The 72,089-nt window shown below is 39.6% G+C and overlaps 1 protein-coding gene and 1 long non-coding RNA gene across 2 annotated transcripts in view; one reads left to right on the top strand and one right to left on the bottom strand.

Annotated features, from left to right (window-relative positions):
- Positions 1-3,544, top strand: part of LOC148127847 (uncharacterized) — a 7,312-nt gene extending 3,768 nt beyond the window's left edge. The window contains exon 3 of the long non-coding RNA XR_015741154.1: positions 1,704-3,544. This is a non-coding gene — a long non-coding RNA (uncharacterized LOC148127847). The remainder of the gene's footprint in view (positions 1-1,703) is intronic.
- Positions 3,545-21,518: 17,974 nt separating this feature from the next.
- Positions 21,519-70,785, bottom strand: FOXO1 (forkhead box O1). Its single transcript, XM_026710438.2, has 3 exons — positions 69,910-70,785; positions 25,937-27,289; positions 21,519-24,502 (listed from the first exon to the last, which is right to left on the bottom strand). The coding sequence occupies exons 1-2, from the start codon at positions 70,498-70,500 to the stop codon at positions 25,946-25,948; spliced, it is 1,935 nt and encodes a 644-aa protein (XP_026566223.1). The 5' UTR covers positions 70,501-70,785; the 3' UTR covers positions 21,519-24,502; positions 25,937-25,945.
- Positions 70,786-72,089: the final 1,304 nt, after the last annotated feature.

Raw genomic sequence — 72,089 nt, 5'->3', positions numbered from 1 at the left:
ATATTCTTTTACCCTGGGCAGCTTTTTTAAAAAGCATTTTGTGGGACATATAAGAAAACGATCAGGTCAACCTATCTAGAGGCCAAACTATGCCGGCAGGACAGCGATCAAGGCCGTGTTTTTTCAACCTTGGCAACTTTAAGATGTGTGACTGGGGAATTGTGAGAGTTTGAAGTCCACGTGTCTTAAAGTTGTCAAAGTGGGAAAATAATGGATTTAGGCATTGGATCAATAGTGGGAAGGTGCAAGTTTAAATCCAGTTTTCACTGTGTATGTTCTCTATCACTCAGTCTAAACTATCTCACAAAGTGATGAGGAAAAGTTAGAGAAGTGAGTTCTAGGTACAGTGTCTTGAATTTCTTGAGAAAAAGTCAAGTCAAGGACAAATCCTCGTGATTAAAAGGTATCACAAAAGGTAATTTGTGGTATCCAATCCCACCTATCAAAGCAGGCACAAGTTCTCTGCAAAAGCCTTTTAAGATCAAGCATCTTGTTCCCTTTATTTATTGACCATACCCTAGCCAAAACACATTATACATTTCTCAAGTTTCTGGGACACTCTAGCATTCCAGTATGTAAAAATGCTTATAGCTGAAAAGCACAGATCAATTATTTTCCATTTTCTTATAGATATCCCCAACCAAATCATCAAGGAAGTTTATCTATATTTTAATTAATTTTTAGAAAGTAATCAAAACAATCTCAGCAAATTCTTATCCAAGTCTGTCCTTAATGTATTTCTGAACAGATTTTAGCACTAAATATTCATCTAGAAAATTATAGAAGAGTCTTGTTTTGGAATCAGACAAACTAGCCACCTTTTACATCCTCTTTTTTCAAATAGGCTACTCTTCATATATATGGACTTCAACTCCCATAATGCTTGGCAATGACTGCTTTGACTGGAGTATTCTGGCAGTGGAACTTCCCCTCACTATTATCTCCAGGTATGTGGAACTACAGATCTAATTATTTTCATGTGCTGGCAAGGGATGATGGAGATGATAGTTCAACACATCTAGAAGGTTCCAGGAAGACATAAGGCTGATTCAAATCTCCTATTTCTTAATACATGTGTCATTAAAAGACTGAGAATACAGGCATTCCAGAAAGGCAAAATAGTTGCACAAATTCTGACTGGCTATCAATCCTTGGCACATTCCATTAGTCTAGATCAAAATCTTTTAGCATACATACATCAACACCTGGATGTTTGACTACACTTAGCAAAAAGAGTAAGAGGTGCAATTCTCAGGTGGCTTTGGTGATCCAGCCTGTTCTATACCTATTACCACACACCACCATGAAAGAAGAGGAAATGACTATGACAGAGGATTTCCTGCTAGTCTCCCAGCTAACTTTGCTCAGTTTTAAATACCGCCATGTTCCAATACAAAAGTCAGCTGCGCAAGAAATTGGTGAAAAAAATTGTAAACAAACCAGATGGTAAATAAATTTCCAGCATATATATCTGTTCTTCATTTTTGATGTTATCAGATTTTCCCCTGTAAGTCTTACCAAAAAATGTCTTCAAGGACTCAAGACTTAAGCCACTGTATATATTCAAGCCTTCTATGGTTTTGATATTTTACTTCTGTACAAATGCACAGTAGCTTAAGGGGCTATTGATATAAAGCAGAGCATAAGCTACTTTTATGCCTGGGAGTGTCCATTCCATTCCTTTCTTTCCTTCTGAAATTCAGAAGCTGGAGGATTCTGAATAACAGGACATCAATACTGGAAGAAGCTGGCTAATGGACTCCACGGGATACAGTACAAAAGGAACTGTTTCACCTCAATAAGACAGGCCCGCCCCACATGTGCTAGCAGAGGAGGCATGCTGCAGATCCCATCAAGGAATTCCAGCTGGTGGGGTCCAGGAGAAGAGCCTTGTCTGCTGTGGCTCCAACCGTTTGGAACATCTTGCTCCTAGGGAGGTGGCAAAGGAAGGTGGTTGATGGACCGATAGTAGACCCCACCCTCTCCTTCCCCCATCCATCTTGCTCCCTCCCTCCCCATCTTTGAATCATAATGTGTATTTTATTGTTATACACAAACACATACATACACACGTACACACGCAGTGTTTTTACTGCTTTTAACTTTGCCTCATGGCAAGAAGAGCAGCAAAACCAATTGAATAAATAAATAAGGACAAGAGTCTGAAAGAACATCTTATCAGGCCAAATCTGGCAAAAGCATGGGATTCCATCAGGGAAAATATAAGCTCAGCAATTTCACCGTTAGCCTCTCCTTCAAATGCTTTCCATGTTGATTACAGGAATAGTAAGAAAAATGTAACCGATATGCAGAAATTGTTCATCTTTGCTCCATGAACAGATTACAGACACAGGGACTTAGGGACAACCAGAATATTCCACGGTTATTGTACTTATGATTTGCCCAAATCATAGACTTTAATCTTCTTAAGAATGAGTAAGAGATGGTAAGGGAAAAAAAGAACATTTGAAATACTCCTACAAAACCAATATCCTCTATTAGAGGAGCATATATAAAGTAGTAATTAAGGACATAGCACAAATGAAAAACATCGTGATAAAAATAATGTAAAACTTTGCCAATATTGAAAATAAAATACAACATTGACAATATCTGATTAGGAACTTAACTTGGAGAATACACAGCCGTGGCAAAATTAACAGTATATATTCACACAGAGGTTTAAGCAAAAATGGCTTCCGTATGTACAATGTGTCATGCAGAAAGGCAAATACAATCATTTTTAGTATGGTGTCTAAGGTGGTTTGAAAGTTTATAAATACTGTAACTCAGTTGGAATATAAAAAAGGGAAAAGTTATCTCTTTTACCAAGCAGCTTTTTATTTTTGTTTTGTTTTCATAAAAATAAATAACAATACAATAGAGACCTCAGTATTAAGCACAAGACAGACATTCTTATTATACTACTAAATAATTCAGTGAGCTTAACTTTGTTTTATTCCTGTTATAACTGCTTCCTGTTATAATGTAATATTTATATGATTTTTATTTTTACCACTTAGTCATTCTATGTGTGATATGGACAATCTCCAAACTTAATATACATATAAATATATATAAAATAGTCTATCAATGCTCCACTTAGCTACAACTTTACAATTCAAGCAATTTTTGTTGATTGGCATCTTGGAATTATAGTTAACATTGACATTTCAAGTGTAATTTTTATATTAACCATTTTAGTTCATATTGTAGAAATATGGAGGTGACTGATGAATTGAAGGCAGACCTCACCTTTCCCCTTGCTCTCTGTGTTTCACCCATCCATCTTTTTGTTATCATATCGATGTATTCTCATTATTGTATTTTTCATTGTTTATTTCATTGTACTATTTTGTTTCTGTTTTTGTTTACACTCTTTTCATTTCTTCCTTTTTATTATTGTAAACCACCTTGAGTAACTTTATAGTGAAATAGATAACAAATAAATGTAGCAAACAAATATCATGGTACCCAGCTATTTGTATTCTTTAGTTTAATGTATTACTTGCATTTTATCAAATAATAAACCAATTATAAACAAGAAGCCGGAGTTCTATTAATTTTTATTTATTCAGTTTCTATAGCTACCCAACCAACCAAGTATCTCTGGGCGGCTTATAATTCTTGGTCTCCAGTCATTATCTTCAACATAATAAGCGGCCATATACCAGTCCCCAGGTGATTAATCTATCCATTCAGTCCAGCGTGCCTCTTTGACCCCTAAAAAATTGTCTTCCACATTAAAAATAAACAACAAAGCACTTAAAGTTGGTACATAGCCCAAACACGACCATAACAACCATGGATAATGGAATACACTTCATATTAGTCTGTCTGAATGAAAATCTCCAAAATTGGAAGTAGTTGTTTCATTGTATTTTATGCTGGTTAGATCCTAGTCAGAAAATATTCAGAATGAGTCTAGAGAAGGGCAGCCAAAAATCAAGACTCCTACAAGATGATTTTGAAAGAATGGGCATGTTTAAACCTTGACAAGAAAAAAAAATTAGGAGGACATAGGAAAAATGGCTGAAGGGCTGTTACTGTTCTGGACCTTACAACCATTAGCTGATTACAAAGTAGGCAGATAACTCCACAAAGCATCCATACAAAGTCTTTTTATTTGGTTCATCAGGCATCCTCAAGATAACTCACAGTTACGTTGTGATTCATCTCAACGTCCAACTCTTTGCATAGCTGACTTTCTGGTGTAAAGGGATAGTAATCTTTCATCCCAAAAATGAAGGGGCAAGGGGGTGAGGCAGCAGCATGTGGCTGGGTTCCAGGCAAGAGTGAAGGAACCTCCCCCAACCCACCAAGGGTCAATTCAGTGAACAGTCAGGATTACAGATGTGGCCACATGACATGGACTACATTTCCCAGGATACCTTAACTACATTTACCATGATACATTCCCTTAAGGGGATAGCTCTCAATTACTAACTAATTATATCAATTCCCCATTAACTATAAACTGTCTGGACAGGACAGTTACACAGTAGGTCATAATCCCTCAAGACACGGCATAGACTGATAATCAAGTTACAGAAAAACAGATTCTGAATATATATTAGCAAATCATGTCTAATAGAGCAATTTGACAATGCAACCAGTTACCCAGGGCGTGGGGGATTCAAGCAGAGGCCGAAAAGCAAAGTGTCTGGGGTGGATCATATGACCTAAAGGACACCTTGCAATTTTTAAGCTTCTCTGATCAGCCCAACACAGTAAGAGACAGCCAGTCACCCTCCCAGGAGAATGCCACCATAACCCCAAATGAAGGAACATTGACATTGCACGGTCCCGATTTATTTCACAGAAAAGAAAAGTTTTCCCTTCTACCTACGACAGTCTAGATTTGAATGCAGGGATGGAAGGAGAGAAAGGAGAAGCAACAGGGCCTGCAAATGTTTTCAAAGAATTGTTCCTGTCTGGTCTCCTTCAGATTCTTGTTCCCTTCCAGGTTTTCCCAGGCGACCGTGCCTTATAGCTATTTGGCTTCTCTGAATTACCAGATCAGAGGAGTTCCAGTCCAGCAATATTGTTCACTCGCAGTGTGGGATTGCAGGAAAAGTCGCAGAACCTGTTTTGCAACATTTCCTGACCACCTCTCTGTTGACCTCAATGAGAGGGAAAGGGATTTTGCAGGCAGGAAATCCACGTTGGGTGTGCACAGGGCTCTTTTTCTATGCACAAGACTTCATCATTGCACAGTGGTGAATAATCAGACCTTCTTTAGTTTAAAAATCGGCATTGCTGTGCAGTTGTAGAGGTACGCATGTATTTGCGCAACACAAGGAAAAACTAGCCGTTTGACGTAGCATAAAAAGTTTGGGAGGAAACTAAATCCGTAAGTTCATATTGGCAACCAAGATTTCTACACAGCTACTCATGGCAATCTGAAATAACAGGATGATTTTCTTCCACAGTCATTGTGCTCGTGCCATGTGCTCACACACTCAAGTAATAAAATGCAATTTTGTGTGTGTTCCTCTTGTAATTAGAAGTCCAGACCCAGGATTCCAGTATACATTCCATGAATGCTAGAGTGATTTCATTAACATGCCCACCGAACATTTCCTGCATATGGGGGGAGGGGGCAGTGGGGATGATCTGTTGTAACAATTTATCAGGAACAAAAGGAATCTCTAGAAATATCCCGCTCTACTGTAGGAAGTTAGCACCCACCCCTCTCCTAGAAAAATGAAATATCCTAGGAAATATTAAAAAGGCAGAATATTTCCCCTAAAAGGGAAGTAGAAACTCAGAGAGGCAGAAACTCCCCCCACCCCTTGTGAATGGGTGGGCCATTCAGGCCTGGGCCAGAGTATTCTACATAACAAAGCCCTCTACCCATATCACCACATGGCCTGGGAAGATTGCATCAGCCAGCACTCAGGTAAAGCCATTTGGTCCAGACAAAGCCTACAAAGCTAAGATCCCTGCCCCCACCCCCCCGAGTCTGACAGCCAATGGGATACATTTAACAGATTAACAGATAGTCAGAGTTGGAAGGGACCTTGTAGATCATCTAGTCCAACCCTCCGCCCCAGCGGGAGACCCTACATCGTTTCTAACAAATGGCAGTACAATCTCTTCTTGAAAGTTTCAAGTGATGGTGCTCTCACAACTTCCGAGGGCAACTTCTGTTCCATTGGTTGATTGTTCTCACTGTCAGAATGTTTCTCCTTATTTCCAGGTTAAATCTCTCCTTGTTCAGTTTCCATCCATTGTTCCTTGCCTGGCCTTCAGGTGCCTTGGAAAATAGCTTGACTCCTTCCTCTCTGTGGCAGCCCCTCAAATATTGAAAGACCGCTATCCTGTCTCCCCTGGTCCTTCTCTTCACTAGACTAACCATGTCCAGTTCCCGTAACCATTCTTCATATGTTTTATCCTCCAGTCCCCTAATCATCCCGGTTGCTCTTCTCTGCACTTTAGAATAGAGTCTCAACATCTTTTTTATAATGTGATGACCAAATCTGAATGCAGTACTCTAGGTGTGGTCTTACAAAGGCTTTTAAGTGGTATGAGTACTTCCCTTGATCTTGACTGTATCCCTCTGTTAATACAATTTCGGATTGTATTATATTAACAGAGGGATACAATTTCTTACACAGGAGCAGGAAACACTAAGGTGGAGCCCAACAGCGGGTATAAAATTAAGGGTCTCTCAGTATCTTGCTCTTTTCTTTTCCTTCACCCACCATCTTCAAGCATGTGATCGTCCTTTTCACTTCACTCCAAGCCATGTAGTCCTGTCCACCATTAAACCATCTTCTCAAACAGCCTCCATGTTTCCAGTGTCTTTCTTCCCCACCCAGAAGGATATTTTTTCCAACACTAGTCTGACTGTTGCTGCCTATTTAAGACACAAAACTCCAGGATTGGAAAATATCCAAGCGTCAAGATTGTTAGGGTGTTGGGGGGGAACGGGACATTCATCTCCAAAATCCTTCTAAAGGCAACCACGAAGGGACTGTGGGATGCTTTGGGCTCCTCTGGGGTTCAGCCCCCACCCCCTTGCTGGAGAACCTGTGATTGGCTGACCACCAGAAAAGATCCAGCCCTGCTCAACCTCTCGGGCCTAGCAGCTCCAATGAGATGGGGAAGGAGCCAGGAACAGGAGCTGGGGAGTTCTGTTCAAAAAGGACGGAAAGGAGGGAGAGAAGAATGGGAGAATGGAAACACAAAGTTGGAAAGTATCCAGGCTCCCTGGAGATGATGAGCTGCAGGGATAAGCTCTGTGAGATGGGTGCCATACAAGTTGTTTAGATCAATGTTAGATAGATCAATGAATAGATAGATAGACAGTCAGACAGCTATAGATTGAATAGAGATAAATAAGATAGATGAAAAATACATAGATGCAGATAGAGATAATCAGATAGATAGATAGATAGATAGATAGATAGATAGATAGATAGATAGATAGATAGGATAGAAAGATAGACAGACAGACAGCTATAGATTGAATAGAGATAAATAAGATAATGAAAAATACATAGATGCAGATAGAGATAATCAGATGGATAGATAGATAGATAGATAGATAGATAGATAGATAGAGATAGATTAGATAGATGAGAGAGAGAGAGAGAGAGAGAGAGAGAGAGATTGAATAGAGATAAATAAGATAGATGAAAGTTACGTAGATGCAGATAGAGATAATTAGAGAGAGAGAGATGATAGCTAGCTAGCTAGATTAGATAGATGATAGATAGAGAGATAGAGAGATAGATATAGATTGAATAGAGATAAATAAGATAGATGAAAAATACATAGATGTAGATAGAGATAATCAGATAGATAGATAGATAGATAGATAGATAGATAGATAGATAGATAGATAGATAGGATAGAAAGATAGACAGACAGACAGCTATAGATTGAATAGAGATAAATAAGATAATGAAAAATACATAGATGCAGATAGAGATAATCAGATAGATAGATAGATAGATAGATAGATAGATAGATAGATAGATAGATAGATAGATAGGATAGAAAGATAGACAGACAGACAGCTATAGATTGAATAGAGATAAATAAGATAATGAAAAATACATAGATGCAGATAGAGATAATCAGATAGATAGATAGATAGATAGATAGATAGATAGATAGATAGATAGATAGATAGATAGATAGATAGATAGATAGGATAGAAAGATAGACAGACAGACAGCTATAGATTGAATAGAGATAAATAAGATAATGAAAAATACATAGATGCAGATAGAGATAATCAGATAGATAGATAGATAGATAGATAGATAGATAGATAGATAGATAGATAGATAGATAGATAGATAGATAGGATAGAAAGATAGACAGACAGACAGCTATAGATTGAATAGAGATAAATAAGATAATGAAAAATACATAGATGCAGATAGAGATAATCAGATAGATAGATAGATAGATAGATAGATAGATAGATAGATAGAGATAGATTAGATAGATGAGAGAGAGAGAGAGAGAGAGAGAGAGATTGAATAGAGATAAATAAGATAGATGAAAGTTACGTAGATGCAGATAGAGATAATTAGAGAGAGAGAGATGATAGCTAGCTAGCTAGATTAGATAGATGATAGATAGAGAGATAGAGAGATAGATATAGATTGAATAGAGATAAATAAGATAGATGAAAAATACATAGATGTAGATAGAGATAATCAGATAGGTAGATAGATAGATAGATAGATAGATAGATAGATAGATAGATAGATAGATAGATAGATAGATAGATAGATAGATGGATGGATGGATGGATAGATAGATAGATAGATAGATAGATAGATAGATAGATAGATATAGATAGATATAGATAGTGTTATGACACATGGGGTAGAAAAATGTTATAGAAATTAATGAGTCCAAGGAAAGCTTGGAGGTCCGTTTTGTTCTTTGGTCTGGGGGCGTTTTTGATGGCTTTCAATTTTTTATCTGTGGGGTGAATTCCTTGTTTGTCAAGGAGGTAGCCAAGAAATTCAACCCTTTCAGTGCATAATTGGCACTTTTCCTTTTTCACCTTGAGGCCAGCATCTTTGAATTTCTGTAGGACTGCCCTCAGTCGTTTTTCCAATTGTTTTTTGGTAGGGGCTGCTACCAGGAGGTCGTTGAAATAGGGCACGACTCCTTTAATTCCCTGCAACAATCTCTCCATTAGACTTTGAAAAATGCCCGGTGCGACGCTGACCCCAAACTGGAGCCGGTTACATTTGAACGCCCCTCTATGCGTCACTATTGTTTGGGCTTCGGCGGTTTCAGCATCAACTGGCAGTTGTTGATAAGCTTGAGCCAGGTCGAGCTTTGCAAAGATCTTGCCACCCCCTAGTGAGTGCAGGAGATGTTGGACTACTGGCACCGGGTAGGCGCTCTGCTGCAATGTGTGGTTGAGGGTGGCCTTGTAGTCACCACAAATTCTCAGGGAGCCATCGGGTTTGATGGGGGTGACAATTGAGGTCTCCCAACGGGCATGATCGATGGGTTCTAACACGCCTTGCGCTATTAGTTTGTCTAATTGTTCATCTATTTTAGGCTTGAGTGCAAAAGGCACTCGGCGCGGCTTGAGATGGATGGGAGCAATGTCAGGGCTGAGATTAAAGGAGATAGGGAACCTCTTGTACTTGCCTAGATGTTCACTGAAGACTTCTTGGAAGTCCTGGATGAGCGTTGTTTCCCAGTTTCCGTATTCTGTGTGGTTGATGCCTGCCATCCCGATCCCCAACGGTGCGAACCACTGCAACCCGAGTAGGCTGGGTCTGTCTTTATCAACGATTGTGAGTGGTAGGATGGTGGTGTGGTTTCTGAACAAGACTTGAAAATGTCCAGTGCCAACGACCGGAATGCGATTACCTTGATAGTCTCTTAATATTAACTTCTGGTCACTAAGCTCTTGGCAGCGGATGTTGGGAATTAGTCTTCTGATGGTCCTCCAGAAGACCATAGAGAGGGAGGAACCAGAGTCTACCTCCATGGTGCAAGGCTGATTCTCGATGTTGACCTCTACATGTATCTTTCGCGCATCTATTGCTGAAGCGTGGCCGATGGTGACTGTTTGGTGCGTTTCTTCTCTTCTGGGTGCCTCAATGAACTTCCTGGGTCGGCTGTCCCGGTTCCATCGGCTGTCATTATGGTGGTCCTGGTTTATGGTGGGGGTGCCATCTCTTCTTCTTGGGCTGTTTCCCCATCGTCGGGGGCTGGAATTTCATTTGTTATGGCATACTTTGGCAATATGCCCTCGCAAAAAGCGTCCAGGAACTTGCATTCAGAACGCGGGTGATTTCCTCCGCAGCCGGCACATTGGTAACTCGACTTACAACCGTGCTGGTCTCGTCACTCGCATTCCGACTGAAGTCTGTGAATTTCTTCCTCTTCGCTGTCAGAGGGGGGATTCGATGTCGCCGTGGTGGGTGGATGCTGCGTGTTTGTCTGCTGCGGTTGTCATCTTGCTGGTGGGTTGGCGGTCATTTTCGTTTGAACGCCGCATTCACGCCGCTGACTTATGGGTGGCCTCGGCTGCGGTGGCTTCGGCTATGGTGGCGGCGAGGGAGATGTCTCCTTTAGCCATCAGTCTGCTTTGGAGAGTTGGGTCTTTCAGGCCGAGGATGACTCGGTGACGCATGGCCTCCTCTAGATTGGCGAATCCGCACAAGCCTCCTAGGTCCCTCAGGTCAGCTATGAACTCCCCAACGCTCTTGCCCTCGCACTGATCCCTCTGGTAAAAGTCATGCCGACGGATGAGAATCGGCACCGCCGGGGCATAGTGGTTCCGGAGGATGAGAGCTAGGGTATCCCAATACATGGTCTTGACATCTGTTGGCTTCGCGAGCGCCTTGGCCATTTTAAAAACGGCGGGTCCGCAGTGTGTTAGAAAAACCGCTCACTTCTTGCTGTCGGTGGCATCCTTCAGGTTGTTTGATTCCAAGAACATTTGGAAACGATCAATGTAGGACTCCCAGTCCTCGCTGGCCGGATTGAATGGTGCTAGTGGCACGGCGCTGCTGGCCATCTTGCAGGTCGTCTATGCTCTCTCTGCCACGTGCTAGTCAGCTCTGTTGTCTCAGTATCCCATCCTCGTCGCCAGTGTTATGTCTGGGCGGTGGGTCCCAAGGAGAGACGAGACTCGAAATAATGACAACAGCTCTTTATTAGGAAACCAAATACTGAGACAAGACTCCCAGCCGAGGCAGCTCCTTTTATAGAGCTGGCTGCGGCTAGGCATCCTATGACATGCATTTGAGCTTGCCGCGCTTGGTTTTACCCAATCGTGGCAGCCGAATAAGAACCAATCAGAACGCTTAGTTTTGTCCAATCACGCCCCGGCTTTTCCGGACCAATAGGAATGCAGGCCTACAAGCCTGCTAGTATGGAATAGATAGATAGATAGATAGATAGATAGATAGATAGATAGATAGATAGATAGATAGATTGAATAGAGATAAATAAGATAGATGAAAGTTACATAGATGCAGATAGATAATTAGAGAGAGAGAGAGAAAGAGAGAGAGAGAGAGAGAGAGATGATAGCTAGCTAGATTAGATAGATGACAGAGAGAGAGAGAGAGAGAGAGAGATGATAGATAGATAGATAGATAGATAGATAGATAGATAGATAGATATGATACATGGAGAGATAGATGATAGATAGATAGATAGATAGATAGATAGATAGATAGATAGATAGATAGATAGATAGATAGATAGATAGATAGATAGATAGATAGATAGATAGATAGATGATAGACATGATTATATAGACAGGCAGACAGGCAGACAGACAGTCAGTCAGATAGATGGTATAGATAGGAACCTTGGGGGAGAAGTAAGGACGCACATACACATCTACACTAGGAGCAAGCATTTTCTTCTCGTTGGCTGCTCACCCTCATGCCTTTCAGGGTTGTGGTGGGGATAAGAAATAAGGATTCCTGCCTTGAACAGGCTATTCAAGACTAGAAAACCCTTCCAAGTCCCTTGCAGCTCTGTGATTCTATGATTCATGTCCAGGGACTTAGCAGCTGCTTCCAGAGACTCGCCATAACTTCTTAAAGCTATTTAATATTATCAAAAGTAATGGCTTCTTTAAAGGCCTTTCCTCGTGGTTCAAAGGGTTATCTACCCACCTTTCCATTGGTGGAAAACTGTCATGGTGTAAAATTTGCTGTCCCAGCTGCCAACCTTCACTCTGCCTCTGTTTTAGCCTGCCATCCGATGGGCGGGTATCCTGGTTTCCTAAGGGCAGGGTGTGTGTTAAGCAAAGGCGTTGATTAAATCCTTTGGTTTTACACTGTTGCCCTCTCCTTCCTGGTCTTCACCAGCTGGGAGGAAACTATGAACTGGGCATGTAGTATCGACCCAGGGGGAGACCTGCGGCTTTAGCCATCCGCCAACGCCCTCTTAAATCCTTAAGCCTGGCAGGCAACTCATCCCAGAATGGGGCTCCACTTGGATATCTCTGACAAACCACGACTGGTTGGGTTTCCTTTCTTTCTTCGAGAGAGAGGGATTAGCACTCAGTTTGCTGCCAAAGCAACTCAACCCAGCATCTGATCCAGAGAAACTCTCCATCCTCCCTCCCTCCCCACCCACTCCCCAGTGTAATAATCACCTGCTTTACAATCTTATTGTAAATGTGGCTTTAGCTCTTCCCTCTCCTTGGATCTGCAGGAAAGCTGATTTTTACAATCTGGGAAGACAGTGGGTACTGCAGGAGAATGTGGCGGGTTTCAAATCTACCGCTTCTCAGATCTGCAAGCTCCAGGAAGTGGAAAGGGTAGGAAGACCCAGCTGGAAAGAGACAGATTCTTCATATTTTAAAATTGGAATGACCCTAAGGGTGAGGGTCCAAGAACTGAAGCATAACTGGCAGGAGACAGGCTGGTCCCAGCCCCCACAATCATCTGCATGTCTGCAGTAATAAGCAGAGGTGGGTATTCAGCAGGTTCTGACCAGTTCTAGAGAACCGGTAGCGGAAATTTTGAGTAGTTCAGTGAATCAGGAAATACCACCTCTGAGTGGCCCTGCCCCCATCTCTTCTCTGCCTCCCGAGTCCCAGCTGATCAGCTGGGTCTTCTTTTGTTGCCCTGCACAGGAGAACGGAGCTGGAAAGCAGGTTAGTGGGTTGGGGAGGGAATGGGGATTTTGCAGTATATCCTTCCCCTGCCGTGCCCACCAAGCCATGCTCACCAAGCCACACCACGCCTACCAAGCCATGCCCACAGAACCGGTCAGTGGTGGGATTCATTTTTTTTTTTTTTACTACCGATCCTGTGGGCGTGGCTTGGTGGGCGTGACAGGGAAGGATACTGTAAAATCTCCTAGAAGAGGCCTATCTACAATGTCACCAAGAGCTGACATTGACTTGATGGCACATAATTCAGGGCATGAGGAGAGAAATCAGAAAACTAATCATTTGTACTTTGGTCCCGATGCCGAGAAGAGAGTGCTTAACCTGCCTGGGTGGACAGGGGGAGTGTGGAAAGACCTAAAACTTAGACCCACAGAAATGATTTCAGCTGCTCACTCAGGATGATGTTAGCGTTCTTTCCCCCAATCTTAATCACATGGTGATTACCTGCTGCAATCGGCATGCTTAATTGCAAGGTGAAAATTCCCCGTCTAAGAGCATGGCTTTAATTAGCATTAAGGGATTTAACTTGAGAGCAAAATGCCCAAGTACATCTTCATTCTGATCAGCGTTTTGTCGGTGGTTTTTGGTTTTCAGGGGTTTCTTTTCCCCAAGTTAAGCATTTGTCAGACGAGGCTTACAAATCTGACATCATAAATAATTGTGCAGTCTTATTACTGACTGTAAACCCTTCTGGAAACAGGGGAAAATTGGATCTGTCCTCCTTGGCAGAGTCTCTAATTAGTCAAGCTGCTAATTAATGAGACATGGAAAAGCCATTAAAGAATTACTGAGGGGTTATTTTTGGCCTGTATCATTCTTTGATTTTTATTTAATTGGTTTTATAGTCTGTTCTTGTTACATCATTTTTATGAAATGTAATTTTTCTTAGCCCCTGAGTTTTCCACCTGTCTCTTGTTTGGAAGAATGCTAAAACATTTATTATGACAATGGTTAAAGCAATTTTAATATGACAGTTAATGGCAGATTAAATGGGTGTACTTCACAAAAGGCACATTTCTGAAATAAGAAGACTAAATAAACAAACACATAAAGGGTTCAATCTGAGGGAAACCTAGTTAAATTAATGTTGGTTCTCTGCTGAGGCCTTATTCTGTAGTCACTGTTGTGGGTTGCTGCTTTTCCCCACCGTTTACCCTATTTCTGATTTTGCCTTTCAATTCTTCTTTCTCTTTGAACTCAGAGGCAGCGGTGGTATTCAGCAGGTCCTGACCAGTTCTGGAGAACTGGTAGTGGAAATTTTGAGTACCAGTAAATTCCACCTCTGACTGGAGATATTACAGTAACCTTGCCCTGACATGCGCACCAAGCCACGCCCACAGGACCAGTAGTAAAACAAATTGAATCCCACCACTGCTCAGTAGCATCTGGAGAAAAGAACAAACGGCTCAAGATGGAGTCCTTCAACCAAGTGATCAAAGCCCGGCCCTCTTTTTATATGGGTTAGACAAAATGCGCCTAAAAGGGGGGCGTAACAGGACTTGAAACATGCAGTTAATGGCCACCATCTTAACTGTTTTATTCTGCAAATACCCCTATTCTTCCTTTTTCCAACATTCCTTCTCCTTTCCGGTAGCTCTAGTTATTTATCATTTTAATAGGCATAGGGTGGAATGGATAATTTTTCCCATCCTTTTGATGAAGGCAGTTGAGAGAAAAGTTTTCATGAATAAATAAATCCTAACTGTAGTAGTCCTCATAATTTTGGGAATGATGAGAAGTAGGAGGTATTCCAAGCAAGGCAAGGCAAGCCTGTATAAAGCAACGCCAAAGGCAGTATGAAGCCAGATCAGCGGAATCAATTTCCATAATCTGTAGGCCTAGATTTTAAAATAAGTTGCTGCTGTCTATTTATACATATCAATCCTTAACTCCTTGCAAATCTTTTCATTTTGATTCTGCCCCCGGGGCATTGCTTGTGATTGGTAGTAGTAGCAAGCTCATGTTCCGCTCTGTCTTAAAAGTATTCATAAGATGTAAATCATACTGAATGATGGTTTTCTTTTCACTCAACATTCATGTATTTATGCATATAATTTATGTCATGTTTGTCCTTTTATGCAGCACTCATCCCAAAACACAAATTAAAAAGGCAGTACAATAAAAGGCAAAACTACCATGAGTGCCATTCAATGGAAAATAAATTCAGAAAATTCTTCGATATTTTTTGTTTTTGAAAGCTTGTCACCATATCCCCAAATACTGTAGAGATGAGATAGTCAGGATCAGATACATCTCCTTGGGGAACATATTCCATGATTAGATAGTCTATTTAGGACGGGGGGGTCAACCTCAAGGCCGGTGGACCGAATCTGGCCCACCAGGTGTTTAGATCTGGCCCATGGGCCCAGCCTGGAAACAGAAAAGGACTGGCCCACAATGCCTCTGCTAGCAAAAATGGAGCTTGGGGGTGGGGGGGCATGTGCGTGCCCCACCACCACCATTTTTGGCCTGGATGGCCTCCTGCAGCCTCCTGCCAGTGAAAATCGAGCTCCAGGAGCCCACAAGTGGCCCCCAGGCTCTGTTTTCACTGGCAGAGGGCTGCAGGAGGCCGTCCAGGTTGAAAACGGGGCCCAGGGAGGCCACACACAGCCCCCTGGGCTCCGTTTTCATTTGTAGAGGGCTATCAAAAACAAAACAAAAGGAGAAATGTTTCCCCTTTTGCACTGAGCATGCAAGAAGGGACAGGAAAGGAGAAAGAGGAAAGACAAAGAAAAAGAAGGGAAGATGGGAAGAGAGCAAGAAAGGAAAAATAAGGAAAGGGGAAGGGAGAAGAAAGAACGAAGAGGGAAGGAAAAAGAAGAGAAGGAAGGCAGGAAGGAAGCAAAGAAGGAAGGAGGGAGATTATAATGAGAGTGAGGGAGGGTCTCAGGGAAGTCTTGCCTTAGCACTTGGCCACCACAGGTGCCCCCAACACAAGTCCGGTATCACGCCCACCACAGCCATGCCCCATGCCCCCCTGGCCTCCGAGGTCAAACACAACCCAGATGTGGGCCTCAATGAAATTGAGTTTGACACCCTGGATTTAAGAGAAGGTCCTCTGCTATATAGTCATGGGCTGAACTTCAGGTAGCAGGGACATCTTCCAAAGAGCTTCCCCTCCTACTAAAGAAAATCAGGTAGACTTGAGTGGTAGATCTGCTCTCTGAGACAGTCAGCCCTCATAGGACTCAACCCCATAACTATGAAAACATGAGCCTAACCACAGCTGGGGGTCAAGGAGTAACCCCAAACTATGAATCTGTTCTTCTTGTGAGGAACAGGGAGTGTAATGCCCTGAAACACTTTCTCAGGTAAGTTATACAGAATAGTGCATGCTGGGTGGGATTCTACCAGTTTGCACCTATTTGCAAGAACCGGTTGTTAACATTTTAAGCAGTTTGGAGAACTAGTTGTTAGAAGAAATTACTGGCCTAATCCTGTAAGGAAGGTAGGAAGGAAACATTCTGGGGTTGCTTACAGAAACTGCCTCTCCGTTAACCCTTATTACATTCTTGGCAGGACTAGACTTCCTGCCTCAGGAACTTCTCTGGAGTTTTTTCCCCCTCTTTTGCTGGTACTTTGCTTGTGTGGAGTGACCATTCGAAGTTACAATGGCATTAAAAAAAGTGACATAATATCGTTTTTGACACTTACGACTGTTGCAGCTTCCCCATAGTCATGAGAGGCCAGGCAAGGAGATGCGTGCCTCAATGTGAGTGATACTGAGTTGGCCAATCCCAGCCAGTAACTTGACCACCAAGCCATGTCCACCCAATAGCATGACCACCAAGCCATATCCACCAACTAAGCTACGCCCACAAAACCGGTTGTTAAAAAATTTGAATCCTACCCCTGAGTGCATGTGGTTGTATATGCTGTAAAGCTGACTGGAGGAGGCAGGGGTTAAAATTGATGTTGTATGTCCACTTGAAATAGGCAACTGTGTCCAGGGCCCAACGCTTTCGTCAAATCTTTCTCCCATTAACCTTTCTTAGAGCAGAGTGTCTATTTTCAAGTGTCAGCCATGCTAGCCATTCTCACCTCCCCCCCAAAATCAGGAATCTGGTGCATCTTTTCCAACTAACCTATTTTATTAAAAGGCATAAGTTTTTGTGAGTTGCCATGTGCTTCTTCAGAGCTGCAACATATACAAGCTTACGCCATTGAATGAAATTGTTTGGGCAGAAAAGGTGGTATTAGGCTCCTCCTTGCTTTTTGCCATCAGGGACCTACACAGCTCTCTTTCTCCAATAGCTTCCCAGAAGGCTTCTAAGCTCAGTAACCACTTGGAGAACCAAAATGAAGACATGGTAGTAGACCCTTCACTGTGCCTCTCTGGAGAGCTCCCTCAAGTCTGGCACATCCCTTTGGTCAGCAGAAGAGTAGAACCATATGCGTGGCACGCTTGCCAACTGGAAGTCCTTTTTTCCCCTCCTGCCTTCTGCCTCCTTTCCATCTGCCTTTCTTCTAGTTCCTTAAGCTCCACTCCAAAAAGTATAATATTTTAAACAGTAATTAAGAACAGCCTTACTTTCTGGGTCAGTGTTTCTCAACCGTGGCAATTTTAAGATGAGTAGACTTCAACTCCCAGCATTCCCCAGCCAGCTGTGTAATGCTGGGAGTCCTAAAAGCAAGGATGTTCTAGGTGCTTCAACAGGCCACGTTGTTTTAAACAGGTAGCTACCATTTTTGCTCCAAACTCAACAGCTTCCTGCTAGATAGAACTCCCTCATGGGCTGCTCCTCACCTCCAAAGACATCCCACAAACTAACTTTAGGGCAATGCATCAGGGAGGAATGTGACTTTCAGCAAAAATTTACTGCAAGGATATATGTCTGGATGTGTATTATCGTCGTACAAACCATGACTGGTCAGTTGAACTAAATAATATGTACAAAATCCAAAATCAGGAAATTGGGAACATATTTATATTCGTTCTTTCTGCTAAATATTTCGTTTTGTGCTATGGCCGTTTGCTTGAGATCTTTTTCAAATCGAAGAGACCAGTAGTAAATATTAAAAAATCCACCCAAAACCTTTTGTATGGCTTGGCTGATGCCCACCGTTGCCACTTCTTTTGGGAGGAACGCAGCCGGGCACTTACTTTTTTGATTCCCTACTAGGGGATCCTTCCAGTCAGCTTTCCAATATTTCTTAGATTTTTCAACTCAATCAACATGGAACTGGAAGGTAGGTCTTCTACTCCAATCCCCTACTCAAGCAGGAGACCCTACACCGTTATAAGACAGGTAGCTGTCCGGTCTTTTCTTAAAAGCCTCCAGTGATGAAGCACCTACAATTTCTGAAGGCAAAGCTGTTCCATTGGTTAATCCTTCTGTTAGGAAGTTTCTCCTTATCCAGCTTGCTCCTCTCCTTGATTAATTTCCATCCATCGTTTCTTGTCCTGCCCTCAGGTGCTTTGGTAAATAAGTTGACTCCCTCTTCTTGTGGCAGCCCTTCAAATACTGGAATACTGCTATCGTGTCGCCCCTAGTCCTCCTTTTGTCTAGACTAGCCATACTCAATAATTTATTATTTAAAAAAAATACATTCTCTCTCCCACCTTTTCTCCAGGAGCTCAAGGCTACTTACATGGGGATCTTCCTTCATTTTATTTCCTCGATAACATCTTTGAGATTCAGGCTGAGCTGAGACAACAGTGTAACGGGACCAAAGTTGATCCAGTGCCCCAGATGGATACAAGTCCTATACCAACTTGTTAACTACTATAGGACACCGGAACTTCTCCATCTCACGAACTCCATTTTTATTTTAATCCCAATTAAGTTGGATTCTGATTATTTTGTGGTGTGCTAAAATGATTGCATGTGTATGAAAAGGCCTGAGCTTTCTGGAGCTAGATCTGTATCCATTTCCCACCCCGAGATGATCTGCCAGTGCGAGAGAATACGGGTGTTGATAGCTTCTGTTGCTAGAGCAATTCTGAGACCTGGAATGCAATGGAGCGAAGGTTCAAGTTGCATGCTGACTTGAACTAAGCAATCAAATTAATTAATAGCTAGTCATATGCCATTACTTTTGATGAAATCATCGAACTCCTGACTGAGTATGTTTCTTTTTCCTAAAAATGTACCACATGTACAATTATACATATAATTGAATTAAATACATATTAAAATATGTATTAAATATATAATAAAAATATTCTCCGTAGATGAACAAGTAGACAATATCACCATATTATATTCAATGCTTATTCTATATATTGTACTTCTTGTGCCCTGTGGTATATTTATTAGAAAGGTGCCATTAATACTAATTATATCTTCCTATGAATCAGTGATTCTCAGTCTTCTCGACAACTTTCAGATTGAATAGCCATCAATTCCCAGAATTCTCAGCAATGCTATGTTGATTGGGGAATTCTCCAAGTAGCAAAGGTTGGGAAACCCAACTCTATAATATGGAATCTCCCATTAACCATGAGAAAAATTTCTGGGTTGCAAAACAGCAGCCACAAAGTCATATCTGTTATATTTTCTTTAATAAGTTTTTTGTTTTGAATTCCTCCCAATTAGATATCTAACTCTGGTGAGAGATGGGTGAGAAGATAAGGCTCGTGCTTTTAACTAGTCTGTTGGGAGTCACATTCCACAGAATACCTAGGACCAAAGCAAAGTGAATGGGACCAGAACTAAATTAAATTAAAATTACATCACATTGATTCACATATATTTAATTTTTTATTTATATAAAAATTACAATTTGGTGGTAGACATTGGAAGCATTCTTAGGGCCACAGATGCTTCGAAGGCTCTAAATAGATAGCTAAGGCTGAAGATAGTTGATAATAAAAAATGGGAAAATTCCTAAGTAGAATGTCAGAGACTGGGACACAGATTAGTACCCCAGAAGTGGTTCCACTGTTTTATGAGAAGATATGGTATATTGTGACAAAACTGAAACTGTTACTTTGAAAATATAGTCTATGGTAGATAAGGGAGGCATAATTTCGTGTTTCATTCTGCATTTCAGGCATACCAAGTGATCTTTCATTTATTGTATGAAAATTCTTTGAGGAGACACCTTTTTATTGAATTTACCATTTTTATTGGGTTAGTTGTAGACTTATACCTTGTTATAAAATGTTTATATTTAAAGATGAATGCAAACAAAAACAAGTGTTACGTTTGAATCTCTTTCTTCAGTTATATCTATACCTCTTGGGAACCAGAATAGAAATAGTCCATGTAATCCCCAAATTAGCAGAGTTCTCTCTTCTTAAGACTGAATGTAGAAGCTATGCTGAAGACCTCACAACTTTCTGCAACAGCAGAGGCAGCAATATAAAATACTATTGCAAATACTAGATTATAGTGGCTAAAGTGCTAAACCATACGATCTGTTATCTCTTGTGACAATGAAAGGGCAGTACTGATGCACCCCTACAGAAAGGGAGGTAAATGAACTGCCAAAAACAGTGTCTGGTTATTTTTCATGGTGATTTGCTAATCTAATATGAATACTGCAGAAACATATATACAGAAGTTTTAAAAGAAGTCCTATGTTAGCCATTGGCTTTGGCAGATGAGGTGTTTTCATTAGTAATAAGTAGTACTTTCCCATTCCACTAATTACCGTTAGTGCCTTTTCTCAGCGGTTTTTAAAAACCTCATTAGCATATAATCATTTTTTCCTTTAACTGCAGTGGAGAATGGTTTCTGAAATCTCAGTTTATCTTGCTGCATAGTGGCACTAAACCCAATTTCCTTAAATGCCATGGGGAAAATAATTTAGAAAAAGGAAGTCTGTCCTGCCACAGAATATATCAGAGGAGATGTGAACAGATTTTAAGTCAACTTAACTCAATGTTTATGGGAGCAACTTGCTACCTCTATTTAGGCATCTCAAACTTCTCCCTTTTTTCAAGCACAGCTACAGCAGTGACACGTTTGGGAATAAGAACACCAAATTAACATAGACCAAGATTCCAGCTGTAGAAGTTGGTACAGCATTTAAAATAAAATCTACAGTGGCATCATTTTATTGCTGACTTTTGGTTGTGTGTGGTAAATGTTACAGCCTGAAACAAGTGTTTGTTGAGAAAATTAGCAGAGAAGGAACACAAATAATCCCATATATAACTGAATGAATGCAAAATTGGGAATCACAGCCAGGGGATTTGGGTGCAAATAGGGCCTCAAGCAATGACTTTCTGAAGCAAATCATACCCCCTCAATCTCAGGTCCCCATATATTAAAAATGAAAATAGTATTTATTTATTTATTTATAAAATATATTCTTTCCAATAAAAAATGCCCAAGTAGTTGTTTTAAAAAAGCCTTTTCTCATGATATTACTGTAAAAACAGATTAGAAAGATTTTAAATGCCTTTGCATTTCTGAATGAGTACAAACAATAACAAATAAACAGAATCCTTTATCAGCATACAGATAGCCATATGAAGGACAAGATCATTAAAATAATGCATATACATATATGGGCTTATACAAAGTATTTCTTTCTGTTTGGAAAAACATCAGGCACTTTTCCACAAATATCCAAAAGGTAGTCCGAGGTGTTCAGCAATCAAATTGCCTTCTCTTTACAAATAGCAAAAATGATCTGTAACAATTTGGATGTCAACATGTTGGTGAGGGAGATACAAGGGAAACACAAAATGGAGGATAGTTCTTTTCTTAAAAGATCTAGTTATAATGCAGTTACATTTTCTCTGTATCTTAAACCATATCCATTAATTTCAGACCATATAAAACACAAAATCATTTTCCTAAAACATTAATTATAAATTATAATTAATAATTGAACTTTTCATCTTATGATCTTAACGTTGTTTAAAAGTCATAGCAACATCTAATTCATTGTAATGAGTGCAAACTTAAGATTGCAATCCTGAGGCATGCTTGCTACGATGTCAGACCCACGGAATCGTCAGAATTATATCCCAGCAAGCACGGGCAGAATTGCACTGTAAGACTTTTAAGGAACTGGTCCATATGAATAATCATCTCTTTTTTTACAGATGCTCTGTTGAGTTGTCACCATTCAACATTACAACATTAGCTTATCATTTCATAGAACTTGTCAGTTTTACCAAAGCAGAGATCTCATTAATGCAGTTATTAATACATAATTAGAAAACAGTACATTAAATTGGAACAGTTCTATTACATATTTCTTTTACAGACTGAGGCAGAGAAGATAGCCTGGCTGCTTGGAAAAGCAACTGACACAATTCACAAAGCCATCATATGCGAGTATTTAAAATTACAGAATATAAAGATATATGCAAAAACATGTATGATCAATCTTCACATTAATTTTTATAATACCACACTCCATTATATTTTAAATTTCCTTGTCCTCCTGCCCTATAATAGCATTACTGAGCATTGGGTCCGGGTAATGCTAATTGTCAGTTATTTAAAATGAGCAGAGGTGTTCCTTATCTGGGCAAACAGTACTCGACTAATATTCATACTGAATTGAAACATACACAGAGACACGAGAATATTTAACAGTCTTTCCCAGGATTCTTTGCCAGCATTATTAAAATATTCTTAGGTTATAAAATGCTCATGGAACCATTTCTCTCTTAGGGGTGTTCTGCTGGTAGTTAAAATATATGCCTTCTGCAGCTGTACACCATGTGGTATCATATGAAAATAAGGTCTTCAAAGAATACCTTGCATGTGTCTTCTGTGTGGCATGTGCAGTTGAACCACATGATATAGTAAATCGCTGGAGGAGGGTCAAAGGTTAAATGTCCCTCAGGGGCTGTATCTCACCTAATGTCCACTAAATCATCCATGGCTATTCCTTATGACCTCACTCTCCAAAACATAGAAACAAAGTGATTTGGCAATTTTGAGGGGCCAGTCTCCTTGCCTTTTCCTCAGGCACCCCTGAAATCTACTTCAAAGAATTGAAAATTTGATTTGCTAGGATTTGAAGACTTTTTTGAATAAATATTTTCTTTGCTTAGATTTTGGAGGGGCGAGATTCAATATCATATAAAAGAAAGACGCACAACACAGCTACTATATCAAAGAGACGTAAGATATAGCTCACAATTTCAATGATATTTATATTTATTTATATATTGCAAGCCTGCTCTTATCGATCTAAGAGTAAATTATTGGAACTTTCCTTGATCATTGTAAGATGTTGAAGGCAATGGTTGGTAAACCCCACCAAAACTATTGTTACATTATGATGATCAAGATTTATTTCTACAAAATAGATTATCACATCATAATTATTGTAAACCAGTTTCTAGCTGTATGATCTCTTCAAATCAAAATAGGAGGAAGTAATAAAAAAGAAATGAGGGACCATGCAATTAAAAAAGGTAAATTAAAATGGATTATTAATGAAAATATTAACACAAATGCCTAACAATCTTTATAAAACTTCATAAAATAAATACAAATATGATCTGTATGTACAAAGTATTTAACAACATTTAAGACTTGAACTGTCAATATATACTAAGAATACAGATCATCCTCATGCCAGATAAAAACCAGAAATTTTATATGTAAAAACCTTCTCTTATAAATCTTACAGAATGCTAATAAAAATTCTCTCCTCTTATATTGTTAAAATACTGTGCATAAAATATGCTGAATGTCTTTAAAGTATTGGATTCTGCATATTTTTAAGAAGCTTGTAAAACAGCAAATGTAAGAAAATAGTTATAGATGTATTACAAATTTTACATTTTATTAATAAAATTAATCAGTCTGGAACTGAGCTCTAAAATAAATCTACTCCATAAGCATACAAAGCTTCTCAATATACTCTCTAATGTAGAAATCTCAATACCAAAACTTTGGTTGGGTTATATTCAATGGTTTGTCACATATGAAATTTACAGCAACTTTAAGTCACCAAAAGAAAATGAACCAAGCTGTTCAACCATGTTCCATGATTTTAATAAATCTAATATGTTCTTATAGAAATTAAGTTTACTTCTCCAGCTTATTCTATACACCACTTTGCCCATACTGCTGCCATGTCAGCAGGGATTATGGGATTTGAAATGTAATACATCTGGAAGCCATCTATTGGGGGAAGCTGCAGCATACAGTCAGGTATCTTCTGCTTTTCTATGACATAATAGTAAGTTTGGCACTTCCAAATAAAGACACTTCCAATGGCACATTCCTTACTTTCAGCAGCGAATAACCTGCAAGTATCTTGACAGCAAATATTTGTACAAAAAAAAAAAAAAAAGAGAGAGAGAGAGAGAGAAAGAGATCAGCAGCCAAGACTGACAAGAAAAAATATAAAAAAAATGCAAAGAAGATGAAGAACGTCTTTGGACTTCTTTATGCAGTTCTTGTAGTCAGAGATGTCTAAAGCACTTTAAGCTGTAACCTAGGATAATAGAAAGAAAACATACAATGATAAAAGGCACTCTTCATTGATCAGATCCCTACATAAAAATGCATTTTTATGGCTTTTTCATCAGGCATCCGGCAAACTATGCTATTTTGACACAAGTCTGCCAGGGAGGATATTGAGGTATTCGTGCCTTAAAAACTTGTGGTGGTGATTCTCCTGTGGCTTTACTCAAAATAAGTAAAAGATAAAGCTATATTTGACTTCACCTGGTAGCTGCTCTTTCATGTCTCTTGTTGGCTTTTGATGAGCTGCCCTTCTGTGACACCTTAAGATCACATAGTGCGATTCATCATCTAAGATACTTTCAAAAGGTAACTCCACCCCATCCTTTCATCATATAACAAAACAAAAGCAAATATGCAAGAATGTCCTACCAAAACCATTAATCTTTAGAAAACTGAGAATGAACAACATGTTGGTAATTTCAAAATGAAGTCATTAAAATGCCTAGATTAACGGTAAAATAAGTACTCCTTTCTCTCCCATTTTCTTGTTGCCCTTTCCACTGATTATTTATTGGCCAAATTGCACCTAAAGTTATTCTACGTTACTAAACTTTTATCGTAACATTTTATTTATTATTAGAATTTAAGTTTCCTGCTTCTAGAAAAATAACATGTCTCATATCTCATAAGATAGCTTTTTTATAGCTTCTATATTGATTTTTAAAGTACAGGTAGTCCTTACGACCACAATTGAGCCCAAAATTTCTATTGCTAAGTGAGACAGTTGTTAAGTGAGTTTTGCTCCATCTTTCAACCTTTCTTGTCACCGTTGTTATGTATATCACTGCTGTTGTTAAATTAGTAACAGAAATGTAAAGTGAATTTAACTTCCCTATTGACTTTGCTTGTCAGAAGGTCAGAAAAAGTGATGACATGACCCTGGGACATAAATATGAGTCACTTGCCAAGCGTCCTAATTTTGATCATGTGACCACAGGGATGCTGCAATGGTTGTAAGTGTGAAAAATGGTCCCAGGTCACTTGTTGTTGTTGTAACTTCGAATGTTCAGTAAGATTGTAAGTCAAGAACTATCTCTATGTATTTATAAATCATCTTTCATCAACAAGGCAAAGCATGTGTTTATAAACTTTCTGATCTAGAATATGTTTTGATCATATAAGCAAATTATATAATTGCATTTGCTAATGATATTTTACATGTAATATCTACTGAGCCTTCTCTCTTTGTCTAATTTCCTTCTAGGGCAGAAGTTCCTTTAACACTCTTGGAGCAGTTCTGTACATGACAACTTTGTGAAAATAAGATAATTTATATGCAGCTTTTCATTCTAATGGAACAGTCTACCCCAAGCTCAATTTTGCCCTTATACTATTGCTTTAGGGTTTTAAGATAATGAATGTATTGCCAACATAGTCATAAAATAACAAAAAGAGAACTAACCTTCCAGTCTTATCCTGACACCCAGCTATGTGTTGTTGTTTTAACACCATATGGCAAACTTTGGTTAGGTAACACACTGTCAAAGTTAAAATCTAACGTTTCCCCATCCATCAGATCATTACGGATTATGGATTCCATATCGCAGTCCAATCGTTCAATGAACATGTCATCTAAGTCACTAGGCAGCTTCTCCTGATGGAAAGAAACAATTCCCACTCTTCCATACCCATTACAGCTGTTCACTGTGGTGAAGGGGCTTATGCTATTCACTTGCATGGGGTGGCTCATGAGGCCCTGGACTGAGTTTTTGGCTGAGGTTGAATGAGTCACGTTTGAAGCGTGAGACACAGCGCTAAGGGTGAGAGACAAGGTATGGCTGTTTATAACTGCTGTGGGTTGGACGTGTCCTTGATGAGAGTGAGCACTGGGGGCAATGATTTTGTTGTGGGACTGCTGGTTGCCATATGGTGATATTGCAGAGTTAGAGACCATTAATATATTTTGTCCCAGAACTCGGCTATTAGGCTGGGAAACATGAGTATCTACTGAGGCTAAGACGTCATTATGTGGCGGTGAATCAGAAGTAAGCAACTCCTTAAGAAGTCCTGGGCAGTTATATTGGTTAAGAGTCCCATAGCTCGATTTATTGTCCTGAATTGTCGGCATAGGCATCTGGGACAAAGAATTTATGCTAGGCTGAGCATAACTGTACTTCCTGTAGTCTGCATTGGCTGAACCTATATTTGTACTGGACGATGTATATGAATAACCAGTGGATTGTTGCATCATGGTAGTCGGTGGCGATTGGGTAGACCCAGTCAATGATGTATTTGGAGACAAAAGATTGAGATTATCCAGTAGATTTTCCATATTTTCGGAACTACTCATTTCAGAAAGGCTCGGCAGGGTTGAGGCCATTTTGGTTGCTGATGGAGGATAGACCAGGGAATGCACATCCCCTTCCCCAAGGTCATCTTGTTCTGGCAGAATTGGGGAAAGTCTTCCACTAATAGTACTAGCATTTGAACTGGCTCGAGGTCGAAAAGTACTCCAGTTATTATCAAAGTCATCGTTGCTATGATTGCTGGGGCTCGCAGGCCATTTCGAGAACTGTGCTCCTGGACTGTCGCCATTTCCATCTTGACCTGCTTGAAGAGCTGATTTTTTCTTTGCAGCCCTCCCTCGACTTTTTGCAAACTTGCTGCTGTTGTCCATGGAGGCAGCCCTCCTCCTGGGTGACTTGCCACTTTTGCCTCCTTCTGGATTAAGCATCCACCAAGAGCTTTTTCCCGTTCCTTCATTCTGTACTCGAATGAACTTGCTGTGCAAAGAGAGGTTGTGACGGATTGAGTTCTAAAAAAAAAAGAAAACGTAAGAAAGATATTGAATTCCTCTGCCACAGTAATATATTCTGGATTCCCCACCCCACCCCAAAAACCCACAAATCCATCAAGTGAGAAATAGAACAATATCAATATAAAATAGTATCTCTCCCTCTACACACACACACACTCACTTTCAATTGTATTTCTGTCAGTAACAAAACGTATCACACTTGTAGGATGCAAAGAGGGTGAATCAAGATCAACAAATCACAGTGGCTGCCATACCAAATAATAACACTCTTCATTGTTAGAATCAACAGGATTCTGCACTACACACATACAGGAAGCCATACCTGTTCCATCTGAAAATTAACACCATAGATTATCAAATGTCTCTGGACGCTAGACATTCAGCCAGATTGCTATGTAAAAAGCCCTCCTCACGGGAGCATAGCTGAAGAAAGAAAAAATTCAGGATCTGCTAAGCCAGTTCCCCTACCCCCACCCCACAAAGAGGAACTGGAAAGTTTGGCTTCATCAATAATTCCATCCCGTCAGCTCAAAGACAAACTTCTCAGGAAGCAGACTAGACTAATGCAAATACAGAGAAAAGAGGAGGAAGAGAGGCTGCCTAGAGGAATCAAAGGACACAGAACAGTACAGATGGCATTTGGCTTCAATAGGGTTAAACCCACTACAATCCCTTCTCTTGCCAGTTGACCAGCTAATTGGTCTGAACAGAGAGTTATTTTACCTCTGCTAAGGGAGCGGAAAGCCAACAGTCCATTCCCACCAAGTCATCCATCTCCTGGCCTATGAGAAACAGGGAAAGGACGCAAGACCACGGAAATCACACAACCCTTGTCCCAGCACTCCCGGGCACGTCTTTCTATTAGTAGATGTCTTAGAAGGAACTGGAATCAGGTGGGTTGGCAGCAAAGGCACAGATAGCTTTCACCCTGCCCAAACGAGCTTGTTAAGTTTCCAGAGATGATGGCAACGGGTTTAACTATCATGGAAACAGGTGGACAATGCACCCAGCTGCATTTACAAAACTGGCAGTTACTTAACAACCTCTTGAGAAAATGTCATGTTAAAATGCAACAGTTATGTCTTATGAACATAATGGACAGGCTCCACCATGGTCATAACTCAAGGACCACCTGATAATTAAGATGACAGGTTAAAATACATTTGTAGTTAAAAATGCTGTCAAGAATACTGGAAGCCATTTCATTATAACTTTTGTTATTTTTTCCTTTTCTTGCACTTTTTGCTTTTTTTCCTCTCTCTTTTTCTCTTTTCCTTTATATTAGCTTGTGTTAGTTTTTATCTTTTTTTAAAAAACGTATGTGTATGTACATATATATAAGATTAGAATAAGATAATAAAATAAAACCAAAATAAAAGTATTCAGCTTTCATTTGAACAAGTGTGGTAAGCCCATTAGAAATATTAGGGGAATATATGGTTATAAATTTCATATTTTGCTATGAGTCCCCCTTTTTGTAAGATGCAAGGTTTTTGTGTGTGTGTGCATAAGATATAATTTAAACAAGGATCAAATTGGTGTGGGTGTTCTGTGTTGGAGTGTGTGTGCTTGTGGTCTTGTGTCAAGGGAGAAGAAACCTGACCCCTTTTCCCACTTTCTTGGCACTTCACCTTCCTTGTCTGGTTCACGTTTGATCATGCAATTAGACAGACAGGTAAAATGTTTAAAGCAGCTAGTGAGAAATGGAGTGTGTTGTGGTGTCAACTTTTACATTCCTCCTTTGCGTATACTTTTTCGGGTGTGAAGTAGGACCCTTCCTCCGTTTCATAACTGAATAGGAAAAACATACCGCTGTTCTACGTGTCTGTTTTATCTTGTATGATGTTTCTAGCCAAGGCTTCTGTAAACTTGCTTCATTCACCCAATGTCAAATCCAGAGATTATCACTTTCTAATTCGAAACATAAAGTTTTGCTCATCTACTGAGCAAAAGTATATTCCTACTTCCTACTGAAAATAGCTTAAAAGAGGGACAGACAGAATAATAGTGCTACACCTTGTCCTGGCAACATCAGCAGATAAGAATGTTTGAAGCTACTTGAGATAATTCAGTGTGAGGTGAACATGAAGTTGGAAAACTTTAAAAAAAAACCACAACACTCTGGACTGTTCACACTAAAATCCATTAACACATTTCCCCCCCAAAAAAAAATGAAACCAAAGATGTTTTGTGGCCATCATATATCTCACCTTACCAAAGCTGAAAGTATGTTTTATACTGAAAATGTAATTCTGTGTGCAGATCTATCTGTGCAAATTATTCACTCCATCCACAAAAGAACCATTTAGTATTTTGCAGAAACTGCGGAGGCTTCCTTAGTCATCAAAAAGTTACAATCTAGTATTCTTATATGAAGGACATTCAAGGTCACTTTTGGAGCAGCTAAGCCATCTCCAAATTTTGCCAACAACAACAGAAGTTCCAAACAGGAAAAAGTTTGCAGCAGAGCGCCTGTTACATAAATTCCTGTTTTTCACAAGCCGGGGGAAATTAAAGAAACTACAGTATGATTTACTTCTTGGAAAAAAGTGTGGAAGAGAAATAAGTATTGCAAAAATATTTAGCATAGTTATTGATGTTGTGTCTACAAATCTTTGCCAAACATAGACATGACTTGATAATGGTACAATTTTAAACACTGGAACTTGGCAACTGGGCCAGCAAGTGCAGTGACTGAATTTGGAGTCTGTCCCTCAAGCCTAGAAAGAACTTGAGCGACAGTGAAAATGAAAGGTGGCATTTTTTGTCTAAACTAAGCAAGAGTTTCACTTCAAAGTACATGCATCAACTCAGTATGTCAAATTTTATTGCTCTATTTCTTGGCAGGATTGATTGCAACTTCATCTATAATTAATCTTTAGCGGAGTCACTAAGTTTCTCTCTAACTTTGCAAACTTCACTCTGGAAACATTTCTGCATTTGGGCATAATTATTCTATTGCCACTTTCATACATCTATGTTTCTATTCCCTGATCCTCCCCCCACACCCCACCATTATGTTTGGAAGATGACCCTTTTTCCTCCTGGCCAGCTTAAAAACCAAGGAATAGGCAGGATATAACTTAGGCAAATCAGTGTCCTTTCCAGTCAACCAAGTGGAAAATCAAGACTAGCACCAACCTGTATCCCTCCCCCAACTTACAGCAATTCCTGCAGTAATAAAACTCCCCTTGTGCCCCCCTCTGCACAAAGAAAGGGGAAATTTATTTATTTTTTAGTGCATGTTTCAAGTTCATGCTATGTGTATTTGGCTGCTTGTGATACACAGAAAGATAGATCTAAGTTTTTGGTATAAAGGAAAATTGCTTAGCCATCAAGACTTTCTGCAATAAATCCCTGTTGAATTCTGCAATGAAGGCATAACAGAATTATGGTCTCTTTCCCAACACTTATAGGTCACACTGTAGAAGTGTATGGAAGCAGAGAGAACATAATGGGACAATTTGTCACAGCCAACTAGCCGCAGCCAACTCACCGCAGCTAATTCAACAAATACAAAAGTTAAATTAATTTCAACAGAACCATGGTGAATAATAATAAAGTCAATCCAGAAATACAAGAGCCACAATAATTTTGACAAAAATTGAACCATCAATAATAAAAGTAGCTGAATGAAACAATTAATACAGCATTGAATTGTCCCGTGGCGAATTGGCCATGGCGAGTTATCCTAGACCCCGGAGAGAAAGCAATGACTTGCTTGAATCCAGACATTTGGACATGCGATACAGAATGCAAACCCCCCTCCCTCCAAAAAATCCATGCCAGGCATTTATTGAGATTGTGAAATGGACCAGAAGGATTAAATTGAGTTCAAGGCTTCATTTTGCAAATCAAGTTGCAGAGGTTTTTGTTTTTTTTACAGGAATTATGGACGCTATAACATTGCCAGTAAAAGAAACTGAACAGCTTACAGCTAGGAAGTGCTGAATGTAAATGATGGAAGTAACTGTTCAGGTGACTGTTTTCCTGAATGGGAAAATGTCTCTCTAATCCTTGTACAGTTCTAATGTCACCAAGTGCAACTGAATCAGGGAATGAGAGATAAGACTTCTCACTGCTTCCATCTTTTTCAAGTATTACTCTGTGGTGGCGCAGTGGTTCAATCCTGAGCGGCTCAAGGCTGACTCAGCCTTCCATCCTTCCGAGGTCAGGAAAATGAGGACCCATATTGTTGGGGAGGGCAATAGGCTGACTCTGTAAAACGCTCAGAGAGGGGCTGTAAAACACTGTGAAGCGGTATATAAGTCTAAGTGCCACTGCTAATTCATTTGAGTAATATTTATTGTTTTGCTGTTAGCAATTTGCTACCAAATGTTTGTGGGACTTGAAGCACATTGCATCCTGATCAATGTTCCCGGATCAGTAAATCAGATACGTTAATTTCCCATCTACTGTCCATTCAGAAGCCCGCTTATGTCCATCCACAGCAAAGCTAGCATCTGCTTCCTGCTACCTGGAATATGCATACAAGAGGAGATGCTCTGAAATTTGGAAGCCAAGAGCTCTACAGAGATAAATCTGACCCAGTGAAGTCCCTCTACAGGTTGTTGATTCTCGATGACTATTAGCAACCGGAAAACAGTGGTCTGATCCTCACCAATCTTTTGAATAAGTAATCAGCAAGCAGTTGGGACACCAGATTGTTGGGCTTCCTGCCTTAACAGCAGCAGGAAACCAATGATCCATTTCCTGCCGGCCAGCTGATGATGCTGATTAGTTGGCCAGCAGGAAGAGCAAACCAAGTTCCTAAGATTCTAGGAGGTCACACTTTTTGGTGGTTTAGGACTGTCTATGACCCTAGACCATAGCTTGTCCATCCATGATATATTGTCATTTCAAAGTTTCAGTTAAACCTGAAAATCTTCTCCATTTCTAGCAATAATACCATCTACGGGGAAAGGCATTAATCTATTCCATTAAAAAGAAGTAAGGAACGATCTGCTTAGGCGTGAATGTAGTAGCTTTTTTTTATAACGGTATTATAATATGACTTCCTTGTTAAATCTTTTATACTCCATTTAAAATCTTTTTGGGGCATTTTAAAATAAACAAGCTTGAATCCAATCACTTACAATAACAATATAACCAAATTAGCCCATCACATTTAAGACATGGCTCTTTTATCAAGAATGTTCTAAAATTATATGCATCATCAAACTATGGGGAAGCTTATGTAAATGTTAGTTTTGAAGAGTTTCTCATATTGATGGATTTAGTTAGAGCAGGGGTGTCAAACTCGTGCCATCATGGCAATGTCACATTATATATCACAACTTTTTTTCCCCTTCACTAAACCGGGCATGGGTGTGGCCAGCATGTGACATATCCAGCCCACAGGCTGTGAGTGTGACAGCCCTGAGTTAGAGGCTTATCAAAATTATTTAGCCAAAAAATCATGGATATATTGATATACATTTAATGGTAGTAAAATGTTCTGATTTTATCCTGTATTTCAGGATTTAGTGACCATTTTCCATTCTGATACATAGAAAAAAAAATTCAGAGGATCTGTTGTACTGCTTTTTTTCAGATGATAATTCACTGTGTCAAGATTTCAGGTGATGTCTTTAAAACACTATAATATTTTTTGAAATCAGTTATGAACTATATCTCTGGGGAACTGAACATCTGTTTCATTAGCTTTTGTGCACACTATTTATAGCAGGAATGAGATTACACAGAAATTACAAAGCATCTAAGAAAGTGTGTTTGTCTATGTGTCTGAATCAATGAAATAAAACCTTAGCTGCTTATTTAATTCTCTATATGTTTCAATGTATTGTTTACATTCTGTTTTTTGGGGTTTGGTCTTAGGGAATACATACTTTAAATGAAAATGAAATGTACAGTTTAAAATTGTTTTTTAAAAATAGCAAACGTAGATATAAAAAGAAGAAATTTAAACTTAAGGTATCAAGAAGAGGCATAAAATCTTATTTAGTAAAAAATCAAATCATGTAAGTGTTCTTAAAAGAACTCATTTACTGCATTGAAATAACATATTTTACCTGATTATTCAATTAACATATTTTCTGAGTGTCATAGAATAGACCATAGCATATACAATCAAGCACACTATTTTTTATAACATACTAAGCCACAAAAACAAAATAGCCTTTCCCCTTCAAAGCTAACAAACTTTCAGCTCATTCTCATGTTGCCTGTCATAATATAAAGACACCCCACTGATACCACTTCATGGGCATGTCTTCACAAGACATGTTGTCTCTATGTTACCACCAGCTCACTGAACAGCCAGGCCGAAATTGGTGTAAAATGTTGTAGTCTGAAGAGTAATGATTTCCCTCATAATATGACACACAACCTCTCCGGTGGACATTCTAAAGCACACAGAGAACAGGGGACATGTTCAGGTTCAACAATCTGCTTGGCTCCAATTGACGAGGAAGATGAGCTGCGACATCGTCCCCTCCTATATGGTTCCTGGTCTTGGCATCTTCATGGACATTTTTGCTTTGGCTACAGGAGAGACAGGATACCTCCCGTGAGTGACCTCATACCTCTTCTTTTGGGAGGTGTGGATATGAGAATATTAATCTCATGGAGGACCCTATACAGTCTTCCTTATTTGGTAAGCAAAATAAAAATAAACCTAGGACGTAGGTTTTGAGAAACAAAAGTAAATCTCAGAAGTATTGCCCTTAAAAGTTTCTAAAAACTGCCGAATTTAGGAGGGGACAACTGTGTAGGTTGCACCATCCCAAGTAGTGACACAATCGGAAGGCTGGGAGAGACTTCAAGAAAACCTCAGGCCCGTGTGGACAATATTGTGCTGATTTTGGCTGCGGGCACTAGAGTTCCTCAAGAAACAGCTGAACAGCCTATGCTTGTTCACTGGGTAGACCTACCTGAGTCAGACAAAATCATTCCAGCCACAATTGGCACATGATCTAACATTGGGCAGAGGCAGTGACCCAACCCCTACCATAAAGACACAAACCAGGACATAAGTAGTTTCCTCCAAGTAGATCCTATAATTTATCAAGTTGCTTTGGTCCTCTGTGGGATTAGGAGAGAGCAAAGCAAGCAAAGATGGGGGATCGGGGACTTCAAGAACTAATGTTGACGGTAAGAACCATGTCTTTTATAGTCCTTTATTACCATCCTTAAACCTCTGATTAGCAAGAAAGAGGAGTCAGAAGTGCTATTCCGATCATCTATGTAAGTCCCAAGGCAATGGTGGGATTCAATTTTTTTTTACTACCGGTTCTGTGGGCGTGGCTTGGGAGAGGCGTGGCAGGGGAAGGATACTGTAAAATCTCCTCTCAGAGGTAGCATTTGCCGGTTCTCCAAACTACTCAAAATTTCTGCTCCTGGTTCTCCAGAACTGGTCAGAACCTGCTGAAGCCCCCAACCTTTTTTGTGCCACGGCCCAGTACCGGCATCACAAAATGATCTGCGGCCCGGTACCAGCATCAGCACACATGACAAGACAAGGCAAGCTGAGCGACTGGCCAGCCAGCCATCCCTTGCTTCTCCCCGCCACCTTCAACCCCTCCTTTGTACCTTTGTCGATGGGCTTCGTTTTGGGACAGCTTTGGGACAGTCGCTCGGCTCACCTTGCCTTGGGTGCTGAAAGAATCCTCGCGCCTTAGTTTCGTTTGAAGGCCCCCCTTCGATGAAACTAAGGCACGAGGATTCCTTCAAACGCCGCTTTCCAACTGGAAAAGCTCACCCGGAAGCACTTTCTCGTCAAACAAGATGGCGGCGCCCAGCAAACCAGCGGCCCGGTAGGAAATGTTCCATGGACCGGTACCGGTCCGCAGACCGGTGGTTGGGGACCCCTGGTCTAAGGAACAGAGCAGTTCTGGAAGACACTTAAGAGGACAATATTCTGATAGCCAGAACTTTTTGAATAAGGTAAGAAAAATAGTGACATAATAAAAAATGAAAGCTCAAACCTGAAACCCATCCCAGAACACGTATGAATAATTATTGGTAGTTTATTTTCCTACCCAGTGAGCGAGGCTGGCAGTAAGTAGAAAGGTAGCTGGGAATCTACCTATCACTGCTCAGGGTTACACTCTGGGTGAGAGGGCAGTTTCTGCTGAGGTGCAACAAAACAAAGCAGCCATTTTCATATTGACATACTTTCTTCCCAACTCAAAGATCTGAGGAAGAAGCCCTTAGTCAACTATATAGTATAACTGCCAGGTTTTTTCCTGGTTTCAGTGGAAAACTCAGTTGAATTGTATTGCCTCAGTCATGGGCATTTTTCACATCCATGCCCTCATGGCATTTCAGCCTCTGGATCCTGGTATATTACTCCATTTTTACAATGCTTTTCAAATAGGTAGCCCTTGACGTATGACCACAATTGTACCCCAAATTTATGTTGCTAAGCAAAGGTAGTTGTTAAGTGAATTTTTCCCTGTTTTACGACCTTTCATGCCACAGTGGTTAAGTGAATCACTACGGTTGTTAAATTAATAACATAACATCTGGCTTTCTCCATTGACTTTGCTTGTCAGAAGGTCACCCAAGGTGATCCCATGACCCCGGGACACTGCAGCTGTCATAAGTACATGCCACTTGCAAAGCGTCTGAATTTTGATCATGTGCTGCAATGGTAGTAAGTGTGAAAAATGCTCATAAGTCACTTTTTTTCAGTGCCATTGCAACTTTGAACAGTCACTAAATGAATGGTTGTAACTCAAGGACTACCTGTATTTATTGCTATTATGAGCAGTTCTCCTTTAAATACAGATCAGATTGTCCATTAAGATGGTCCCTTGCAATCTGTCTTATAGGTGGACTCAGGAAAGCCCTTTGAATTGGGAAATCTCCAGGACAAATATAGACAAGATGACGGATTTGATAAATCAAAGGTAGGATCATAATTCATTTCCTGGAAAGTAATGAAAAGGGAAATAACTACTTTGTTTAACCCCAAAGACAGCAATCCCTAAATTCAAGATGTTCCCTTCCTGAATACTGTATACCTACCAAAATACTGTAAACCAGATTATTAGAAAGTCAAAATATATCTCAGTGAGGTTCTTCCAAGAAAACTACATGGACGTGTCCATTAAGTCATCAAGCATCTTATGTGATTAGAAAGGAAGATTAAATAGAAAAGGCAATATAATTTTTTTTTTTAAAAATTCCTATCTTGTCAACCAGAGTTGCCAATAGGCATTAAAATCAGCCCTGGGGATTTCCCTATCCAATAAATGCATACTTGTAACTTCCCTTGTGAATCATAAATATGAGTGAATGAATGGAAACAACACACACACACACATACATGAAAATTGATTAAATTAATGATTAATAATTAAGATTACCTATAAAATAAAGCACCACTGCCCGTATGTGTGGTGTCTTATTTTTGCCAATATGAAATTACAGATTATTCACAGGTAATTTTTGGGAGAGGAAGGGAAAAATCAATTCTCTTTGTTTTCTTTTTCATTGCTTATTTTATTGTTCTATTATTTTACTTCTGTTTTGTTTATTATTTTTCCACTTCTTGCTTTTTATTGTTGTAAACCACCTAGAGCAAGGGTGTTAAACTCACAGCGTCACATTGTTGTCACATGACATGTTGCAACTTTCCCCCTTTTGCTTAACTGGGGGTAGGCGTGGCCAGTATGTGACGCATCCAGCCCATGGGCCACGATTTGACACTCCTGGCCTAGAGTAATCCTATGGCAAGACAGGCAGCAAATAAATTAAATATATACATACATACATAGGTTTTCACTGTGGATCAAACTTCTTTTATCGGTACATATCATAAACATTGAAGCCTGGCCCCTATATTTTTAATATTTATATCTACAGTGAGCCATTCATTAGAATTACAGGTACTTAGATATCAAAGGAAACAGCTGTTAGAATCGGTGATGAAAGCTGTCATTTAATTGTGCTCCCAGGCCACCTAAACACTTTTGAAGGGTCACTGTTTAAAGCCATATCCCTTCTGAACTGACAATAAAATGCCACCAACTTCTTTAGCTTATATTTTGTTCCTATTTAGTATTTCCTGAAACTTCAGAATCATAAAACAGGAATGACAGGGCCCTAAGCCAAGAACCTCCATTGTTTTCAATGGAGGCACTCAAGAATTGGCAAAACAGGCTGGAAATGACAATGGAAGTAGAACTGGCCAGGCATCCATTCACACTGCTTTCACCCGCTCTTTGTCTCCCCTTCCCCTGACAGGATGAGTTTTGCTCAGAAATTCCAGTACTGTATTACAAACACCAAGGGGAAAAACATGCCATACGCACTATATAATGAGAAAGACAAATAGCCTGTTACATTTGTATTCCACCCAGCCTCCAAGGAACTCAGCCTTTGAAAGTTTCCTGCAGTGCCACAAACACTAGCTTCAAGTTTATGAATGAGGCAGGCAGCAACTGAGATCAAAAGACATGCAAACGGCCCAGAGGGATTTATCAAAGCAACCTGCCCCAGACTATAAAGTTCTGTTTAGCGCAAGTAGTTTCTAACTGCATGGTCATGGTGTTATTCTACACAAAGAATTTATTTCACTGCAAAACAGCCCAATATTCCAACCTTCATTCTGCTGCTCAGAACAATTCTACTTTTTAATATTTATGCGTAACTTCTCCTTTTAAAGAAAGATTTGTACAGATTCTTAGTATTTATTTGTTTACACTTAAACATATTAAGTATGTAATGTGTTTTCTGTTTCAGAATGTTTGTTTTTCTTCAAGTTACTGTCAATCTTGTCATAGTTTTTTTCCAGACCAATTTGAACAGTTAAAAAGGAAATACTTAACATTTGCGTAGGGGTTTCTTTTTCCACAAGGATGCATAGATGATGAAATACAATTCATCAATAGACTGCCTTGTGGTTCATTTAAGTACCTTTACATCCTGAATTTAATTATCTTGCAGAATTCTCCCCTTCCAAAAAGTTTCAACTGTGAAGCACTCAACAAATATTTCTCTTTTCTATTCTCTTTATCACTCCCTGGTTTATTTTATTTATTTTTTATAATCCCTGAAACGGAGAACATAGCCCCAAAAGATTTGCCGGTACAGACTTAAAAACAAAGAAAGGAAATACCCTGACATGTGCAGTTTCAAGTTTTAAACTTACAGTACTTAAATAATTGTAACTCCATTCTCATAGTCACACTGTAGCTACAGGAATTAAAACCTTGCTTCTACCAATGCTAAATATCCTTACTCTTTTTTTTAAAAAAAGTAATTTTATTTCTAATAATGCACATAAAAAAGGAAAACTAAGACATAATAAATATGTATGTGTATGTATGAGTATATGTAGACATAATATGGTTCATTTATAAGAAAATAACTTTTTTTATACAACAGATTTAATACACTTGAAAAAAACAGTAGGTTTTTCTTGAATTAAATGGCTTTAGATCAAAAGGTACATCGATAACATTGTTTAACATTAACATTGTTTAAAGGCCAACTCTGTTGATTAATTAAGATTGAATGTTCCAATTCCTGTTCCACTGTTACTGCAAATTATTGATACCTATCTGCAAAATTTTCTTTACTGGTCTATTTAAGAAAAGTTGGGTTTAAAATTTTCCAAAACTATTTACAGTAAGAGTTTGGTATGCTGCTGGTGCAAGTCCAAACTGTGTAATTAAGCAATATTTTAATTATGTATTCTGCCATTCCACGCTTTTAGATAGAGCAAATTCTTCTTATAACCCCACAAACATTTTTAACTGAAAATCAACTCATCTAAGATATTAATGCTATCTCTTTAACCACGAATTTCCCCCAACCCCCTTCTCCAAAAGGTTTATCTGAAATTCTCAAAATAGTTCTGATAGACAAATTTACTTGGGGAGTAATACTGTTTTACTGCAGAAAATACGAATCCAATTTGCTAAAAGAATGGAAACATTTATATCCGATATATTTTTAATATTAGTATTTAATATTTAATATTTGCTGGCTGGCTGACTGACTGACTGACTTGTTGGTTATGGACTCTCAAACTGATGTTGATTCTTAACGACCGCATAGATTTTTTTTCACAGACAATCTATTCCTAACCAGGATTTTCAGATTTTCCTAATAGCGTACTCATTACCATTGTAACTAAGTCCAACTATCTTGCTGGTGGCCATTCTCCTCTTTCTGTCTATCTTTACCAGGCTTACAGCCTTCTGCAGTGACTGGGTCACATGAGGAAATCACCAACAAATTCATAGTATCTGGCAACTATTTATGGCCTTGGGGTCAAGAATCAATCTCCCTGTTCTCTAATTTCATATTCAACCACTGAGTGATGGATTTTTACATTGGCCATTTGGAATGGAAATAATGACTTAGAAGTTGCTAATTATCAAATTAATAGATGGACTTTAGTAGAAGTGCTTTTTGTCATGCTATTGTTATCACAGTCAACATAATAATACAATCCTTCCCTCTCTTTCTTTCCCTTTCATGGACTCTGTACTGTCATAAGGAACAGCTGATCAAAAAATTGGATTGATAAGATTATATCCAAAAGAAACTTTATGTTTTCTAAACAACACAGGCAATAATTGTTTCTCCTCGGCCTTAAATGTCATTGGAAAAGCTACCACATCCTCAACAACTGATGTCATCCATTAGTCTAGCTACCCCACAAGTAAAAGGAAAAAAGAAAAGAATCTCTCCTCCTATTCACTCACATGGTGGTAACACAACAGCTCTGAACATATTGCATATTGTGGGAAGAAATTTTGGGTAGCAAAAACACAATCAACACCATTATAATTCTCAGATATTTCAGATCGTCTACTGCTGAATTCAAAGCAAATACTAATACTATGGGATGTCATTTAATCCAGGTTAAAGTCACTGTGAGTCTGAAACCTGTGTAAAATGGGATCTGTGTTGGATTAAAACTGGTGCTTCTGTGTCAGCGCAATTAGGTATAGCAGATGAAGAATCAACTCTACGTGAAGGTTAAAATTAATTTTATTGAGATCAGTTACACTATCAGAATCTTGCAAATCTGATTGCGCTGTAAATTCCCCCCACCCCTCTGTCACCTGTAGACTTGTACTGAATTAGGGAGGCATCTGCCTAAGCCACTTCTGAATATTGTATCTCAGGATTTAAAAAACGAAATTCAGCCCTCCTTATTTGGGTAGTAATTTTTGCATGTCTCTGTCAAGATCATCTTCCTTATTCTCTACAGTCTGCAGCTTACGTTTTCTCCCTTAATATGTAACCCAACAAGGGTTCATGCTTGTTATCCCCAATTGCTTTCATTAGTACTTCAATCTGTTTACGGTTCTTCAGTGGGATAAAGATTTCAGACACTGTAACTTGAAGCCAAAGTAATCAGAAAATGCTTACAACAAGCCTACAACTTACATCATTTGGTCAGTGACCATTCAAAATTACGATGGTGCTGAAAAAGTGACTTAAGTCCTAGCCATTGCAGAATGTCAATTGATCAAACATTGCAGTGACAATTGGTCGCATGATCAAAATTCAGGGTCTTGGCAACCTGCCCACATTTATGATCACAGAGAAGCTTCAACTTCCCTCACCTGCCCCCCCTATTCCCCCAATTATGCCATATAAGCTTCCCTGCAGAGCAGCACTTGCCAGGGGGGAGATCTGGGGCTGAAGTAGAGGCCCAGGGTCTTCAGCAGACTCAGCCAGCTGCCACCTCCCCACAAAGCCCTCCCCCCATTCCATAGGCCCTGCAATGCTCAGCTGACCTTCGCCATCTTCCTCCCGCTGCTGATCAGGCACGCCTACCTTGACCCTATGTGAGGCATCTAGTAGTCACCAGGGGTGGGATTCTCCCAGTTCGCACCTATTTGCTAGAACCGGTTGTTAACATTCTAAGCAGTTTGGAGAACTGGTTGTTAGAAGAAATTACTGGCCTAATCCTGTAAGGAAGGCAGGAAGGAAACATTCTGGGGTTGCTTACAGAAACTGCCTTTCAGTTAACCCTTATTACATTCTTGGCAGGACTAAACTTCCTGTCTCAGGAACTTCTCTGGAGGTTTTTTTTCCTTCCTTTGTTGGTACTTTGTTTGTGTGGAGTGACCATTCAAAGTTACAATGGCACTGAAAAAAGTGACTTATGACCATTTTCACACTTACAACTGCTGCAGCATCCCCACAGTCATGAGAGGCCAGGCAAAGAGATGTGTGCCTCAAGGTGAGTGATACTGAGTTGGCCACGCCCAACCAATAACACGACCACCAAGCCATGTCCACCCAGTCACATGACCACCAAGCCACACCCACTATCCAAGCCACGCCCACAGAACTGGTTGTTAAAAATTTGAATCCCACCCCCGCCAGCCACCCCAAGCCTTCTCCCTGAGGCTGCTTGCTCCATTCCCCAAATCGCAAGTGCCGTTCTCCAAATTGTGCCTCCTGTTCTTATCTGTAGCTCAGGGTTGACATGAGAGGTATTTGGATGTTTCATGATCTAGCACTGATGATGTTACTTTGGGTAAGGAAACGTCTGCAAGAAAACAACCAAGCTCAGAGAGCACCAAGGACCCACCACCCCTCGCTTCAGAAAACTTTCGGAAAGCTTCTGAGGTTTTCCAAAGCTTTGTGAGAATGGCGCAACTTGCCATTCTCCAAATGGTGCCCCCGTTTTCACGAGAGCTGAGGAAGCCTCAACAGTAGAAACAGGAACAAGAAGACAGCGAAGGTCATCTAGGGGGGTGGGATGCAGGGTGGCTGGAATGCTGGACAGCTAGGATGGGAACACTGAGGGGGAATACCCACAGCGTTGGGGGCAACCCCAGACCAGGGGCATGCCAAAAAGTCCCTGCTGGGCCAGGCTGGGCACCTGAGGCTCCCAGTGTGGCTACAGCTTCACACGGTTCTGAGGCTTCTCGCAGCCCACAGCCAGAGTGCACCAAGGAGCTCATGAACCCCAGCATAGCCTTTCCCCAGCCTTCCTGACCTTGTGCCACACCACAGCAGTCCCTCTCCCAACTTATGCACAGCCTGAACTGGGCTTCCCAGGGACTGCCCCCCCCCCCCACACACATACTGAGGCGCCCCTGCATACTTTACCTGGGATACCCTCCACTTCCGGCTGTGTCTGGAGTTACAACAACAACCAGGATTGCCATCGCTATGTGATACTGTCACATTACATTGTGCTCTGCAACCACATCACTTAATGGTAGCCATTCTGGTCCCTATTGTAGTCTTATGTCAAGGACTACTCTATATAAAAATACTTCTGGGTTATCTGCTATGTAATAGGTTCAAAGTTTTTACTATGATAACTAGTTTTATGTCAAGATGAAATATCTAGAATGCTCACCTCACAAAATTCAGCCATTTGTTAGTTACAGTTGAGTAAAAATAAAAGCAAAAGGAAGAGTCACAACAACCATTTTGAGGTTCTTGCAAGAACCTGCAAGAACCTGCATGAACCAGATTAGACTGTCACTTTCACTGATAATTAGTTGTACAGTATGACACAGCTGCCTACAGTATATTAAAAATAAATACCTTCTCTTAGCCCATTTAGTTATACAAGTTTTCCTATTTCCTTCCCCATCACTGGTGGGTTTTCTAAAAGTTTGTGCTAGGGATGGAAATATAATTTAAACTGTATAAACTAAGAAGACAATAGTATCTGTCTCAATCTATCTATTCTCTACTTTTCCTGAGAGATCCAGCCTCTTGTAAGAATTCAGAAATATTATGGGAACCCTTGTTTTATCTAAATAAAATTATTATATAATTAAATAGAATAGTAGAAGGGAAAAAAACCTTAAACTTCCACAACACAGCTATTATGCCAGTGCCACCTGCCCACATAGACACACATCTTACAGCAGTAAAGCAAGAATAAAATCTGTGACAAATGTAAAAAAAAAAACCAAACCCACAACATTTAAAATTAGGAAACTAGGGGCCCCAAATTCATTCATCCTTTCAACAGGCCATCAATTATCACCCATCTGCTTCCTGCAATATGTAAAAAAAATAACGTTCACCATCCTCAGTCAACCATATATTCTGTATAGATAGATGGAAAGCGAGCAAGAAACTGCAACGTTCGACCCCCCCAATCTTTTTCCAACATTATCTTACTATCTCCTGCTTGTACAGAGCTCTTAAACATGTAAAGTTACTTGTTGTCTGTTATAATTTGCTTGCCTGCTCTTTGAGCTGACATAACGATTTTATGAGGAAGACCTGCATTACGTGAGCAAATTACTTATTCCATAAAGCATACCTTGGTGTACTACAAATAATGAGGAATGTATTATTTATTAGATTATTTATTTGTACGTAATAATGAATAATGTACATATTCATCTTAATTAATGACTCTGCATATAAAAGCCCTTTTAAAATGGAGCTTAAATATTAAGATTATTAACAGCTACTAGTTCTGATGTCTAATATGTGATATTTTGTATTATATGGAGATACTGTCTAGAACAAGCTTGGGTGGTGCTAGAACAGGGGTGGGCAATTAATTTTCCCAAGGGGCCACATGAGAAAATGGGCTATTGTGGAGGGCAAAACAAGGGGTGTAGGCTCTGATGCATGCACATATGTAAATTTTAAAACATAGCAGTCACCTTCCAAAAAAAAAAAAAAGTAATGCAATTGTATGGTTTGCACTTATTTACATGTGATTTCTAACTTCCAACTGACCTCATGCAGGCTAGACAGGAACAGCCAAAGGGCTGTAAAGTGCCCAAGTCTGTGCTGAAAGATTTGTGTCTTTGTTAATACTGAACTTTTCTCAAACATCTGGGTGCAAAATGTAGAAAATAAAGAACACCATCACAGCATCTAGAACAATTCAGGCTAGTTCCAGATAGAAAGTCCGTAAGTGTAATTCCTCAAAAAATGTCCTGCAGCTGTTTCAACTTGTCCATGCTGACAGATGAGAAAAAATATGGGACAGACCCATGCACAAAGCTCTGCTTGAGGTGAGGATAACTTCATAGTAAAAATTTTAAATTATCATCATCAAAGTTCAGTCTAATGCATAATTCACATGGTTAGGTGAGGTATTAGGTTATTATCAGTGGTGTGATTCAAAAATTTTTTACTACCAGTTCTGTGGCGTGGCTTGGTGGGTGTGGCAGGGGAAGGATACTGTATAATCAGTCAGAGGTGGTATTTGCCTATACTCTGACCTACTCAAAATTTCCGTTACCGGTTCTCCAGAACTGGTCAGAACCTGCTGAATACCACCTCCGGTTATTATATACAAATTACATGATAAATTTAGACTTTAGCAGAAGCAAAGAAGGAAAAAGGAAAGCGATAAAAGCATGATTATATCAAACGAGAACATCATCAACAGGTCTTTTAAAGGAAAGTAGGACTCATCTTATTCACTCCTATCAGTGATCAGAAATAGGGCAGGGCAGTCTTACAAGCAAATGTTACTCACTCCCTAATGTCTCTTAGAAGATACAATCATACATCTTTAAAGCTCTCCTTGTTAGCTTTCTCTTGATCTTTACTTTTTGCTTTCTTCCCTACCGATATTCAGAGTCCACAGTAAGCACGAAATTTGCTTAAGTCATTTCATAGTGCTTTTGAAACAGTACAATCCTCAAAAGAAGACTATGTCAAAACCAGACTTTTCCCACTTTGAATTATGCTCCTTTGACACACACAGTTCTGTCAATATATGGCTTCTAATTATCAGTTATCATTCTGTTCCCAACAGAATGTCTCCTTAGAATTTTCCTTTGGACCCAACATGATTCCTCAGACATCCAGGGAAAGAAAATTCAAAAGGCCCTTTTCCTTTTAAAAGAAAAGCTGAGACAATAATGAAAATTGGGCATGTTACTCACCAGCAAGCTTGTAGGAGGAATTCCTTCCGTTCAAGGCTTTGCTTTCACCCTTTTCATTTTTTTTTTCCAACTGAAGGGCAGAATTTCTCAGACAATAAACCATGCTCAATCCTCACAGGGTTATTTTGGCTTTCCCCTCTTTAAGCTTTTTCCCTCTAAAACTTATTTTGGGAGGCAGGATTCTAGAATACATTTGGGTTTCCCGTGTCATCAGATACCTCCTGCTTGCATATGGCTGCTCATATTTTGATTTCATCATTTATGGTAGTCACAGAATGAAATTGGGACAACAATATTGGATGAATCAGCACTGTGTTAGGGTGTCTGTCAAAAAGAGATGCTTTGAATTAAACCTCTTTAAAAGGCTGCTGAAGTTGTGAAGTTATCAGAGACATATAGAGAGGATACATATGTAATTCCCTCTATGCAATTACGGACGGAATCTCAGATTTTCTGGGTAAGGGATCAATTGCCAAAAAAATTCCCTTTTCCATTATAAATTGTAACTGCCTATATGATATTTGAAGTAATTAATCCCAGCTGAAAGGGTTAGAATTATATTTTAAGTGGGAATGCCAGGCTAAGGGAATGGCACAAAGTACCTTAAGAGGGCAGCACTGTTGGAGTTATTTTGAAATGAATATTTTGAAAAGGCTGTGAGGTAATTTGTGAATTCTCTTTTGCCTTTCTATCTAGCAAGTAGAACAGGAAGCGAGTGCGGTAGAGAACAAAAGTGAACTTGCCAAGTTGTTATTAAATACATTTTCAAAGGGCCATCTCTGAACATCCAGGATGGGACAAAAGCAAAACTGAATGTATTTTATGTGTATTTATGTAATCAGAATTTAAAGGGAGATTTTCTTTTAAAACTTCCTTCCATCCCATTTTTGATTCTTAGGCCGTATCACACATTATTTTGTCCTTAGAGATACTGTGCATACATAGATTAGAATAAGAAGTAGAAATTTGCTTGAAGTATCGACTTGAAACAAGGCTAATAGAATAAAACTTAACACTTGTCATGCCCCTTGTGGAGACTGACTCTGAGGGAGAGGAAGAACAGCCAACAGGGAGTTGGAATGTGGCTCCAGAGATGGTGGAGGAGGCTGGGGAAGGGCAGAGGCTGGCTGAGCAGTCAGAGGAGGACCCAGGCCCACCCCCTATCCATCCTAGGGCACGCAGGGAGGAGAGGATCAGGGTAAAACGTGATCCTACTCGGGAGGAGAGGGCCATGATCCTCTTCATAGGTTGCAGGTGTGAGATTTGCATAAGAGTTTGGACCTGCGTGCTAACAGATGCTGAAGACAAATTAGTGTTTTATTCCTAAAGAAGGTTTATGTTGGTTGGTGTTCTTCCAACAGACTGTACCTGGTTATCTTCCTGAAGTTGGCAGTTATCTATCCTGGTCTGTCATGGAACTTTATTCAATGCGGTTTGGTTTTGGTTTTTGCTTTGTTATTGGCTCTTTGAATTTGAACTGTGTTTCTTTCCTTTGAAATGTTATTTTGAAAATAGTTTACTCCTCCACTGTGAACAATTAAACAGTGAAGCCAAGTTGAAGGCATTAAAGGACTTTTATTTACGTTTTGGTTTTTGTTCTGGGTCATTACAACACTGCTCAATTTACCATATTGCAGCCCAGAAAATGATAGAACTGTATGCTTTCTCATAAAAATATAAATGTAAAGAACATAAGATTCTTCTTCCCAAGAATTTGTCTTGCCTAAAAGTCCCTAACTTTCATAATGAAAGCTGGCAGTCATTGCTAAGTAGATCTAGAGTAGGCATATCATCACAATAAAAACAAAGGTGAATTTTATTTGGCTATAACTTAGATTAATTTTAGAATGCAGGCAGTAATTATGCAACTGAAATTTGGCTAGATTACTTGGTCATAAATTCTTACAGTATTTTTCAAAGGATACTGTACTAATCTTCACTGGCACTGTCTTCTGATAAATTGATAAATAAATTGATATTTGTTTTAATTAATAAATAGGTAAACAAACAAACTGCTGTCATTCTGGTATATTTCTTCAGAAATTGTTGAAGGTACTGTACTAAAACCTAACTTTATTTTATTTTCTGCTCAATGATGAACCATTCATGTAACACTCAATTCATTCTAACACAGGGTTTATTTCCACATACTACTTGTACTTCAATCAGCATCTATCCTTCAACTATCAACATTAAAACTTGAGTTTTAATTCCACTCTTTAATATATCACTATCATTTTCACACAAATCTCTAAAATACTCCTTCATTCAATTTCATCTCTAATGTTTTATCACTTTTATTTCTAGAAACTTTCATTGTGCTGGAACTCTTTAGCTACTTCCAAACTTTTTAAAAAATCCATCAAAGTCAATCTGCATTTTCTGTGCATCGTTTAATTTTAATCTTTCCTTGCTTCTCTTTCACATTCATTTCTTATATGCGTTATAAAAATCTTATTTTTGCAGCAGTTATCTCATATGTACATTATATTTTCATCCACACCCTTCTTAAATTTATCATTTCAAGGACCTTTTCTTATTCTTATCATTAATATTTATTAATATTAATAACTGTTCTAGAGCATGTAATTCTTTTCACTCTATTACAAGCCATTTCCATCTTGATCTTCGTTATATCCATTTTCACTTATTCTGATGGGAAATTAATATTTTGCATAAAAGAATCATGTCTCTCCCTTCAGATGTTTTATTCTTATTTTAACGGCTTTTCCTGTTCATTGTTCTTAAGGTCTACTCTGGATACTATCAAATATATTCTATATTCAGAACCTATCATCATCTATATACAGTATTTCTGGTTCTTCTGTTATGACCTTTTACTGGAGAATAGTGCAAAAACCTATGGATTCCTATTTTCATACACATTAGAAGAACGATAACGATTAGTACTTTCTGATATACGCTTTTTCTTTTAAATCCAACCTTAACTTTTCTACATGTATTAGTTAGCCCTCTATTCATCAGAAAACTTCCCATTGTATCTTGGTTTCTGATGCCCTCCCTCCCTCTTTACCTACATTTTATCCTACACTCCAAATCATAATCTTCCATATTATTATGATTTGGTTGTCATCAGATGGGCCCACAAATATTGACCAACACTAATCACTGTCACTTTAATCGATCGACGTTTTCATGTAAGACATTTTAGTAAGATAAAGGATGTAAACTACCTTTACTTATATCATAACACATGTTGCATTAACTATTAATGTTAAGGACAGTCAGTTTGATATACTTCACCAATATTTCACAAGCATAAATAAATCTCAATTGTGCTGCAAGTTGTATCCCATGCTATTCCATGCAAGCTAGGATCTCTAGTCAGATTACCTTGCATGCCAATGTACCAAATCCCACCGACTAAAAGATATAAGCAGCATACTAACATACATTCAAATGTATCAATTTGTAAAATTTAGTGAATGAAGGTCATGATACTTCTCCCCATTAAAAAGCAAAAACAAATCTAGGGGTATGAAGTCTGCCTTGGTGAGGGACTAATAAGGCCAGTTATTTTGAAGAACTTCCTAACATATGATTTTTGAACACAGTAGACCTTTGCGCATCTTCTAAAGTTTAAAAACTCCATTGATAATCCTTCCAACATGTTGATAAGTGATCCTTGGTTCTTCAGTGAAGATCTGCTGAAGGTCTTTTTCTGACAGGAAATAAAAGCTTTTGTAAATACAGTATAGGGATGTCTTCAATACTAGCATATGTATTCATCAGTTCCATCTGTTGGGGAACCTTCTGAGAATTGAAACTTTTAAAAAAATAAATACGTTTGATTCTCCAATAGTCCCTTGGTCAACCTCCAGACATTTATATTTAGGAATTCTCATTTCTGGTTTTGACAAGCCTGGCTTAGTAGGTATTTCCATCAGGGGATGGAATCAATCAATTCAGCAGGAAACAAGAATTGGAAACTATAAGTATCTTGGTTACTTCAGAGTTATGAAGATCTTTCTTAGCCATTAATTTATTTATTTGTATGATTTTGCTTATCAGTGCCAGAAGAAAGGCAGCACAGAAGAGTCCATTAAACCAATTCAACACAAGACCATCCATTACTGTTACCCCTTCCTCTTGGAGACAAATCTTAGAGCCTAAACCAGTGTTTCCTAAAACTCGCAATTTAGCAATGTATGGACTTCAATTCCTAGCATGATGGCTAGGGAATTTTCATCTTCCCTTGATGTCAACATTGACAATTAACAAGAACAGCGAACTGAAGCTAGATATGAAGGAGACCAGCCTCTAAAGTTACAGAATTCTGAAATCCAGAGATTTAGACGGGGTTTGCCTTCTCTAGAAATTGGGAAAGTGGGGCTCCCTCCTATAATGAATTATAAAACTAGAATTGTTCCAAAAGAAATTGTTTTACCCTACGTGCATTATACTGTACCTGCAAGAAGATATTGTATTTTTCTTAAGTCACAAGCATCTTGCTTATAGCTCAATATAATAAAAAGGTGCAATTTGGTGCCCAGGTTGCTCTTCTAGCATCCTGGATTATTTTGATTTAAAAGACTCAAAAGTCAAAAAGTCATAGCTGAAATAATAAATGACTTATTTTTCATCCTGGTAAAGGAAATACATCATGACCCATTGTGATACGCTCACAGATGCTGTTTTCACAGGAAAGTTTAAAAATAACTGAATCAATCCGCCTTGCTACTAACATTAAAAAAAGCACCTTCCCACAATTCATTGGGAAAGAAAAGACATATTTTCAATACATTGGGTGAATTTAGAAGGAAACTGCATCTTAAGTAGAGAAACAACAGAACCCCTAATTAATTTTAAGAAAGGAAAAAAAATGGAAAAACATAATTTAAGAAGGCTGAACAAACAAACTCCTCCTATAGGCCACTGTTCTTTAACTCTAGAAAGAAGTCATGCATTTAGGTTGAATTTATACAGAATTCTTCTGGTTCTCCTGAGAAAGTTTTCCAAAATCAATGAGCACACACTTCAAGATGAAAATCTAAACTCCAAGGGATGGAAATGAGCATTGTTAGATTTAATGGGGCTATGGCTACTGAGATATACACAAGGCTACCTCATTACTCTCATTACTCTCAATACTACCTCATTACTTTAATCAAACACTGATTAATTCATTACCTCAAAACTTACAACTGTTCTACCCCATCACCTATATCAATGATTAGATAATCAATTTCTATAAAATATTTCATTAATGGTTTAATTATTGTTTTAATTGATTAGTGTGATTAGAGTGTTTAATGCAAATAGTGTGATTACTGATTAGTTTAAAAGATCAAGATTCATGTAATTTAATTGATTAGTAAAATCAGTGACTTAGTGAATTTAATTGAACAGTTTGATTAATAATTAGTTTAATTAATTGATTAGTGATTAGTGCAATTAATTGATTAGGCTGATTGTTGCTTAGGAAAATTATTTGACTAGAGAGATTACTGCAATTGTTTGATTGGTGTGATATTGGCTATATTGATTACCCAAAATTGTTCCATTAATTAATTTAATCAACGTACCATCTTAACAAACCTACTATGCCAAGAAAAAAATCCAATGCCAAACCACAACCTAAAGAGAAAGTAATCCCCACCAATGAACCACAAGACTCCTGCACATGCCTTAAATGCTACAAAACTCTAAAGGATAATGAAAACTCCACCAAATGTTCTCTATGTAACAAATATGTTCATCATGACTGCTTGGGATTACCCGAGCAAATGATTCAAAACCTAGAATCATCCAATGAGTTTCCATATCTCTGCAAATCATGCAGACCCAAACTGGATCTGTTAGAAAGAGTTGATACCATTGAAACACGAATAACATCCCTTGACACCATAGTAGCATCCCTGGACGCCTTAAAAGAAAGATTATCCAACCTTGAAAAAAAAGACACAATGCAAAAACCTGAACATCCAATAGCTACAAACTGCATCTCTACCCAACAATCACAACCCAATCCACAACCCAATCCACAAAAAACGTAAGCCAGAAAAATAATGATATCCCAATCCTCATCAGAGAAGCTGTTGAGCGTGAACGGAAACGTCCAAACACCATCTTATTTGGTCTAGAGGACAGCAATGATAATGATGACATCACAACTGTCCGAAACATCATCAGTGATTATCAAGCATCAACCATCTCCCCTGATGAAATACTTGACATTTCCCACGTTGGCCGAGAGCTCAAAAACAGAGATGGCTCTGTGGCCCCACGCTTCTGCAGGGTCATTTGCAAAAAATGAATCAAGCAAATGTAAATTCATTTACACTATAAATTCACTCACCAAAACCAACACCAACCATAACAACCTCCATTCTCGCCCTGACCTAACCATACAGCAACGTGCCCGCTCCCGTGTACTCCGCACTGAACTCAAAAAACATCTGGACAATGGAGAGAAGGACCTGTACATTGACTACCATGCTGACTGTATCAAAAGTAAGTCACTCAACCCGCAACTCAGCTTTAACCTTCAACCACAACCCTACCTCAACCAATCCACCATCACCCAAGACTAGGCACGCACGCCCCTAACTACCTCAATTCCAACTACTGCTGGCCTTAAATGCAAGCTACTCAGTGCAAGAAGCCTTGTGAATAAAATACCTGAATTTCTCCTCTTACTAAATATGGCTAAATTCGACATCATATTTGTCTGTGAAACATGGCTCAACGCATCTCTCCCTGACTCCATTACCACAGTAAGAGACTATCATGTTTACCGATCAGATCATGAAATTCGTAGAGGAGGTGGTGTTGCTATCTTCTATAAAAAGTCCTTACATCTAAAACACATCCAAGGTAACCAGGAGCTTGCTCTTCCTGAGACCATCATCTGTGAACTATCCTTAAATATCACATTTTGATTCTTACTATGTTACAGAGAACCCAATTATGACATCGAACATGTACACAAGCTAAATACACAACTAACATGGGCAGCATCCTGCCCTCATACTTTTATCTTTCTTGGTGACTTCAATCTACCTCATATTGACTGGACCCTAAATGAATGTACAACTGAACCCATACACGCAACCTTCTGCAATGCTGTTACAAATCTGGAACTGGAACAACTACTAACCAACAACACTAGACTAAACAACTGCCTCGATCTCATCTTCTGCAATAGTTTGAATTTAATTTACGGAATACAAACTAAAGAACCCTTTTACAGCAGTGACCACAATATGACTGACTTTTGTCTGAACATACGCCCACACAAAAATCATCACAATGACGTAATTCCCAATTATAACTTCAAAAAAGGCAACTATGATCTTATAGACAACGATCTCTCATCCCTTGATTGGCAATCTCTATTCACTGGATGCAGTACTGTTGAAGACCATTACAACATATTTTTACTTGAGGTCAAAAGCGTCATCAAACTATATGTACCAACAACAGGTCCCAAAAAAAAGATTACCCATAGCAATAAGGAAACTTCAACCCAAAAAGAGATCACTCTGGCAAAAAAACAAATTTGGTCATGTTGCCAATTTCAAAAGCAGATACAAAAATTTATGTCACCAGATAAAGACTGAATGCACCAATTATCACATGAAACAAGAGGAAAACCTTCTATGCACCAATTCCACTCACACTTTTTACAATTTTGTAAACAACAAACTAAAAGACTCAAAATCCATCCCACCCCTGATAGGACCTAATGGTAAAGACTGCAACGACGACACCATTAAAGCCAACATCTTTAACACATTATTTGGCTCAGTATTTGTAATCATGCCTAGTATTTCCTAGCCGAACCACAGACAATTACAATGATCTAATACATATTGATTTTACAGAAGACAATGTTGAAAAAGCACTATGCAATCTAAAACCATCTCTATCTATTGGACTGGATGGAATATGTGCCTATTTCTTCAAAAAGCTATCCACTTCCATAGCCGACCCTTTAAGCATAATCTTTGAAAAATCTTTCAGGACCAACTCCTTGCCTAACCTATGGTCACAAGCCATGGTCATTCCTATCTTCAAAAAGGGAGACCCCAACCTAGTTGAAAATTACAGACGAATCTCTTTATGCTGCGTCATCTGTAAAGTCATGGAATCAATTATTAACCAATCCATTATCCTCCACTTAGAGACAAACAACCTACTCTCTAATAAACAATTTGGTTTAAAAAAAAAACACTATCCCGTAATCTGCAATTCTTACACTGCAAAAACATATGGACTACACAACTCGATCAGGGCAAAGCAATAGACGCAATCTATATAGACTTCTGTAAAGCCTTTGATTCAGTGGTACACGACAAACTACTCCTAAAACTAAAATCTTATGGCATCTCTGGACAACTGCATAACTGGATAGAAGCATTCCTGTCAAACAGACAACAAATGGTTAAAATTGGGAGTGTCCTATCAAATTCTGTACCTGTCAATAGTGGTGTCCCACAAGTGGTATCCCCCAAGGCAGTGTTCTAGGACCAACTCTCTTCATACTCTACATAAATGACCTCTGTGATTATATTAATAGCAACTGCATTCTTTTCGCTGATGATGTAAAGCTGTTCAATACCACAGACAATACTGCTACCCTTCAAAAAGATATTGACTATGTATCAGAATGGTCAAACAAATGGCAACTTCAAATCTCAACAAATAAATGCTCTGTCTTACATATTGGCAATAAAAATCAGAAAATAAAATACAAGCTGAATAGTCAAGATCTTGTTGATGATCCAAGCTCTGTCAAGGGCCTTGGAATACTCATTTCTAATGATCTAAGTGCTAGAGCCCACTGTAACTACATAGCCAAAAAGGCATTAAGAGTCGTTAACCTAATCCTACGTAGCTTTTTCTCTGGTAATATCACACACCTAACTAGAGCATACAAAACATTTGCTAGACCAATACTCAAATACAGCTCATCAGTCTGGAACCCACATTATGTATCTGATATTAACACAGTTGAGAAAGTCCAGAAATATTTCACAAGAAGAGTTCTCCACTCCTCTACTCGTTGTAGAATACCTTATGCCACCAGACTTGAAATTCTAGACCTAGAAAACCTTGAATTACACCGTCTTCGGTCTGATCTAAGTATGGTATATAAAATCATACATTGCAATGTCCTACCTGTCAATGAATACTTCAGCTTCAACCATAACAACACAAGAGCACACAACAGATACAAACTCAAGGTTAACCGCACCAAACTTGATTGCAGGAAATACGACTTCAGCAACAGAGTGGTCAATGTCTGGAATACTCTACCTGACTCTGTAGTTTCTTCCCCAAAGCCCAAAACCTTTAACCTTAGACTGTCTACTATTGACCTCACCCCTTTCCTAAGAGGTCTGTAGGGGGCGTGCATAAGCCCACCAACGTGCCTACCATCCATCCTATTGTTTCTTTTATTTTTCTTATATGTACCCATTTCATGTATTCATAACTATGTATATACTTATACCTATTATCTTGTAAGCAATTGACAAATCAAATAAATAAAATAAATAAAAAAACAAGACAAGATTCTTCTATGATCTTTAAAAATTATATCCAGCAGGGATTTCCTGCAAAACAAATTGAACTTGTCCTTATTGCAAGTTCTTCTCATTCATCCTGGCCAGTTATCCATAATTGCAGATTAAGTATGATTAGTATTTAATATTCCTTTAATTGGGGTTTCTTTCCTGCAGGAGATTTTTTTAGTTACTAATATCCTAGTAGCCTGGCTTCCTTTTACAATGAAATATTACTACCATGAAGAAATGAAAAGATTATGCAAGGCACAGACAGTAATTAATATTCCCCCCACTATATGCATATATAGAGAATTAAGTCAACAAATTAAGTGGTAAACATTAATCATTAGTCAGGAGGCATTAAGATTGGCAAAATCCATATTGTAAACTTTTAATTCAAGAGTAGAGAATCTGTGCCTTAATTATGTAGTTGTACCAAAATTCCCAATGTGTTTCCCTGCTCATCAATCTGGCTGCCACGTCAGCTGTATTTGGAGATCAGATATAGTTACTCTCCAAAGCTTCTATAATATTTTTTCCTTTGTTGTGTTTATTGCCTATTACCACAAAACAGAAAAGGGCAACGGAGAAAGCTCTCAAATATAATCATTTTGGGTGGCAATGTCATCTACATTATTTGGAAGAGGTAAATGATAGCAATTCCAGGGAAAAAGATTACTATGGCAGTACCATAGCAAATTATTGACCAATATTTGAAAGTCTTCTGAAGAAACCTGTAATGAGCCTAAGCAACCTGCATTATATCTGTCTATAACTCCTCCTCCTCCTCTTGGAAATCTGAATCTCAAGATTCAACCATCTAAAAAAGCTGCCTAATCTTATTATCTACTTCTTGGATGAAAGTATTCCATTCTTTCCACCTACAATTTCTATTAAGCACTGGAATAACACGGCAAGCTGATGAAAACTGAGTCAGATCTGAAAAACAAACAAACAAACCATAAGGGATATTTCCATTTTTGTTGTTGAGAGCAACAGCTTTTAAAACAGGTGCCTTGCAAAGTTGGGTCTCTGAATGGGCCAGTTATGCCACTTCTTTCTATCAGATAAGAAAGTCTGGCAAATCTGCAAGCCTCAGAACAAAAATATTATAATTTATTTACTATGACAGAGGATCCAGGTAACATTTTTCCATTTGTTGCCATTTCATGGTTTGCAACCAGAGCTGTCATGTTTACATGAAATATATGTCCAGTGATTCTCTTCTTACTGGGGAAAAAAAACCTCATCACCACCAAATTTCTTTTTGCAGTGTTGTCTGTAAATATCACTGGGGCCTTCTGGATGAATGGGCATCCACCCTATCCTTGCCAGACTTTCTGGAAATTAAGTTGTCTTGCATTAACTAAAGGAATGAAGAACACAATCTAGCCCAAGGGCTATCATCTCCTCCTAAACTTGTTGGACCAGGCTGAAAGCTCTTCCACACCACAGCTTTAAGTTGCTTGACTGACTCCCATGCATAAACCAGCTAGAAGCTAAGTTCCTTCAAGAAATCCCTTTTCTGATTTCAGCTTCCTGCACTTGGCCAAGGGGATGGCCTCCTGTTGTCTTTGGATTAAAGGATTTGACTGTGATCATATTTCCTTGCTCCACCCATTCATCCTGGAAAAGGAAGCTGAGCAGATTCCTACTGAGGTACACCGTCTAAGAATCCCCTTATACCCAGTGGCTTGGGAGGGAGGGAGAGAGGGAGGGAAGGAAAGAAGGAAGGAAGGACTTTGATTATATGGTTGCAGCTGCCACCTTTAGTTCTTTTACTCCCTCTGGATTCCCAAGAGTAGTAATATCAGACAGACACAGAAGTACCAGAAAATCATGTTACCAATGTGTTAAATTAAAATGTACACTCAATTGCATTTTGTCATATAATTTCATTAAACATCAATCATGTCCCTGCTTCCCTAACTAATAAAGGTGATTTCTACGATAACAATGTTATGTTTAATTTTCCCCAGATAATTAGTTTTACCATTCTTCTTGTCACTTAGTCTAAAAGGGGAAGCTGGCAGAACTGTTGTCAATTTCTTCTGATTAACAAAAGGCCCATCCTCAGCTAATCCCTTCCACCCCCAACAACAAAAAAGAAAGAAACATACAATCATTCCACCCGTGAACTTGAAATGAAAATGATTCGGCATTTAATTGGGCCACTAGAGGAAACAAAAATGGTTCACTGGTTAAGGTCTCTTTAGAAGGGGGCATGCAGCCAAGAGACTGATCAGTGACTGGAAGGAAAGGGATATATTTCACTAACACTGAAGGTATTACTTAGTCTGGTAATGAAATATCTGTAAGCAAACAACCAAGTTTAGGAAGCACTCTGTGGTGTCCTTTCCTCCACCAACTCTAGTGGAGATATTTGCCTACCACAAAATGTAAAACAGCACCTTAATCCAACAATATTGTTTGCCCCAGAAGAAATCAGAAAGCACTGTTTTTGATACAAAAGTCAAGTGGAAGTTGCCCTCCCAGTGAGCTGGAACTGGGTATATAATCATGACCATATATATCTATGTCGCCACAAAGAGTTAATAACCTGATAGTATATACCCAATCAATCTGACGACAATGTGTGTTCCTGTCCTCGAAAAATGGTTAGTGGTTCATGCTTGCACTGAGACCGCCCACTGTACTGTGCAGAACAATCCCAAATCAAAGAGAGGAGTTTCTTTTCGTGAGATACAGTTTGGTCTAGTGGTTAAGGCGTCAGGTTAGAAACAGGAAAGTGTGAAAGCCTTAGGCATGAAAACCAGCTGGGTAATCTTGGGCCGGTCACTCTCTCTTTAAGCTGACCTCCCCTCACAGGGCTTTTATTGTGGGGAAAATAGGAGAGGAAGCTGTGTTGGATATGTTCTCTGCCTTTAGCTATTTGTAAAAACAATACAGATGGGATGCAAATAAATAAATATGATAAGAGACAAGGAGTGACTGATCTGCAGGCCAATTCTGCTGAATGCCAGCAGTTCAGCAGTTCAATTTTTATCGGCTCAAGGTTAGCTCAGCCTTCCATCCTTCCAAGGTCGGTAAAATGAGGGCCCAAATTGTTGGGGGCAATAAGTTGATTCTATGAACCACTTAGAGAGGGCTATAGCGCACTGTGAAGCGATATATAAGTGCTGTTGCTATTGCTATTGGTCCCTGGTTCAATTATCAGTGGAGAAAGGAACCTCTTTCTCTATAAATGCTCCTGACTTTTCATTCTGTGAAAAATACAGTTTTTGTATTTAGACAAAATTGTAGACAAAATTGCTTTTCTTTGATTTGCTGCTGATCAGAAATAACAGCAATAGCCCTTAGACTTATATACTTACTTGAGATTACAGGAGTTGTTGGCTCAGTGGCTAGATTGGACAAGTGCTTTTCTTGTCTATCTTATTACCGATTTTATGCAGCAATAAAATATTATATGTCTCCAAACTGTAAAGTATGTGCAGTATAAGTATATAACACCTGATATATTCTCAGGTGTGGTATATATATTCTCCTGATATACAGTTCTAATATGTTACATTTTGAAAAGCAGTTTATAAATGGTTATTAAATATAAGATTTGGTATCTTACCTCTAATTACCAATGTTTCAATGTTGTTAATTACCAAACACCTGCATGTGCTATAATCTCAAACAGGAATCTGTCACTTTATATATGTCATATAAAATGCTGTTCAATTTTCAATTCCTTTCAATGGAAAAAAAAGGAATTTGAATGTGTTCCCTGCCATAAACCAATGATCCCCTTTAACTTGGATTAGTGATAATACAGTAAAGCCTCAATGAAATGGGTTTGAGACGCAACAGACAAAATTTCCATGGTGCCAATTTGCCTAATAATGTCATTTGCACAATGGTGAAACTACAGATGATATACTCTTCAATTTAATAAACCTTTTCTTTCCAATTCGTGGTTTAAATCAAGGATTCATTATATTTACTATTCAGACCATATCTTTACAGAATGCCAGAAATGTTTTGTGTGTGTCACTCCCGATTCTCTACTCGAAGGACTAGTCAGCCTCACTACCCACTATATTTTTCCACTTTCCCTACTTTTTTATTTTCCTGCTTCCTCCTTTATTTTTTCCTCTGAAATGGCTTTCTCAGCTTTTCTGACTTCCTACCATGGGCTCTGGCTTGAAATTAGCTATTCTATATTTTAGTTTGTGTCACCCTGTTTTTATTGCTTTCTCGGCCCTGCCAAAGGATGTCATCCATTGTTTCAACCAAACTCTGCAGGGGCTACTGCCCTTAGCATGCTATATACCGTGTTTCTCCAACAATTTGCACCTCCAATAGGAAGACCCAGCATGTTTTCTAGGCATAAAATGAAATTAAGCCCCTCCCCCAAATTTAGGCCTAGTTTAAAACATGCGAAATTGGGGGGGAAGGCGGGGGGAACTTGCCATTAGGCGTGCCCCACGGGCAGCTACGCCTCACCATCAGCCGCTCCTAACAGCCAATCATGGTAAAGCATGGAGGGCTCCCTTACCCGGGTCAGCAGGCGGGTGGCGTCGGCATGGATGTCCGGCAGCGTTTCAGTCGCTTCTCAGGCCTCCGTAGCTTCCACAGTTCCCACCAGTTCCCTCTCTCGTCAGCGCTGTCTCCAAAAACAGTGTCTGAGTCGCTCCTGCTTTTCCACCGTCCCCGTAACAACAGGAAAAAAAAAAGATCTTGAGGTACCTGGGAGCGCCGCGCACTGCATTTTGGTTTAATCCCAAGTGGCTGGGTGGGCATGAGAAGAGCCGAGCGAGCGTCTGTGCTGCTGTTACCCTTGGTGCTCCAGCCTCAGGCTCTGCAAGTTTGCAAAAGTCCCGGTGCGCAACCCGTTCCTGCATTCCAAGTGCCCAGGCCGAGCTGCAGCTGTCCCTCTCTCGCCAGTGCTGTCTCCAATAACAGCAGCAGCAGCAGCGGGAACCGTGGAAGCGTTTCAGCCACTTCTTGGGTGGGGGAGCTGCCTCCGTAACTTCCACGGTTACCTCCGCTGCTGCCTCTGTTATTGGAGACAGTGCTGGCGAGAGAGGGACAGCTGCATCTTGGCCTGGGCGCTTGGAGTGCAGGAACAGGCTGCACACTGGGACTTTTGCAAACTTGCAGAGCCCGAGGCTGGAGCACCAAGGGTACCAGCAGCAGAGACACTTGCTTGGCTCTTCTCACGCCCACCCAGCCGCTCAGGATTAAACCAAAATGCAGCGCGCGGTGCTCCGAGGTACCTCAAAATCTTTTTTTTTCTGTTGTTACGGGGACAGGGGGATAATGGGAGTGACTCAGATGCTGTTGTTGGAGACGGCACTGGTGCGCACAGGGGGGGGTGAAATTAATTCACCCCCGAAAAGACATCCTAGCCGTTTTTTCAGGGCTCAAAAAAAAAAATAAGGCCCAGCCTTATTTTGTGAGCAACACGGTAGCAATAGCACTTAGACTTATATACTGCTTTATAGTGCTTTACAGAGTCAGCCTATTGTCCCCAATAGGCCACCTCGGAAGGATGGAAGGCTGAGTCAACCTTGAGCCTGGTGGAGTTTGAACTGCCAAATTGTAAGCAGCTGGCTGCAGAAGTAGCTTGCAGTACTGCACTCTAACTGCTGCTCCGGAGGCTCCTCAATCTTGTTACCAACAATTAAAATCACATGTTTTCAATTTAATCCATCGCACTAAAGGCAGCAAAAGAAAGTGCGAGAATTTATATATTTATTCATCAGTAGGCAGCATATATTTATGGTACTGGTGAAATACTTTGAAAAACTTGGGTTCAACTTTCCATTTGTGAGTCTTTCAACATAAAATGTGTAATAGCTTTTTAAAATCATCTAGAAGCTATTAAAGCAGAACTTAAATCAGTTTTTTAACATAGAACTGTATTACCAATCAATGCTTTTCCATCACAACTCTTTATGTAATGTATTCATAATTCATTCTTTACTAATTGATCCCTCAATTTTTAAATGCAGCTGGCCCAATTGCTCTGTCTTTTAAATGGATGTGCATCTGTTCTCATGGTTTTATTCTCTTAAACTATTATATTTTTTAACACTCACAGAAATATATTTTTAGTAAACTAAATTATTTCTGCTCTTCTAATGCTTCTAAATGCTTCTTTGAAGGTTCATCCTATTTTACTACTTCTTGTTAGTGCAAGTTAAGCTATTATCAAATCACTACCGATTTTACTCTTAAATATCTCACTAAGATTGGGCCATATAGGTCTCTTTTTCTAGAGTTATACAGAAGGAAGGCCAGAACAATTCTTGGGGGAAATCTCAGAATTTTTTTCCTCCCTATCTCCCTCCTCATGTTTATATATCTCTAAGGGTATAATTGTAGAGGGACACTTCAATTACTTCCTTTATTTTTTCTTAAAGTGACAAATAAGCCTACTAAAAATAACAATGCCGTTAAAAAATGAGAGTTCAGTAAGATTCCCCACCTCACCGCAAATAGGAAGAGAAAATTACATGTGAACAATGTAGGGATTCTGTTTAAGAATCACATCAGAATTATTATTCATTTGTAATTTCCACATCTCAGTTGGGGAAGAAGAAAAAAGAGGGAGAGAGAAAATCAGCAGGATGTGAACTGCAAGCAGAAAAGTCGAATTTAATTTTGGGCAGAGGTCAGCCTTTTTTGCAATCAGTTGCCCTCCAGAGGTGGTGGTATTCAGCAGGTTCTGACCAGTTCTGGAGAACCGGTAGCGGAAGTTTTGAGTAATTTGGAGAACCGGCAAATCCCACCTCTGACTGGAGATTTTACAGTATCCTTCCCCTGCCACACCCACCAAGCCAGGCCCAGAGAACCGGTAGTAAAACAATTTGAATCCCACCACTGTTGCCCTTCCATTAAAAGATCAGGTCTGCAAGAACTCCTTGATTTTCAGCTGCATATAAATTTACTCCTACCGGTGGTAGTAGAAATGTTTCACTATGCCTAATATACAACAGTTTTCTACACAATTATTATTAGGCCACTACAGTGTGGTCTATACAGAAGCATCCATAAGTTCCGTTGGAAAAAATGCAGTGGTTAGACTGTTAATTGATACACAGTGTTGGGCCCCTTATCCTCCCTTTATTGAGAGATCTGAAATAAGGGCATTGTTTAGGAACTCTTTAAAGGGGTATTTTCTAACATTTGCTCAAGACCTATCTATCTAGTGAGATTTCCCCTTCCTTGGGTCCTAGTATTTGTAGAAAATACTAGGACCCAAAAATAATCTCTTTGAGTCACTTATAAACTAATGAAGGTGGGATAAAAATCTAATAAATCAATAAGCACAAGAGGAAGTTTAAAAAATAAAAATGGTAATGTACTGTAGGTATAAACACTTGTGAATTTAATACAAGCATTTCAAGAATTCACACTTAGTATTTCTGTCCAGAAGGATATTTGTTTAACATGCTGGGATTAATATTACATTTAAACACTGAGATTATCTTGCTTTTGAAATAAAGCAGTTATACATCATTCTTGAAATGTTATTATTGGTCTTAATCAATGAGACTTATATATGAAAGAATGACTAAACTTGACTCATTTGGTATTTATGCTATTATTTTTCCAAAATGTACTGAGTCACAGGATCTATCAAGAAGTAAAATTTATCTTGCAAACACCTCTCCTTTTAGAGGTGGGTTTTTTTTTTTTTGCAAAATAATGCTTCTTCTGAATCACTTCAGTGTTCTTTCTGACAGGTGTGTCTGTTCCCCAGGCTCATAACTTTTGGAAAATAATTTAAATTTTGATTCTTCAATCAGGCCTTTTATGATGTCATTTTAAAAAATGTAACCCCACCTTAGAACATTGGCTTGTATCTCTTTATGCGAGCCAGCCTGATCACCCTGACTGGGTAGAAAAGAGGGGTATAAATTAAGTGTGGTAATAAAAAAAAAATTTTTTTTTAAGGAGGTAGAGACCATTCGCAACACTGCTAGAATTTACTTGAGCATAAAAGCTATACAAAATACAGGAAGTTTATTTTAAAAAACTTTAAAATGGAAATGGCCAAAATGACATCATTTGAGTCCATATAAATCAAATAACATATTACATATTACACCCATTAAAAGAGATTTTGATCACATGGCTGCAGCCACCATCTTTACTTCTGTGTTTAGTTAAAATGTACGCTCAAATTGCATTTTTAAGGAAGGAGGGAGAGGGAGGGAGGGAGAGAAAATAAAGCACAACCATTAATTCTTCTTGTAATTTCCATCTAACCTGACTGGCTTTAAATTCCTGGGCAAGCATATAAAAGAAGAACCATTACAGTAATCAGTAGGAGGAAATGTTCAGGCAGTAAAACATAGGAAAGCACATCCTGAAAAAATATTTTTAAACATGCCTCTTGGCAGTCAATTATTGGATGGCAGCAAGCTGTCATTTCCAAGCTATTTAATATTAATAAATTCCCTTTGGGGGTCTGCTTTTAACATTGCAGCTCTATAAGCTACTGTACATTGGGCAGGTGTCAAAATTACACATATCCTCAATTAGCATTTAAACAGAAGTTTTTTGCCACTTCTCTAGTAGTGTGGGAAAATGTAACAAATAGGATCACAAAGTAGAAAAGCATTGCTCAAGATTTTTTCCTACTATTGGAGCAGGGAACAATACATGCAGAAAAAGTCATGAAAGCTGGGAAATAACAGAGTCATTGGAAGTTGGGTGGCAAATGAATTTAATAAATTATGATTATTATATTGGAAACAAAGGAGAAAAAATGAATTGCAGACAAGTCCTTCCCTTTTTAGTTACAAAAGGATATTCTTAGCTTTAGTTTTATTAGTGCTAGTGTCATTAATGTTGTTGTAGTTGTTATTGTTGTTGTTATTATTATAATACAAAATGTATAATAAAACTAGTGCTAACAATACAGCTGTTAAATTGTACAATAGAGTGGTCTCAAAATCAAATCCACATCCTCAGTTACCATTCTTAAACTAGTAAGCTAAATCAAGTTGAGCTCAACTGCTTATGATGTGTGGCACATCATTATAGTTTTCTTGGCAGCATTACAGAAGTGGTTGTCACTGCTTTATTTTGTTTTCGTTTTTTTTTAATTTCCCAGCCTCTGAAAGGTCTGCTCTTTTGTAGTGACCTCCCAATCAAGCACTAACCAAATGCAGTCCAACTTACTTTTTTTGACATCAGCCAACATCCACTGATTTCCAGATAAAAAGTGATTTCATATGCAGAAATACACTTCTTTACCAGTCTATTTTTAAGAAAATATACGTACAAAAAAGTGCCTGATTTACCTTGAAAAAGTTCAAAGTAGTTTCTACTAAATAAATGTTTTATGATTTTATAATTAATTATGTTATCCCAAACAACAATATCTTATTGGGGAAAGAAATATAAAATAACATTAGAAAGGTATTCGATTATATAAACTCATAATAAACTGTAAGCCACCCAGAATCACTGCATCAGTGAGATAGGCAGCATAAAAATTTTAAAAGTATAATAGTATAGTATAGTATAGTATAGTATAGTATAGTATAGTATAGTATAGTACAGTGTGCAATACAATATAATAATATAATTAAAATAATGCAAACAGTACATCCAAAGTACAAAATAAAACAATGCTATTTCTGATATTAAAAGCAGTTTCCCAGATATGAAGTGCTGGAAATTCACATGTCTTTTATAAGCTTGCCAAGTGGATAGCAAGGCATAGTATGCAGGTGAAGGATTCCAGGTGTTTGTTATGGGGGGGGCGGGGAAGATAGTGGCAGCATAAAAAAACCAATCAATTTGCCAAACTCAGCATTTTTTATGCAAATAACTTATGTGGGTAAAACTGACATATTTTTCTCATTTAATTTAATCGGTAAAAGTGCAGTCACAGTCCTAAGATAGATGGCCGCATAAATCATTTAAATAAACAAGCAACATTCAACGATTTATTTACAAATAAGAATTTAAGATGTTCTAAATATAGCACTTTTTTTTTTACTTCTGTGAACCTTCCTTTGAATTAACATCACAGACCAGCATTTTTTCAGCAGAGAAGTCTGTTCAGGAGTAAGCACATTTATTGTCACCATTTCATTATAAAACTTATGTTTAGCATTTCAACGATCATGTAGATTAAACAGTTAATAGATCCTAAAATATTTTATTTAATATTTCATTAACCAAGAGTTGTTGTGAGACATTAAGAATTTCAGCTTCCACCTAAACTGGAAGACCTGACTATGAGCTCCACCTGAAACACCAGCGTGCATCCATGGAAGTATAATACACAGATACTCTGATAAACCCATGTTGCATGCATGTACCAATAATGCAAAAATAGTATCAAAATGTTATGATACTGGACCAGTAATTTCCATTTTTCCAGCATAGGAAATATATGCAAGGCTTTTTAAAAGAAAAATATAATTTTGCAACATAGGATGACTGGGATTTAAAGTAATACAAGGTGTTTTTTTACTTTTTGAAAACAGAATGAGAAGGAAACATTGTTAGCACATCACTGAGAGGTCCTGAGTTTCTACACGGTTTCCTATCAGAGGCTGTCATTTTTTCCACTCTAATGAGAGATCATCAAAGTGTCAAGTGAATCCAGGAAACCTGAGCTGCAGACAAAGAAATTATCAGTTGTATACTTTCTTATGTCTGTGCCTCAGACAAATACAGGTAATTCAGAATTCATTTCTCACTTCACCTGAAAGGCACATCAGGGCTTCACAACAATTCCACTGTCCAACTATCTTGATGTTCCTTTTCACCAAAGTTCTTCAAGTTGCAAAAAACTTGGGAAAATGTAGGACATTTCTCTCCTGCCCAGCCTATGAAAAAGAGCCTTACAGCAACTTCAATATTTTAAAAATATGAAAATATCAGAAAACAGGAGAAGCTTTTTTTAGTTCACGCAGTACAACTTGGAACAGATGGTCACAACCAGATGAGGGTAATTTTTTTTTCTTGAGGCAACCCTAGTATTTCAGAAAGTGGGTGCAATGAAACTCTTTTGTTGTTTTCAAACAAAAATTAGTATTCTGTTTGAAAATATTTTATATAATGGTATATTGTGATATGCCTATATCTCTTTAAAATCCTTTTTTTAAAAAATCCACTCTGAGTTGGAATAGAACTGTATTACTTCATTCTTTTGGGTTGGGGTGTGGAGACTTATTCATGTGTTTCTGAAGGAGAGCAACTTCTATACTTTTTCACTTTCCAGAATTAATAAATGACCCCTAAGGATAGAATTATAATTCATGGATATTTCTAAACTTCAGGTTATCTCTCACCACTGATTATCCTGGATTGGCTTCACGAGAATTATAGCCCCAAACAGCCAATTGCCAATTTTTGCCCAAAAGCTTAAGGAACATTTAAGAATGGAAGTGTCACGATTTTCATTAGCAACAAATGCAGTACTTTAAGTAATGAGAAAGTAAAAATATTCAGGAAACAGATCATCTCTTTTTTTAAAGTTGAGAAATGCTCCTTTGTTTGTATATTCCTTTCCAATACGGGATATCTAATTCACATGGATATGCTGAAGCTCCTATTTTATTGATTTATAACATTGTCCTCAATTTTGAGTCCAGGAAACAAGTAAACTGAATCAAACACACAAATATTACATAATTTTCACCAGCAGTAGCAGGTAGTTTGTCATCAGCACTGACTGACTTATGAATTATAGAGCATAATGAAATCTGCATTATCACTTTGACATATGGATGAATAAATTTATTTTACTTCATTTACCTTTTGAGTAAAACTTATATTCAAAAATAAAATTGACAAATCTATCAGTTCAGGCAGAGGGGTTGTGAATACCTATAGCTCCAAGCTTGTTTGAAGAGCTAAAACACTGACAAAGACCCACATCCTAGTCTCCTTTTAATTCCACCAAAGCAAACCATCTTTCTACGGACAGTTTCTCTATAAAGTGGAACAAATTGTTATTGACAAGTAACCTGGGCAGGTTACAGTTCATTTTTAAGATTCAAATAAACTGATTCATACATTTTTTTTTGATGCTTGAAGGACAAAATTGTATATCTTTCTCCAGAACTAACAATTAGAGATTGTTGAAGATTAGATTTATTAGGTTATATCACCAAAAACACTGAAGGAAATATAGAATTTTAAACACAAGTTTTTATCCCTTTTTTGTGCAGAGGCCACCATGAGCAGAAAGAAATATAGCATTTCTGGCAATTCCTCTAACTTTACAATTCACCACACCATTTTCCATAATGTTTTGAAGGCTTCAGAACAGATTGAAAATGCAAAAAAGAGGACAAATCACTGAAAACAACTTCTGGCTGCTTCTACTGACAGAAATCTCAGATGACTCAAACAGCATTTCTGCAGCACTGTGAGCAGTAGTCTGTGTTCTGTATGCAGATTTTACATAGAGGTTGCTTATTTTTTCTAGCTTCACAAGATCCGGCCTGCAAAACCCAGGACAATTACTAGATGGGAGCAAACAAAATGAAATTTTCTGTGTCTCTTTCCTGCCATCTAGTGGTCACTGGGATTCCTACAGACCAATTCTGATTTCTCTAATTTATCCATACAAATTATTATACTTTGTTATATGATTCAAGAGATACAGACACATGAACAAACTGATGAAATGTACAGCTTTTGCTAAGCCAAACTGCTGTCTGATTTTTGCAATGTTTTTGCAATGACTTAAGTTTTAAAACTAAAGAATGTAAGATACTGTAAGAGCATTTTTCATCTTCAAGAGATAAAAAACATGGACAGCCAAGGATATATAAAGTAAATATATTACCAAGATTTATAAAAAGTAGATTTTACTTGAACATTAAAAATTGCTGAACAGCAATGTAATGGAATAAGTATAAGTGCATCAATCAAATGCAAGACAATTATTTGTGTCTTGGAAGAGGATACATTTATTTGATATAAATTTAATATTAACCAAATTAAGCTGAACTTTCCTAGTATAAACCAGAATGCAGTAGTCCCTGATTTAAACTAGTTAAAGGTAGGAACACTTCCTGCTTTCATACTGTATTAGCACATAGCAAATTTCTATAGAGAAGTTCAGTATTTGTGACATACTCAAATTATAGCTGTCTACATAAACAACAGAGATCAATTATATTTGAAATTATGTTCATACAAAAGGAAACTGGAAATAGTTTCTTACTGAACATTTAATCTCAACAATCCGTAAACATTTGAACAGCTACTTTACTGGATTGTCCACGACTTCATTGAAGTGTGTTTCCTATTTTCCCTTCCTGAAAATGAAAACTATTGGTCTGTTCATTGTATTTACGGGATCTATTTATTAGAATTGAAAATATTGAATTAATTAAAGCTAACTTAATATGAAACTAAACTTTAAATCTGGAGGTTATGCTTTGTTTAATAATATGTTAGCGAAGCAAATGATCACTGCCAACTAGTTTTTTTTTTTTCAGAAATGGAGATGGAAAAGCCAATGAACTATTTCCTTTTCTCAAATGACCTGCTACCAAATTCTACTGCTCATATATTTCCATAATGTTCTTCCGGGGTTGACAATACTGGGCACCACTAAAAGGCTAACTTTGATGAACATTGCCACTGCTCCCCCTTAATACATTTGTACATTTTTTTCTACCAGTAATTATCACATTATAACACTGGGAATTTGTTGTGAATTAATAGTATATCTCCTTAATAAATTAACAATTTAGTTCTTTTCCTTCTATCAAAAAATGGTGACTCCATTTTTTTTTCCTTTGGAAAGTATGCAGATAATATTTATACGCTACTTTACTGAACTTAAATAGCTACTGAGAATTCAGGAGCCAAAAAAACATATCCACCCTCATGAGAATTTCTCAAACATTAGTAAGCTGTAATAACTTGCCCATTTGGAAGGAACCCCCAAAAGCTCAAGTATCTCAATTAGTCATTAGGTAACATCTGCACCAAGATACATTAGTAAAATATAAGTGTAGCAGGATATTTCTTTAAAAAAAAAATTATGTTGTTGAGAACTGTTACACAGTATTTGTTTCTCCTAGTATGTACTTTCTCAAAGCTATCAGATATAGCTGCTTAACGTGAATTAACTGACCATGGCTATGAACTCTGGTAGATTTCAGAACGGGAAGAAAATCTGCCTTGGTACAATTGTGGAAGCAATATAGAAAGAAGTCAACTTTGCACCAGGGCAATACAGCTAGACTTGTAATATCCAGTTACTCCTCAATCCAACCTTAGCCAACGTGATGCCCTCCAGATGTGTTGGACTATTGTGTGGGAGTGTGAAAAGGCTCGAAGAGCGTCAAGTTCAGAAAGGCTGCGTCAGTCAAGCAAAACTGCTCGAGTGCCTGGATCACTCAAGGGCCTCTCAAAAATACCAGAGGAAATGACACAGCTGTGCTTGAAACCAGCTGTCTAGCGAGTTATGTATAGCAATGGGGACAAAGACAGGAAAGAACCGAAGGATCTGGGGACCCTTTCTTCAACCTAGCACTGCCTAAGCAGCTCTTCATCTGCGAATACCAAGAAGGAAGAGGACGCCGTGGGAAATGAAAAGACATCCCAGCATCAATAGGAAGGGGTGATGCATAAGAGCCAACTACAGGTAGTCCTCGACTTACAAGAGTTCAATCAGTGACTGTTCAAAGTTACAACGGCACCGAAAAAAGTGACTTAATGGCCCCTTTTCACCCTCAGGACCTCTGCAGCATCCCCAAGTCCACGTGATGCAAAATGCCTCTGCTGATCAACTGCTGGTTAGTATTTATGACGGTTGTGGTGTCATGTGATCCCCTTTGGCGACCTTCTGATAAAGTCCATGGGGAAGCCAGATTCACTTCACAACCAGTTCACTAAACTTTCAACACCTGCAGCCCTTCCCTTGAGAACTGCGGTGGTAAAACGGGGCACAACTCACCTAACCAATGTCTCAGCCGCATAAATTATGGGTTCAGGTGTTGATGCTAAGTCGAGGACAACCTGTAGAGATTATTCCCGGCCCGGCTCTCTGCAGATTTGGGGCCAAGCGGAGGGGGGGTGGGGGCAGGAAGCGGAGGAGACGCCAAGCAACTACATAGCTCGGCTCTTTCCACTTCCCTCCTCCTCCTCCTCCTCTCCTCTGCCGGCCTCACGTTACCTCTCGGCGAGGCAGAGTCTGCGCCTTTCCACATTTCCTCTCCGCCGAAAGCCAAGTTGGCCGGGCAAGGGGCGATGCCGCCACGCGCCCCCAAGCCCTCCCCCACCCCAAGCCCCGGGGCCTGCTAACCTTCCATCCGGCGGAGCTGTTGCTGTCCCCCTTGTCCTTGAAGTACGGCACGTTCTTGACCATCCACTCGTAGATCTGGGAGAGAGTGAGCCGCTTCTCCGGGGCGCTTTCGATGGCCTTCGTGATGAGGTCCGCGTAGGACAAGTTGCCCCAAGCGTTGCGGCGGGAAGAGCTGCTCTTGCGAGGGCCCGTCACGGAGGCCAAGGCGGCGGGCCCTGCATGTTGTTGCTGCTGCGGCGGCTGCGGCGGCGGCGGGTGCTGAAGGCACGGGAACTCCCCGCAAAGGCAACCGCCTGAAAGTCCGAGGTCTCCCGCTCCGGAGCTGCCCGCCTCGAAGCCGTCGCCTCCGCCCGCTTCCAGCAAACTCAGCAGGTCACCGCCGGCGGAGGAGGAGGAGGAGGAGGAGGCGCCCAGGGCCGTAACCAGCCCGCAGCGGGACGGAGACGCGGCCCTGGCCGGAGTTGCAGTGGGCGTCTGTCCCGGACTGGACGGGGCGAGTTCCGGACGGGGCAGAGGCCAAGTGCAGGACCTCGGGCGAGCCAGCGGCTGGAAATCAGGGTCGGTCTCCACGGGGTTAGGCGCCTCGGCCATGGCGAAGGAAGAGCGGAGCGGGGCAGGGAGGCGAGGGGGGAGAGAGAGAGAGAGAGACGGAAAAGAGCGAGCTTTCTTGAGCCGGGCGGGCGGCTTCCTCGTCTGGCAGCGGCCTCCTCTTGAGCGCCAGACGCCACTTGACAAACTCCAACTCCGTCCCGCGGCGGCTGCTCGCTCGTTCGCTGGCTGGCTGGGCGACAGACGGGCAGGGCTCAACGCAGTTAGCTCGACGTCCTGGCTGAGGAACGAGCACCAGCGCCGCCCACTCCGCCCGGGCCTAAGGGACGAGCGCGAGGGGGCGGCCCAAAGGGCCGAAAGAAACGCCCCGAAGGCTTTGCCCGCCTGGGTGGAGGGAGGCGCTCTCCTGTGCGCTGCGGAGGGAAGCGCGTCGGGGCGTTCTCCCCGCTACACACACACAAACACACAGACAAAGAGACGAACAAACACAGACACACAGCGGGACTTTCGCAGTCCAAGCCCAGCTGTGTTGTGTGGGGGGGCTTGGACTGTGAAAGTCCAGCTGTTGGGGGGGGCTTGGACTGCGAAAGTCCGGCTGTGGGGGCATGTGAAAGTTCCGGATGGACTTTCGCAGTCCAAGCCCACCCCACACAGCTGGACTTTCACGGTCCAAGTCCCCACACACAGCTGGACTTTTGCAGTATGAGCCCCACACACAGCTGGACTTTCGCAGTCCAAGCCCCCCACAGCTGGACTTTCGTAGTCCAAGCCCCCCACACACAGCTGGACTTTCACAGTCCAAGGCCCCCGTGCAGCTGGACTTTCAGTCCAAGCCCTCCACACAGCTGGACTTTCGCAGTCCAAGGCCCCCACAGCTGGACTTTCGTAGTCCAAGCCCCCCACACACACACAGCTGGACTTTCACAGTCCAAGGCCCCCGTGCAGCTGGACTTTCAGTCCAAGCCCTCCACACAGCTGGACTTTCGCAGTCCAAGGCCCCCACAGCTGGACTTTCGTAGTCCAAGCCCCCCACACACACAGCTGGACTTTCACAGTCCAAGGCCCCCCGTGCAGCTGGACTTTCAGTCCAAGTCCTCCACACAGCTGGACTTTCGCAGTCCAAGGCCCCCCGTGCAGCTGGACTTTCAGTCCAAGCCCCTCCCACACAGCTGGACTTTCGCAGACCAAGCTAACGGGGGCGGGGGGGAATTGCTGCCCGCGGTGAGTTGTGGTGGGGGCTTCTTGAAGTGTCCCTCCTCCGGCCTCTCAGGGCCAAAGCAGCGTCTCTTGTGCCTTCCCGATCCGGCCCGCCTCGGGACCCTTCGCGTGGTGGGATGGAGCCGCCCGTGCGCGTGGGGCGACGGTGTGTGCCCGCGGGAGAGGCCGTGGGGCGGGCGGGGGAGCGAGGGGTGCGGCCGCGGTGAGCCCGGGCAGGATGTGCGGGTGGAGGAGGGTGTGAGCGTCGAGCTCCGCGCGAGAGATCGCAATCCGCGTTTCAGGTCGGTTTTAAAACTCCAGACCGCCAGTAGATCGTCCCTCAGTCGATCGTGGCGGGGCTTTGGGATGAAAGGGGAACACGAAAATCATCAGATAATGTTATTATCTGCAAGAAGCACAACGCATGGCGTGAA

Source organism: Pseudonaja textilis, chromosome 1, assembly GCF_049901715.1.
Source record: "Pseudonaja textilis isolate UNSWEBS1 chromosome 1, rPseTex1.2, whole genome shotgun sequence".
Classification (NCBI taxonomy): domain Eukaryota; kingdom Metazoa; phylum Chordata; class Lepidosauria; order Squamata; family Elapidae; genus Pseudonaja; species Pseudonaja textilis.
Note: the sequence above shows the minus strand (reverse complement) of the source record. Positions and strands in the feature narration are given on the sequence as shown.

Coding starts and splice junctions, on each gene's coding strand:
- FOXO1 (XM_026710438.2), bottom strand. CDS start 70,500: ATGGCCGAGGCGCCTAACCCCGTGGAGACCGACCCTGATTTCCAGCCG. Junction 27,290..69,909: donor ACAGCTCCGCCGGATGGAAG/GTTAGCAGGCCC, acceptor TTTTTTTTTTAG/AACTCAATCCGTCACAACCT.